General features: G+C 43.5%; 3 protein-coding genes and 1 long non-coding RNA gene across 5 annotated transcripts in view; 2 read left to right on the top strand and 2 right to left on the bottom strand.

Annotated features, from left to right (window-relative positions):
• FAM83C (family with sequence similarity 83 member C) overlaps positions 1–9,751 on the top strand; it is a 25,452-nt gene extending 15,701 nt beyond the window's left edge. Inside the window, exon 4 of the mRNA XM_083801191.1 lies at positions 8,357–9,751. Within this exon, the coding sequence (XP_083657317.1) occupies positions 8,357–9,275 (919 nt within the window). The 3' untranslated portion in view covers positions 9,276–9,751. The remainder of the gene's footprint in view (positions 1–8,356) is intronic.
• Positions 9,752–10,832: 1,081 nt separating this feature from the next.
• On the top strand, positions 10,833–16,141 carry EIF6 (eukaryotic translation initiation factor 6). The gene is made up of 6 exons (XM_083801198.1): positions 10,833–11,015; positions 11,092–11,177; positions 12,357–12,532; positions 13,832–14,008; positions 14,634–14,815; positions 15,927–16,141. Exons 1-6 carry the CDS (start codon positions 10,909–10,911, stop codon positions 15,934–15,936), a joined length of 738 nt encoding a protein of 245 aa, XP_083657324.1. The 5' UTR covers positions 10,833–10,908; the 3' UTR covers positions 15,937–16,141.
• Positions 16,142–19,604: 3,463 nt separating this feature from the next.
• On the bottom strand, positions 19,605–70,858 carry MMP24 (matrix metallopeptidase 24). 2 transcript variants are annotated; one of them, XM_083801192.1, is made up of 9 exons: positions 70,687–70,858; positions 68,341–68,489; positions 62,735–62,851; positions 60,392–60,696; positions 42,878–43,039; positions 29,248–29,462; positions 26,579–26,717; positions 24,395–24,661; positions 19,605–22,163 (listed from the first exon to the last, which is right to left on the bottom strand). In XM_083801192.1, the coding sequence occupies exons 1-9, from the start codon at positions 70,783–70,785 to the stop codon at positions 21,826–21,828; spliced, it is 1,791 nt and encodes a 596-aa protein (XP_083657318.1). In that variant the 5' UTR covers positions 70,786–70,858; the 3' UTR covers positions 19,605–21,825. The 2 variants fall into 2 exon arrangements, with proteins under 2 accessions (XP_083657318.1, XP_083657319.1); XM_083801193.1 differs by lacking the exon at positions 70,687–70,858 and adding an exon at positions 69,179–70,436.
• LOC310882440 lies at positions 47,737–52,610 on the bottom strand. The gene is made up of 2 exons (XR_014572963.1): positions 51,309–52,610; positions 47,737–48,144 (listed from the first exon to the last, which is right to left on the bottom strand). It is a non-coding gene; the product is annotated as an uncharacterized lncRNA (long non-coding RNA).
• Positions 70,859–71,306: the final 448 nt, after the last annotated feature.

The raw sequence follows: 71,306 nt of genomic DNA, 5'->3' as shown, positions 1-71,306 counted from the left end.
GCGTCAGTCCTTCCCTCTGCTGTTTTGGAGCAGGGATTTGGGTCTGTGATATGCTTGCTCTCTCCAGATATCTGTAGCTGTAATTTCTCAAGTTCTGGAAGATAATTATTCAGTTGAATAGGGCCTTATATCTGCTGTCTCAGCAGGTTCTGCTGCTATAGGTTCTCTGCTGTCCCACTAACCATGCGATGTTCTGGACTACAAGAACCAGTTTCTCTCTATGGAATTTGTTTAACAGTGAACAGAAAAAATTCCACAGGAGAAAGTCAGGTATACTGCAGCCTGGTACTCTACGTAGTATAGCAGATATTTAGATTACTCTCCCTGCAGTTGGGAAAGCTAGATTGAAAAGAAGGGTATAATTACTGAGTAAAGCCAAAGGTCCATATATGCCTGTATCTTGGGATGATACAGAGAAGTGGGTGAGAGCGTTCTTACATAGTTCAGCAGCCTTGTGTGTAAGAATCAGAGGTTTCAGGACCTCTGGGGTTGTATGTTGTGTGTTTCTTCGCATTTGGTTTCCCATAGGAGAATTTTTCCCACCTTGGTTGTTCTGTCTTTGGCTTCCACGATACCTTCTGGCAATGGGTTATGCAGTTTAATTTATGATTTGTGTGAAGTGATCCAATTTATTTACATTAAGCCTACTGCTGTACAGTTATATTTGATGCCCCCAAATTTCCATAACCTGGGAACAGTAAATCACGGTTCCCTATTTATTTTCTTGACTGCTTCCATGATTTTATCCTCCTCCATTATAATCCCTCATGTGAATCATCTCTTCTCAGAATCACAGAATATTAGGGATTGGAAGGGACCTTGAAAGATCATCTAGTCCAATCTAGTACAAGCTCTTCTCAACTGAAGTATCCTCAGTTGTTCAGTCATTTCTCATGCAGAACTTCCAGACCTTTAGCCATAATGTCTATCTCTTGTGATATGAATTAACTAGAACTGCATGAAGTGGTCAACATATCCCCACTCACTATATACTTCAGCATAGTGGTGTGACTTCTGTCTTTTCCTTTTTCTCCATTCTGGCAGTTCCTAGTCTGCCATTTGCTCTTTTGACTAGTGCTAAATACTGACATGACTCTTGTTTTGAACTGTTCAAGGGAACTCTGACCTCCTTCCTAAGTGTTAATATCTAAGAGCTTGTAAATATTCAGAGATCATCAGGATTTTTACAACAGTTTGCATTTATTGATGCTGGATTTTGTCTATCATTTTGTCACTTATTCACCCTGTACCATAAAATACTCTCATCGTTTCTTATTATCCAGTTTTCCTTTGACCACTCAGGACAATTTTGTTTTGTATGAGCCCTGACATGACTTTTTCCACTATTTTTCAGAACTTTTCTGAATGTGTTGAACTGCACATATCCCAGCACAAAATCTGTGGGATTCCAGTGGGTAAATTAAAACTATTGCTAGCATTTTTTCCCCATCTTTAATCAACTGTTGCTCTTTGGGAAGACTTTCTTTTATACTCATCACTTAAGCTAAGAGTCCTTGGTGAATGACTCTGTCAAAATCTCTTTGTAAATCCAAGCATCTTACATCAAGCAGATTGTATGCAACTGTGTGCTTGCTGCCTCCTTCAAAGAACTGCAACAGGCTTTTGAGGCATGGCTTCCTTCCACAAAAATATGCTGAGTCTTCAGCATTATGAGTAAAGTTCTTTATGCATCTAATCATTTTATTCTCTATTTGCTTCTACCAGTTTGTTCAGTATGGAAATAAGAGTGGCTGGTTGGTATTTTCCAGGAGCTCTTTAAAAGGTTCACATTTACTAATTTCCATTCCTCTGCTACCATGTTGAATTTTAAATTATAGGGTATTCATTGGTTAATAATTGGAAAATTGCTGACTTCCACCTTTTGAAGGCTCTTTATTTTAATATTTTCCTTTACTGTGCCTTTTAACTATGGTGACTTTGGGGATGTTTTTAAATGTCTTTATTTTGTTAGGTATGTTTGCTCTGAGCCTCTAATATAGCATCTTCAAACAATCTTTGTGCTGCCTCAAGCATTTAACCTTTTCGGTTACTCTTTTAAATTTCTTTTTAATAGCATCCCTCACTTTCTCTTATAAATTGAATGTTACTGTTGTGGATTATTTTGCTCCCGAAGGAATATTTGATACTTGTACATCATCGTTATTTTTGCCGACTGGCCTTTCCAAAGGAACTTTCTGAACTGTAATGTTATTTCTCCTTTTTTTTGGTTTTCTGGTTAGTTTCTTCCCCAAAGCCGTCATTTATAGTGTGCAAAATGCCATTTCTGCAACTCTCCTAGTCATGGCCCCTATTCAACATGGATATAACTGAGTGTCTCTTTATTCCTCTGCTTTCTACCTTCGTAGCTCCTTAGCATGCTATATTTACCATCAGCACTCTCCTCAGAAAGTTCACAGGCAAGTCCCAGTATTATGGTTTCCATATTTGGAAGTGGAATTTTAATCCAACAGGAATATATTTCATTTGATGATATATCATTGACATTGACTTATTTTTCTTTAATGTGTTGTGCAATTGTCCCAGCAACATATCCCTTATTTATTCTTCCTGTATAGTTTCTGCCCTTGCAATTGTTCCTGATTTTTCTTCTACCCAGTAAGTGTCTGAGGTACCTCCTATGTTAGCCATCATTTCAGCTCAGGTATTCCACAACATCTGTTTCTTTAGTTTAGAAAATCTAGTTACTTAGTATTATTCTGAGCACCAGAAGAATTAATATGTTTCCCTGAGCATATTAAAATAACAGAGTGAAGGGTATGAAGACATTTACTAATGCAGACGAGAGAGGAACCTAAGGGCAAATGGGACTAGAGCTAAACAGGATCTTGAATAGGAAAACTTGACTAAATGTTTGCCAGGCTAGGAGCAGAAAAAAGGTGTGTTACTGCCAGCCTGAAAGGCATTTTTTGTACGTTTGAGTTGCCTCGGAGCAAGTTTTCTCAGCTCAAAAAGGGAGGCAGTCAAAGCACAGATATACGTCCTGCCACTGGCACAGAGAGGAAGGAGCTCATTGTTTGCTGCATTGTACTGAAAGGAACTCAGTATTTGGTGTTGAAGCTGACATGACAAATGAAACTGAAGAATGAGGGGAGAAAGCTAAGAGATGGTCACAAAAACTCTACATCTGGCTTCAGCACAAAGGCAGAAACTAAGTACAAAAGTGGCAAAGGACAGGTAAAGCTGGGGGGAGGAGGGGAGGGAAGCTGGAGAAAGCTTTGGGTTTCTTCAGAAGAAAACACTCATACTTTCAGGTATCCATGCCCCACGCAAGAAAAAGAGCTTCTAAGAGGGATTTCCAGATCTAACCCAATGAACAGTTACCTTAAGAAAGAAATTATAATGAAGCAGAAAGTGAACATACAAGGAAAGGAAAGACCACTGTATCAGCCAGGAAATCCCAGGCTGAAATGTATAGCAATAAAGTGAGCACTGCCAGACAATAAGTTATATAAAACTTTGCAGAGCACACCAAATCAAAGAGGAGGAAGTTCTCAGGTGTATAAATAAAAACTGAATCCAGAAGGAAGAGACAAGGCATACTGCTGTAAGGATAAATAGGAAATAAGTGATAACTGAGATGGCATGCCCAAATTAACTGAATGCATCGCACTGTTTGTAATGAAAAACAAGATGAAAAAAGAGGAATGGAAATTACTACAAACGCACTGGAAGCAAGCTTAAAGAGCTTACTACAATAAAATCAGATTATCATCTCAGATATTAGAAAGAAAATGTAACATGAAATTAACAGTCTAGTACTGCATTCTATGTAATATCTACATTTAACAATGAGTAAAATGATACACAGAGATTTGCTTTGGAACACAGACAGATCAGAATGCCTTGACAGCCAGAGTCAAGCAATAAAACAACAAAAACGAGTAACAGAAATTACTGAGGGAAAAAAAAATCTGCTGCAAACTGGCATGTCATCAGCTGGAGACAGCTGAAGCAGAGAAGCTGAGTGTGAGGAACTGCAAGCCACCTGCACCATGCAGCCATGAAAATATCTGAGCCCTTTTGCGGAGGGGCACACTGAGACCCAGCCCCCAGCACCTCGGGGTGCTCCCGTCACTGCTCGGCCCAGGCCAGGCCGGCGTTGCCGCAGGCCTCCAGAGGGCTGGTGCTGCACCGCCACCTCCTGGGCAAGGGCGGAGCTGCACGGGCGGCCGAGGGGCTCCTGCTTCGGGGGGAAGGGAAGGGAAGGGAAGGGAAGGGAAGGGAAGGGAAGGGAAGGGAAGGGAAGGGGAGGGGAGGGGAGGGAAGGGAAGGGAAGGGAAGGGAAGGGAAGGGAAGGGAAGGGAAGGGAAGGGAAGGGAAGGGAAGGGAAGGGAAGGGAAGGGAAGGGAAGGGAAGGGAAGGGAAGGGAAGGGAAGGGAAGGGAAGGGAAGGGAAGGGAAGGGAAGGGAAGGGAAGGGAAGGGAAGGGAAGGGAAGGGAAGGGAAGGGAAGGGAAGGGAAGGGAAGGGAAGGGAAGGGAAGGGAAGGGAAGGGAAGGGAAGGGAAGGGAAGGGAAGGGAAGGGAAGGGAAGGGAAGGGAAGGGAAGGGAAGGGAAGGGAAGGGAAGGGGAGCTCCTATCCTACAGAGAGCCTTACACAGACTCCTGCAATTTGTGCCTCAGAGGGATAAGAAACTGGAGATGGCATCTCTGTATGCAACAGTCCCTTATGGAAAAAATGGAAGGACAATCCTATGGTTTTTGAACCCACATGAACTTTTAGCATCCACAGTGCCCTGCAGCGAAGAGCTCCTGAGCTTGCCTGTGTGTTGTGTTGCATGGGGAAGTGCCTCTTCTTGTCTGTACTGAACTTGTAACCCATTAACTTCATTCAGTGCCTCATTTTTATACCAGAAGAGACCAGGAATGATCATTCCCTAGCTATTTCCTCCATGTGTCCTTGGCATGCAGTCGTCTCTAGGAGGATGGCTTTGGGTAGCAGGGCAGTGTCTGGCCAGGTATTGTCAATGGCTGTCATATTCCCAGTGTTCCTATTTCATATGGAGACACTAGAGCTCAGCTCACATCCCACCAGAGCCCGAAGAACACGTTTTTTGGCACAGGGCTGGGAGGAAGCTGTAATGGTGGCACATCCATGGCTGACAAGGCCATATCATCTTGCCATGGAAACCTGTATCATGGCTAGGAGGGGAGCTGTGCTCAGCACAAATCCAGAGCTGCTACATCATGTCTTGGGTACTTGGATGCCTCCTTCTAGGTCCTGTTGTGACGTGGACTGGGCAGGGTCCCGTTGGGACAGCATGGGAAATTGCAGCACCCCAGCTGGACTGGGGGAAGAGCCACAAGAGGCATCAGTGGTGGGGACAGTCATAAGGCCAGGGGAGCTCATCGCTGGATCTGAGGTTGCTCTCTTTATGGGGGAAAGGCAAGTTCATATGGTCGAGAGCAGAAAGCTGGGTGTATCAAGGGAGGCAGAACCTGGGCCAGAGGGTGCTTGAGAAGACAGAAGCAGAAGGTGGAAGCCACTGGGTCCATGGAGGGAAGGAAAACCTAAGCAAGACCTGCTGTTTGCCTGTTGCTAAGGTGAGGCCAGAGTCCCTGATGGGTATCTGTTGTGATATTCTTGCTGGACCATGTGAGACTATGAGACATGAAACCTCCTAGCTAGAACAAAGTGGGCAGACGTGCCTTCTTGTCCAGCTCTGTTTCCAGCTCTGCTGGCAACAGCAGTTCCAGGCTAGATTAACAGGGATGGCAGGATTTATCTAGCCAGAGAGCTGGCTGGGTCCTCTCCAAATTCATGGGATGATGCTCACGCTGAGAGATATGCAAGCCTGCCCCTCCAGAGAAGTGGGTGCTCAGCCCATAAGTACACTTGAGGTTCTGAGGAGTTCAAGTGAGCACAAATGTTTGTGTGAGCATCCTGTGGCTGTGCTGAACCATCCTCGTGGCCTGTGGTCAGAGCACATAGGCAGCAGCTGATAGACTGCTGAGTACTTGACTCCAAATAGTGTCTGTATCATGCTACAGAGGGATGCAAAATGCTGCAGTGTCAGCCCTGGGTTGGCGATACATCTAAGCACTGTGTGGTGTGGACATAGCACTCTTGTGGAGAAGGGTAATAGCTGTAAGCAGATGGGAACACCAGCATCCCTGGGAGCCAGGCAGTGCCCCAGGATAGACTCCTTTGAGGATATAGACATGAGATACATGAAATCTCCACTGTCTGGGCTCTCAGATTTCTTTAAAGAACTTGTATAGCTTTGTGAGAGACGACTTTCCTATTATATCATATTTACCTATATGGCCATTAATTGTATTCTTTAGAAGAGTTTCTACTAATTTGTACTGTGCAGTTACAAGGCTTAATGGTCTGGAACATTAAAAAAACTGTATCTCCTTAGCAACCTTCCACTCTTCTGATAAAGAAGACACTTTCAAGTGAGAGATTATACATCCTAGTTAGCTCATAGAATCATAGAAACACAAGATTGGAAAGGACCTACAAGATCATCTAGTCCAACCGGCCTCCTATCACCAATACTACCTACTAAGCTACTAAATCATATCTCGTAGCACCTTGTCTGGGTGCTTCTTGAACACCGCGAGGGACAGTGACTCCATCACCTCCCTGGGCAGGCCGTTCCAGCACCTGACCACCAAGTTGTTAAGATACTTCATCCTTGCATTCCTTTGACAATCTTGAACTAATGTTAAGTGGTCCTGCCAATTTGTTACTCTCTGTTTTGTTGATACGTTTTCTAATCTCTTCTACAAAGGTTTCGATATGAGACCGATCCTCTCATGTTCTGTATAAAGGTGTGTTCAGGGCAGGGACCATTCCAAGCTCCTTCACGGTTAAACACCAATCCAAAGGAATTCTCTGAACAAGCCTATTGCACGTGGACCATGCATTAGCCCCACAGAGAGATGAGTATTATTTCTTCCAGCTTTTGCAGTGTGTGACCCAACCTTTTTGAAGGATGCCTTTTCTGCTTTTAATAGCTTCTCTTCTGTTATTTAGCCATCCCAGATATTTTCTTTTTCACCTCCCCTCCCCTCCCCTCTCCTCCCCTCCCCTCCTCCTGTAGTGTATGCATTTGCTTTCAGCCTCCAGTATAGTATTTTTGAATAACCTTCATACTCTTTGGGTAGTGTGTGTGCTGAATGTAACTATACTACTTTCTTCAAAACAACATTATGAACCATAACAACTGTGTACTGCTGAGGACTAAGCCAAAAGCTGCTTTTCCTGTTCTGAGTTCCCAAATACCCGTCTTGTGACATAAACATTGATGAGGTCCCAAAACATAGTGCATACAGAGTCTGGGGAATCTCACAGCAATACTTATGGAAAACATCATTGTGCTTCCTGTCCTGTGGTATCCATGTGGAGCTCTAGATACCTCTTCTGCTCCTCAAGATAGTGCCTGAAATCTCCATACCTCACCCTACTGCATGTCTATGTAGCTCCCTTGAGTCCACCATGCTGCAGCTCTTATGGAGAACAAAGGACCTGCCAATACAAGGGATGAGAGGAGAAGTCCAGGCATGCCTTGATATCCCCCCAAAACAATCTCCTTGTCCTCTATGAAAGGTGATGTTGCAGTGTCCTGTAGTGGCCAAATGCTGTGCTAGGAGATCTGCCATGCAAGTTGGGCAGAAAGAGCCTTTCAATACTGAGTTCAAGAAGTGTTTGGACAAGCTCTTAGACACGTGGTTTGATTTTTGGGTGGTCATGTGTGGAGCCAGAAGTTGGACTCAATGATCTTTGCGGGTCCCTTCCAGTTCAGAATATTCTATGGAAGCCACTTGCACTTGCAATGACCCATAGCTTCTCCATCTTCAGACAACCCATGCATGCTGCAGTGCCCCTGGGCAGACTGACAAACCTGCCGACAGATGTTAGGCTAGTACTCTCCAACACTCAAATGGGAGTTGGAAACGATGCTTCCTTGTCTGTGGGCAGAGAGTGGTGGCAGTAAGAAGCTGGAGAAGAAAAGGCCTGAAACACAGTGCTGTGCTTTTTAGCACAGGAACCATTTGCTGTTCTGCACTTCTCATAAGGCTAAGAAAACCTGGTGTTACTGTATTAATGGTTTCTACACTGACCGTATAGTGTAATTCTTGTCTGTTGTTTATATTTTCATACAGCTCATTACATCACCAAGCCAAAATTAAATGACCATTAAAAAAAATAAATATGTAATGAGTACAGCCATTACTACAAGTAATATCAATTTACATACTTCAGAGGAAGTGTTAATTTAATAACATAAATTGGGTAGTGATAAATCACTCACATGTAATGCCAGGTGTCTCAGTACTCTGTGAACAAAAGTTACACGTGATTTTTTTTTTCTTCCTTTTTTGCAGTTTCACCTGGCTTTGCAGCCAAGTCCACACCAGCCTGGTGACCCACTTCCGTGGTCAAATAGTTGCAGAATTTGACAAGGAATTTCGGTACTTGTATGCAGAGTCCAAAGCAGTGACCAGCTTCTCTGTGTCGGATCCCTTGTCTCAGAACACCTCAAAAAGTACTGAATCCCTTTTGAAGCCCATCCAGAATGATGCTGAAACCCTGAGTGCCTCCAGCAGCCTCTCCAATGTAAGCATCAGAAGCATAAAAATGTCTCCCTTTATGAAAAACCCCAGCTGCAGTGTTCACCAGGAGAAGCATGATTTGAGCCCTGATTCTGGTGATAAGATGGGGAAGGAAGACACATCTCTGAAGCCCACTTGCCCTGTGCAGCAAGGGGAACCACCAGACTCACCTAACAGTCCTTCAAATAAGTCCAACTTGTATCACAAATCAAATCTCACGACAGCAAGGACATTTTTGCAGCTGGAGCCATCCCCTGTCCTCGGCTCCAACAAACCTAATTATCAAGGGGATGACAAGGCAAACAGCGGCCACTGCTCCCCAGTGACACAGGAGCAGACACCACAGTTCCTTTCAGAGGGTGCCAATTGCACTGTGACAAGCACAAAGCAGAAAGAGCCTGCTGCTACCTCCAGGGAACCAACAGCAGAAAATGATAACTTTTATGGGACAGAAAAAAGACAGGGTCTTGGACAAGGAAAATTGGACCTGTTATTACCGTACAACCAGCTCAAACGCACAAAAAAGCCTGCAGTTCCTTCCTATGATAAACTTACTGAGGACATGTTGATGGAAAAGAGCAGCGCATATGGGGCTGAGAAAAGAATGACTCTTGGACACAGTAAGCTGGATCTGATCACCAAATACAACAAGTTAAAATCTAAACACATACACAGTCGGTTTGAACTCTGACCTGGTTCTCCCGGGCCTCGGTGTGTCCTTTGGTCTTATTTTCAAGTGGTTGCTTTTCCCTACCAATCAACGTATCTGGGGCTTGAAATCAAAGTACAGGTGGCAAATTAGTCTTGTTCCTATCAAAAGGTGTTTGTGCTATGCTGCAATTTCTAATATACGTAGATGACTGATTAAGATGATATTAGTAAGTACAATTCAATTTTTCAATTACGAGTTGATAGCAAAGGAGAGAAAATGACATAAACATAATGCACAATTCTATATATTTTTTACTCATTTGGAAAAGAACTATTTCCCCCCAAACTTACAGGAAAACCACTGCTATAACTGGAAACTGTTTGGCTACTGAGGTTTTCAGGGTGAACCCAGGTTTTCTTTGTACTGAGCAATTCCTCTCCCTGTAGCCATTTGCTGAAAATGAAATGGTCAAATGCAGGGTGATGTTAAAAATAAAGGCACTGTTCTACTGGAAAGAGCTGCGTTGGGTCCCTCCTAGGGTGGTGAGCATCCTGAGCTTGGCCAGGGCCTCTTGCCACCCTGTCCTGGGGCCAGGCCCCAGCAGTGCTGATCTGTGCCGTGCCAGGAAGATACAGGTGGTGGCTGCACACGGGTGGCATGTCTGGGGACATGGGTGGCACCTGCGCATGTGTGGTGATGGCAGGTAAGTGGTGTCTGCATGTGGGCGATGCCAGCACATGGGTAGTATTTGCACACAGATTGTATCTGAACACAGATGGCAGCTGACATGGGTTGTGCCTGGACATGGGTGGCATGCCCAGGCACACGGGCGGTGTCTGAATCCCTGGGTGTATGCTTGCACACAGGTGACACGTCTGCTCATTGTGCTGTTGGGACACCGGTGGTGGCAGAACAAAGGTGGTGTTCAGTCATGCCTGGATGGGGAAGGTATGCCTGCACATGGGTGGCATCTGGACACGTTTTTTTCCAGCACATGGGCAGTGTTGGCCCACGGTGGCGGTCCAGACCATGGTGGTGTGTCCAGGCACGCAGACAGTGATGGCACACAGTGGCACATTTCAGTCCACAGTGTACGTCTGGGCCCATGGAGAGCGATGACACAAGGTGGTGTGCCTGGGCACGCAGGCAGTGCCAGCGCACAGCAGCGTGTGAGAACACAGATGGTGACGGCATGAGGTGACAGGTCCAGGCACAGGGACAGTGCAGCGTCCAAGTACGTGGATGGCAACGATGCGTCTGAGCCCACAGTGGTGTGCCTGGGCCCACAGTGGCATCTTTGTGTACAAGGCGGCCTGCGAGGGCCCGAGCGCTGTCAGCCTGTGCTGGCGTGTCTGGGCACACCGCGCCACGGTGGGGCCCGCGGTGCCGCGGCCAGGCCCGCGGCGCTGTGTTGCTCCCGCAGCGCAAGGTCGGAGCTCCGTGCTGGCTGCGGAGCCCAGCGGCGCTGCCACACGGGCCCGAAAAATCGCGACGGGGCCGGGGCCGGGGCCGGGCCCCCTTCGTGGCGCGGAGAGCGGCCGCTCCTCCCGGCGGGCGGCGGCGCTGTTCCGCCGGGCGCTGCCGGGGCCGCCCCGCCCGCTGCCTTCCGCCCGCCGCCGGGGTCGGAAGCGGCGGTGCCGCGTGGGGCCGCGCCGTGCTCCCGTCCGCAGCGATGGCCGTCCGCGCCAGCTTCGAGAACAACAACGAGCTGGGCTGCTTCGCCAAGCTCACCAACGCCTACTGCCTCGTGGCTATCGGCGGCTCCGAGAACTTCTACAGGTGAGGGAGCCGCGAGGGCCCGGCCCGGCCCGGCCCGGCCCCGCGGCTGACCCCTAACGGCTCCTTCTCCTTCCAGCGTCTTCGAGGGGGAGCTCTTCGGGACCATCCCGGTGGTGCACGCCTCCATCGCCGGCTGCCGCATCATCGGCAGGATGTGTGTGGGTAGGTGGCGGGGGTCCCCGGCCTCGGGGCCCGCAGGTGGGCGTGCTCGGCTGGGGGTCGGAAAAAGTCGCGTGCTGCTGGTGCTGGAAAACGCCCCGGGCTGGGCTGGGCTGGGGAGGCCAACGAGCGGCACCCCTCATCCAGGGTTACGCTGTGTGAAGAGAAGGAGCAAAGCTGTAGGAAGTGAAGCTCACCCAATTAAAAATCATAGAACGGCTTGGGTTGGAAGGGACCTTAAAGATCACCTAGTTTCAACCCCCCTGCCATAGGCAGGGACGCCACCCGCTAGATCAGGCTGGCCAAGGCCCCATCCAGCCTGGCCTTGAACACCTCCGGGGATGGGGCATCCACAGCTTCCCTGGGCAACCTGTGCCAGTGCCTCACCACCCTTACAGTGAAGAATTTCCTCCTCCTCTGCTAAAAAGCAAACAAACAAAAAAAACCAGCCAGGGTAATAAAGAGCGTCTGCTTTTCAAGGCCTGAAGACAGGTTATGGATGCACATAAATCTGCTTTCTGGTAAACTGGGAGAAGCCATTCCATTTTTTTTCTGAAGGTTAATGGTTCAGGGCCAGTACTGGAGGGGTGAGGGCAAGGGAGGCATTACAGATGTGAAGGTCAAAGAAAATTCTTTCACCTGTCTCCAGCCAGTGGTATACTATTCAGAAAAGCATGCTTTGTGCTTTTTTTTTTTCCTGGAAAAAAAAAAAAAGAATGTCTTTGTTACCATGTTACCATGGTAACATTACCAAACGTTACCACTTTGTTAAAGGAGAGTAATAAAATCAAGTGGAATCTGTAGGCTTTGTGAGGACAACCAGCATCTACTGGGGGAAATTTCATAACAAAGTGTTTCGTTGAGAACCTTGTGTTTCCTTTAGTTCTCTTAAAAAAGAATAGTGAATCAAAGTATTTTCATTTACCCATTTATATTCTTTAAGTTTGTGCTTCATCCTGGCTTTCCCTCACCTGTGGTGCTGTGTTATTTTCAAGTGGTCATGTTATTTTGTTTGGGCTGATTTGTGGGCTTGAAATGAACAGATGGGGCGGGGCAGTTCCAGCCTTTTTCTGAGCTGCAGTAAAGTAGTAAGCACAATGGAAATAGTTGCTTTTAAAATTACTTTAATGTGGAATTGTTTTTCTTTTTTATACATTACTTTCCTTTTTTTGGTCATTTTAGGGAACAGGCACGGGCTGTTGGTCCCAAGCAGTACAACAGACCAAGAGCTTCAACATATCCGCAATAGCCTTCCAGATTCTGTACGAATTCAGCGAGTAGAAGAGCGTCTCTCGGCACTAGGCAACGTCACTACCTGCAATGACTACGTAGCTCTTGTTCATCCAGATCTTGACAGGGTATACGGCTCTTACGCTTTTACATTCCTTATGGATGCATCTGAAATTATTCTGAAGCTGCAATTGAAGTTTGTAGCTATTGAGGCATACTATAAGTAGTATGAATTTCAGAAGAGTTATGCTAACAGTTGAGCTAACATCGTGTAGGAAGCTGTGCTGCCTCACGTTTCCTTTCTTCTTGGGAGAGAAATCACAGAATTGGATTTGGGACTTCTGACTGTTTCAGTTGATCTCCCTCTTCTCCTATAGTTTTCCTTATTTGTGAATGTGGAGCCTGCTGTGAATTTAGTGTGTGCTCTTGTTTGGCATACCGTAGTTAATGGTAGGAAGCCGTGGGATATGGAAGTTAATTGTCCAGTGCAGTTTGCTATGCATATGTAAAATTGACTGAAAAAAGAGCATCTATGTGTGTAATAAATAAAGAGCATAACAAATTTTATCAGCACTATAGCAGTAGTTATAAAATGCTGCTGATCAAGTTGAAATTTCTAATAGTTGGAAGAGACCGTAGATGATGCAGCGTGTGTTTACAGTAAGGTAAAAGAAAAATGGAAGCTCCTGTATGAAAGTTAAAAAGAAAGGGCAGGGAAGATGAAGTTGCTGCCAATTTATGTTTGAGAGCTGATACTTTAATAGCGCTGGAGAGGTGAGTTGTGTGGCTACAGGTACTGAAGGTCCTGATGTTTTCTTTCAGTTTATGCTAAAGGTGACAGAAATGGTGTAAGGAGTGCAAAGAAAACAAAAAAGGTCAAGGTAAAAGCCTTTGCAGACAATAGTCTTTGCAGCATACTATGTTTTAAGTAAATGTAACAACTATGGTAAGATGGCCAGAAAGGGAGAAATCAAAACCAGTTACAATGAAAACCTGCTGAGCTTTATCTGGAAGGGAAAGAAGTTCTTAGAGTTATGCAGAAGGTTAAGACAGTACTCAGGTCTGGGACAAAAAAGGACTGATTCACAGGGGAATACCTACACAACAGGTGTTGACACAGTTCGTGTACTGCCAACATCCTTCAGAAAAAGGGGAGGAAGAGCATTTCTCAGTGGTGGTGTGTTTAGTTATAGTAGCCTGGCTTCCAGCTGAAGTGTGCACAGGTAAGTGGAAACACCTCTGGAGTACGGAAGTTGGATCGAGAAGAGTAAGAGCATTTTATGATGTTTTAATTGCAATGGGTGGTGGTACTGTGAGCAAGCCTTCAAAGGGAGGATCGCAGCTAGTTGTTTTTTGCAAGAATAGCTTGACTTCAAATTCTACCATACCATTTTACAGAGGATTTTGTTCTCTTTCTCTGTTCGCAGGAAACTGAAGAGATCTTGGCAGATGTACTAAAGGTTGAAGTATTCAGGCAGACTGTAGCAGATCAGGTGCTGGTAGGAAGTTACTGTGTTTTTAGTAACCAAGGAGGAATTGTGCACCCCAAAACTTCAATTGATGATCAGGATGAACTGTCTTCATTGCTCCAGGTTCCACTTGTGGTAAGGCATTTGTGGGGTGTGTTTTTTCGTGCTGCTCCCTTCCATCTCATTTTTTGGTTTCAAAGATTCTGCAGTCTCATGGGCTCCTAGGTACTGTTTTCACTGCAAGGCTGGTCCAAAAGGGAGATGAGAAGAAGTCCTGAAGGAGGCCAGTCTTCTGAGACGTTTTCTCCACCTTTTCTGAGTTTGAATAAGCTGCAAAGAGCCTTTAGTTTGCTTCTGAAACATTGCTCTGCTGAGATTATGCAAGATTTGCTGATTCATTCATATGGAATATGAAATTGTCTGGTTTGGCTAAAGGCACCTTTCAAAAAAATCTAGTAATAAAATCCTGTGCTGACTCAGTTGGATTCATTAATTTCAGGATTGCTATGCCTTTTTGCTTGTTTGTTAGATTTGTTACTTTTAACTGAATGTCACAAAATGTTCTTTCCAGATACTGCAGGCTATCTGTTGACTTTTAAGTGTTTAAGTAAAATCTTAGTTGATGGCAGAAGCTTTAATCTTTTCAGGGGTGTGAGTTGAGGCCCTCTGCTTAAGACCTAGTAATAAGGAAGCATAACAAAATGTGGTTATGTCAGTGTGCTCTGCAAACTCCTGCTGATTTTTTTTTTTTTTTTCCTAGGCTGGAACAGTGAATCGTGGCAGTGAGGTCATTGCAGCAGGAATGGTTGTAAATGACTGGTGTGCCTTCTGTGGACTGGACACAACCAGCACAGAGCTCTCCGTCATTGAGAGTATCTTCAGGTTGAACGAAGCTCAGCCAAGTACCATTGCTACCAATATGAGAGATTCCTTGATTGACAGGTAAGGAGGATACAGCTTCGTCTATAATCGTAGTCAAAACAGGCAAGATTTTACCATAAGGAAGCTATAAAACTAGCTGTTTTTCAAAGTTGATTTCGCTTCCTCTTTGCTTTTATTGGGTTATTGACGAGAATTACCTCATTGCAGAAAGGTTTGTTTTATGTAGTTGATAAGCATTCTTGGTCATGCACGGAAAGCATAACAGTTCTTGTTGCAGTTAGAATTGCAAGAATTTTTTTTCTGAGGAAACATAAAAGTAGCCACTTCAACTTCCAGATACTTTTGTTCTAAATGCCAGTGCTAAGCTTATGACACCTATGAATTTTGTATATTTAGTTATTTATTAATGGAAAACAAATCTTGTTTTTAAAGTTAAAATGCCAGTAACTTCGCTTGACATCTTGGCTTTTTTTTGTTTTTTTTTAAGCCTTTATGTCAAAGGTTTTGTCTAAGTTATTGCTTAGTGGAATGCAGGTTTTCGTTTTTTTTTTTTTTTTTCTGCCTGGACTGGTAGTGATAGAGGACCTTCCCCATTTGTTGATGTATGCAAAAAATTTTACAGGGTTTAGGCATTCCTATAGGTGAATGTCCAATGCGAACTTTATTTGGACTTTCAGCTGATTGTAACTCTTATCATTGCTGTAATGCTAGAGGTGTGCTCTTGAGCTACTTAGGCCACTGTAATTTAGTTACAGAGTTCTCAGTTCTCATAAAAAAATGGTTTATGGCATAGAGAAAGAATAAGGAATTCCTTCAATGAAGAACTGTTTGAAAGAGTAATTATTCGTACCTTCACAGTTCCTGTGTAAAGGCCTGGTGCTTCTGAGCACAGCGTAAAACCATAATTAAACTTCTGCTAAGCTTTTAATAACTGCTTAGACAAGACTGATTTTGTTGCCTTTGCCAACTTGACAGATGTGTTCTTAGAGCTAGCTGTTAGCAGTCACCAGGTCTCCTTCACTCTTTTCACAAACTCATATGTTCTAGGAAGGGCAAATTGCTACTGGTCCTTTGTAACTGGAGGTTGAGAACTGACTATACTGGTGTTTGGAAATGTTTTCTGCACTCTGGCACTCATTTGCTAAATTTCATTTCTGTTTTGTCTTTTTAGCTTGACATGAGCAGTGTTGGTTCAGGAAGCTCCTAAGAAGTGAAGTGTCAAGCAGCACTTTGGATTACAGACATCTAGATCTTCTGTTGTTTCTGCAGGCCCAGCACCAGGAAGAGGCTACCAAAAAAAATTGTAGTGTTTTGTAAACTAAGTATTGTTGCAAAACGTGACAAATAACATATCTAAGTTACAAATATGGAATGCTTTCTAACCCTTTGCTAATGTTCTCCAGTTTTTCTTCAGCTGCGCTTTCTTTGTTTGTGATGCTGACCGAGGCCCTCAATTTAGCCCACAATATTTACTTTTGTCTTTTGGATAATGATCACTAGAGATTGTTTTGCCTTAAATAGCAGATCGGTGTTCTGCTGCACAGCAGGCTGTTTAAGCACGTATATGGCACTGCCTTCTCTTTTCACAGTCTTGCTAAAGAGTGATATTTCTGCTGTAAGTGAACTTAAGAGCCCCATGCGTTTTCTATACCGAAAACATAGTAGTTTACTTGCCAAAAAAGAATTCAGAAAGCATCACCTGCTCTTGTGACCTGACCTGCAGCTATTCTCACAGGGCTGGTGATTCTGAAGTGATTAGCTCAGATTAGAAATGGAGTTTCTCTAAGAAGTCAATACAGGGACTTAACAGCCAAGTGTGACTGCTTCCAAAGCAGTGGTATTTGATCTGTTGTCTGCAGATGTCTGGTGACATATACGCTACTTCAGAGGCATCTGCAAAAGAGCCTTGAAAAATGTGCAGTTGCCAGTAGGCTTAAATGCGCTGTACAGGAGTTGGCCACCTACACTGGAAAACTCTTAGAAGTCAGCACATCAAAAAGGGTTGAAGAACGTCATCTTGAGTTACCTTGGAGACAAAGGTTAAGTAACGCAGTTCTAAACAGTTATTGCATTCAGTAATATGTTTTGGGCTTGGGAGCTTGCTATTGAAGAGTTCTGCCTTTGTCTAGCAGTGACGGTGATGTAAATGCTGCTTTCAGGTAGAAGATAGTCGTTTACTTCTAAACACAGCTGTTGCTCCTTGATCTCTCGTTTCAGTTGCTTTTCTTGTGCTTGCTTGTTACAGGTATGCTGAAGGCATACAAATGCCTCTACATCCTCTCCAAAGGGTATGTGGAAGCTGCCTGCTTGCTTCCATATAGCTGTATTATTCTCAGCTGGATTCTCTTGAGGAGTGCAGTCCTGAAGGCAGTTTGGGCAGAACTCTTTTTTTTTTTTTTGGCCCTGGTTTTTCAGACTCTGTAGAACATTAAATAAACCTCCACATATGTTGGACTATCTGGATGTTTAGGGAACGATTTATAAGTTTTGGGTTGATTAAAGGTTGTTCTCAGACTTTTAAGTGAGGATTGGCATAGGATTGTCTCTGATCATAGCAAGCCCTGTTATCTAGCTTGTCTAGAATGGTGACAGGCAGGGGCTGCCATTTCCAGACAGCTCACCTGCTCTCTGCCACTGGGGAAGCCTGTAAGCAGGTTATAGCTCTTCGTATAATTTGGCTAACAGTTTCTGGTGTGTATGGCCCCTTTAATGCAGTGGACAACCTTTTTTGTCACTGACTCCAGGTCTCTTCCTCTTAGCAAATCTCAGTATTTAGAGTCAGGAACTGGTTTTCTTTGGTCACCTCATAGGGCTCTGATTAGGAATAAATGGTAAAGTCTGACCATCACTGTGGGTGTTAGCATATATTCATCAAGTGTGAAATGAGTAAGACTGAAGTTTTTGTCTCTACTTTTTTTTTTTAATTACTGTCATTATGCGGAAATCCTAGTTTGTGTTAGTGGACTTGATATGTGTTTAAAATTGCTTAGAGGTAAGCAAGAAATAATCCAGTTTCTGTGAAATCCAAATCCTTAAATAAGAAAGATACTGGGACAGTGTTGGTGATAGAAATATGCCAAAGAGTAAGAGACAGACAGAAGAATAGGGTATTGCTAACTGTGATGTATGACCTATGAATATTGCATTGAAACCTGGGAACTGGAAGGTGGCAAACATGTTATCACTTCTAAACAAAGGGTTTGTGGGAATACTGAACTAGTAAGGTGGACCTGTGTACAAAGAAAACTATCAGAAACTGTATTAAAGAGTGAAAGTAGTAGAAACATGGATACATGATAGCATGCGAGAGCATAAACTTGGTGCTTTAATGCCAAGTCCCACAAAGCCAATGGAGTTATTTAAAGATGAAGTTTCTTCGTAATCTATCTGAACTTCCAAAAGGTATTTGCAAGGTTTTGTGCCAAAGGCTTTTAAAGACCCTGGATAATCCTATGGAATGAGAGGGAGGCCCTTTTGTGTGTTAGAGGATGGGGGAAAAAGAGCAAAAGGCTGAATTTTTCACTTTTTGGATTTTTATAGGGAGCTCAGCTGGAAGCCATGATGTTCAGCTTATTGTGTCCTGTTTAGGACAGGCAGTGGATTAGTGGAGCGAAGTTTACTCAAAATGACTCATTCTGACCAATAGGGATGAGGACTGACTGATGTGGTGATGGAAAGGTGTGAGATGGGAGTTTCCCTTGAGGTTTAATGACTAATTACAAGGCAGAAGCTGATCCCTCTTAGAGTGGAGGTCCACCTCTGTTCTGACTGTAGCAATTGTATAACTGTAGTGATTAATTGCTGATTATATTTCCCTGCATATTTATCTGGAAAAATGAATGTACTTTTACTGGTGATCAAATTATTCATAGTCAAAATGTGGAGGAAAAAAAAAATTGAGTGCAAAAAAATGGGCTGCTCCTCGGAGGAGCTGAAACTGCTGTGCTCAAGGTAAGCATGCCAGGACTCTCTTCTGTACAAATGACCCATACTGCAGGGCAGTGTGTATCAGTTGAGTAAGCACTGATGTTCCCTGCTCCCCTGTGGTGGCAATGTGTCCTGGTGCTGTGTGTCCGGACAAGAACTGGAACATGGCCACCTGTCCCTGGAGGTGCTGATGGAAGGCATGCTGAGTCAGTACTCAGGTGATGTGCTTGTTTTGCATTGGACAGGATCTCAGCAAAAAGCTCAGACATGGGAATATAAGGAACTGTTCCCTACATGAATATTAACATTTGTGTCTGGATCCAGGTCACTCCAGGATTGCGCAGGTGTTAATCTAACTAAAAGTGAGATGACAATGGAGTGAACTGGGTTGTACATGCAGAGTAAGTGGGCCAACTGCTCAGCTACCTGCCTCAGCCCTCCCAAGTGCCAACGCTTGCAGCTGTTGAGGGCTGTTTCTCAGCAACTAAAATGCTTACAGAAACATCTTATGCCCCTGGAAATCACGGACAAATATATAACATTTACCTGCACCCAGAGGATGCACTGAACAGGCCATTCAGTGTGCATCAGCAGCCAGTTACGAGGTGGTTATAAAAGGCACCAGACTATTTCTCCAGTTCTTTAAAGCATCAGTTCTTCATGGAACACTGGACTCTGGCACTATAGGGCAGAAGGCTTACCTTATTGCAGCAGGGTGCCTGATTTTGCAGGGCAATATGTAGCTGTCTGAGGAAACAGTTGAGCTTGCTTCAGACCAGCATCATGCACACGCTACTTGTACAACTTGGCACTAAGTATAAGATTTTTGAAGAAAAATATCTATAGTTGGGCAGTAGGGAAAAAAAAAAAAAACAAACATCCCTCCCCCACACCCCCAAAAACAGACATTTCTCTAGGTTGGTTGTTTTTTTTTTTTTTAATGATGGCTGTTGGAAGTTGCTCAAAGGTTTGGGCTGTCACAGTCCCAGAAGAGATGGCAGCGTACAGATGAGTTTGATGTGCCATGTGGCTGTGGCATTCATAGTGTGCATTCTACCACATATATAGTACACATAGCAACATACAGAGTAGCATGTGGGGGGGAGTGTCTAATTAGTAGCTCTGATTTCATTTGGTCCTTTGCACTCCTTCATCCATCATGAGACATAACCACATTTTTTCACTAAAATTCAGTTTTGCACCTACTAGCTTCTCACTTATTTCATAATATGTTTGTAATACTTTTTAAACACAATAAACAGCGTGGCTATGGAAATTAATTATGAAAGACAAAATACAGTTTGGGACCACATGTTATGTAGTCCTAGCGGGCTTCACTAAGAAGTATCTATTTGTCTATCTGGCTTCATCATAGCAATAGTTGAATCCTAGTTAGAAATTCAGAATGCTTACAATCTTTCTGCTTCTTCATTCCTCATCATTGTAATTACAAATATTTATAGCATGTTTGTCAAGAAAATAAAAATCCTTGAATTTTTTTCCATAGCTGACATGGAGCTGTACTTTTCTATACTACTTGGACATTCTGTGCATTGAACTTCCATTGCACTGAATAAAATTCAGTTATAGGCAGAGGGCTTACACTAATCACCTATTCCCTATAGTGAGCGTGCAAAGCAGTTCATATGCTTACATGAATGGCACTTTTGTACTGGGCAGGACTTCACCATTAGATTGCATTGTAAGAGACTCTTCTGCTCTTATTTAACATGGTAGGAGTATCAGCATCAATAAGAAAATGGACTAAGTTTGTGGTTAGGACACAAAATCCGAAACCATTTACAGTTGTAACAGGAATAAGCAGAAGCTACTGTTGTGGGAAGAGAGTTGTGAAAAATTACTAACTGAAAGTTCAGGTTTTTATTTAGTCTTTACCTGATTTTTATGGCTCTGTCAAATGTGGCTAGTGACGAACTCATTCTACTGTGTAGCATGCTTCCTTTGGTCCTTGCCAAATACTTGCACGTGAAGAAGTGAGCAAAAACAAACAACAAATTTCAAAGGCATACGATGTTTGTAACATCTACAGGGATTGGATTTAGTTTTATAAACAGGCCTAATTCTTACTGTATCTTGACTATTTCAGCAAAATATACTGACGACCTCACTCCAAAAAAAAAAACATTTCCATTTTCCTGAAACCCAACATACAAATTCCACAGTCCAGTTACACATGCCACATAACAACAATTCATCTTTTCCCAGCATCTTAACAGGGGCAGAGTGCAGTCTACGTCTGTACATTTTTCTTTATACTGGTAACTATTGGTTCATTGTTTCTGGCTGATGGGAGGTTAAAACAGCATCATATGACATCTAAATATTTCATTAATGGCTCCCAAAACAAAAGCATATTCCCCCTTTTTTTTTTTTAGACTCAATTACTTTTTGTCTTTAGATTGTCCCAATCTAGGACTTGATATCACCAAGTAACATTATGGTGTCTGTTTTGGTGCTTCTTGAGCTTCTGCTCTGCACTCATTTACCTCTTGGAGTACTTAATGGTTCCTCATGCACTGTGCTGAGTGGCAGCATCGATTAGTTATGAATGTACAAAACATCTGACCAGCAGGTATTGGAAAATTGTTTCCAGGTAATTCCCTGTTTTTTGTAATAAACAAAGAAGATCTTTTAGAATGGCTCAGCATCAGAATGTCTTCTTACAGTACTGAATTGTTCCTGTTCATAGATTCCATGATCTTAATTCATTTATGAGACAGCTATTAAAAAAATGGTTCTGTTCAGAGGTGGTTTAGCTACACTGGAGAATGCTGGGTTTAACAGGGAGCACTGATGCAGGGAACTGAAGGAAGTTTCCCAGGTCAGTTGAAACGTTTGAAGAAAATCTGTCTTGAAGTCTCAAGTCTCTGATGTTTGCAGAGTGAGCCTGTGGAGAATGGCACGCCAAGACTGACACGACTGAGGCAGTTAGAAGGAATCAGGCTCCACATTGCAAGGCTGCCTGCATTTTTTCCAGTTTTTCTGCTTCTTTCAGTCCCAGGATGTCCAAAAGTTGTAAGTCACTGAAGTAGTTTTGTTTGGTAGGCTTTTTAATGCTTTTTTTTTTTTTTTTTGTCCATATCCTCATCAGATCAATGAGTTGAAATGTGCAGCTGACTGTGTCATACCCATTCCTGGACAGGTCTTTTGTAATACACAACATTTTGCTGCACCTCTTTGTTTTTAAACTGGAAGATTGTGTACACCAAGACAAGGATACACAGAGACAAAATGCAAGGGATCACAACTGCAATTGCATTTACAGTGCTAGGCACATCGTTTATTGTCACCATAATATCCACATCATCGTGAGGGAGGCGCCTGTCTTTGCTTCTTTCAACATCCTTCTGGTTACAGCCCATCCAGTCTTTAAGGATTGACCGGGGATAGCCTGGCTCCACACTCAGCCTCTGGTTATCAAATTTCCAATACTCCTTCCCTTTGTAGAAGTAGGTATAAACTAGGAGACAAAACAGAGAATATTTCTCATCACACCATTTTGAACAGGTTAAATTGTGCACATGTGAGGGTGTACAGAGAGCCTGAAAGGCTGGAGGGTGGTAGCTCTCTGGGTCAATAGTGCATTCATCTAGGGCATTCCAAAGCCATGGAAATAAGATGACATTTTTAGAGCTCGATTAAAAGGAGAAACACACTGGAGGGAAGAGATGCCATCCAGATGGACCTGGAAAGGCTTGAGATGTGGGCCGGTGCAAACCTCATGAGGCTCAAGCAGGCCAAGTGCAAGGTTGTGCACCTGGGCTGGGGCAATCCCAAGCACAAATACAGGCTGAGTGAAGAATGGATTGAGAGCAGCTCTGAGGAGAGGAACCTGGGGGTGTTGGTTGATGGGATGCTCAACATGTGTGCTTGCATCCCAGAAAGCCAACCATATCCTGGGCTGCATCAAAAGAAGTGGGGCCAGTAGGGCGAAGGAGGGGATTGCCCACCTCAGCTCTGCTCTTGCGAGACCCCACATGGAGTGCTGTGTTTAGCTCTGGGTCCCCCCACACAAAGAGGACATGGACCTGTTGGAGTGCATCCAGAGGAGGGCTGTGAGGATCATCAGAGGGCTGAAGCACCTGTCCTATGGAGACAGGCTGAGAGAGTTGGGGTTGTTCAGCCTGGAGAAGAGATGGTTCTGGGGAGACCTCACAGCGGCCTTCCAATACCTTTAGGGGGCCTACAGGAAAGCTGGGGAAGGACTCTGTCAGGGAGTGTAGTGAGGGGACAGGGGGTAATGGCTTTAAACTAAAAGAGGGTAGATTTAGATTAGATGTAAGGAAGAAGTTCTTTAAGGACAGTGAGACCCTGGCCCAGGCTGCCCAGAGAAGCTGTGGATACCCCATCCCTGGCAGTGCCCAAGGCCAGGCTGGATGGGGCTTTGTGCAGCTTGGGCTGGTGGGAGGGGTCCCTGCCCATGGCAGGGGGTTGGAACTAAAAGATCCTTAAGGACCAGTTTCAACCCAAACAATCCTGATTTTATCTACAATTCTATGATTTGAGAAGCCCTAACTTCTTGTTTGGCTTGTGGGGGCTATGTTGCTCATACAACACCACTCCCCTTGGCCAAGACATGCTGATGACAGGATTTAAGCCGTGAATAACAAAAATACTGACCTCACTTCTCTCCACGTAAATTTTAATGTAAGTGTTCTGCAGTGATTTTCTTTTTACTAAAGCATCTGTAATATTTACTCATCATTACCAAGCCGTTAACAGTCTGAAGAATGACAGTGTTTGCCTGGGTGGGATAGTATTTGGATGGATACACAAGTGTTTCTCTTTACCCCACCTGAGAGCAAATACTGAATAAAACGAGTCCTTTTGATGACAGAATCTGAAAGATTTGGACTTAGTTAAGAAACAGTCTTGTCCTGCTGCTAATAACAGGCAGATGGTTTATGCTACATGTTGTCTGAAGTATCCCTCATCTCTACAGAGAACTCCAAGATTTCTTTTTTAATCACTCTTAAGTGACTAGGGGTGGGAAGGAAAGGGAAAGGAACAGCGGTGAAAGTGGTGGCTCTTCTTTATCTAGCCTCCTGCTTAGCTGGCTGTCACTGCAGTATTCCAGATGTACTGGAAAGCCCAACCCTAAAGTCCTTGTCTCACACCACAGCCCTCAAGTTAAACAAGGGCTCAATGGACAAACCCCTTCTGTTAGTTCTTCCCCAGTTGGAGGAAGAGGAAGAAATCTTCAAGCCAGAGAAAGAAATGCACTGGAAGGAGCCTCTAGAGACCCAAACCCATGCTCAGGGCATGTCTAACTTCAAAGTACATCCAGAAGGTTGGAGCCTGTAATAGGGAGAGAGCAACTGAGCTAGCTACAGCTAAGAGAACAGGAGGAAAAAAAAAAAAAAAATAAGGTATGGCAGCCTCACAGTCACAGCCTAGGAATGCTTGGTTAGGGACTGTTGTGGAAGCAAAACCAGAAAAGTCCTTTTCTCAACCCAAATTGCTAGTATTAGAGTAATGTGGTTTAGTGGCTTGGAGGTACCTGGACTGGGATGAGGGTCAGGAAGAATTGCAGACTGCCTGTGCTTGCAGGTGTCATTGTGGCCTTGGACAGCCTGAGATGTGAGTCCTACCTCAGTGGAAAAATTTGAAACGCCCCAAATGCAACAACCCAACTCCTAAGCTAGACAAGATATTATTGACCTAACTTGTATAATGATTACAGATACATACAGCCTTCTTTGCTGATAAAAGCTCCCTGTGGCGCCTGAGGGATTCCTCTCCACACAGTGATGGGCTTTGGGTATCCTGGGTCCGTTGCTCTCTTGTCCTCGTTGTATCTCCAATATCTGTCTCCTTTGAAGAAGTAGGTTTTGCCTACAGGCTCCCAGCGCAAAGCCGTGTCGATGCCTTCCTGGGGCAGGCAGTTACCCAGCTCCACCAAACTGTGTGGGTATCCTGGCTCTGCTGTCACTTCTTTAAAAACCCAGTATTTATCTCCTGGAGATGAACAGGGACACAAGCAACAAATGAGTATGCCTAATTAGTAGTTAAAGTGATACAAATGCAAAACACCTACACTGAACCACAGCATGGTGATGACTTCTGGGCTTAACTGTATAATGTGAAAAGTTCCTCCTTGGCATTTTAAGCCTGAAACCTCTTGATTTCATTTGACACTCTCTAGCTCTTGTTTTGGGAATGTTAAACAATGCTTTCCCATTCACATTCTCTAGGCCAGTCTTGATTTAAAAGGCTTCTCTCACATCCTGCCTTTGTCAGCTCTCATTCAGGCTGAGGAGTTCTAGGATATTTAATTGTTCCTTGTAGAAGGCCAGTCCATACTTTTTGCTAATTTCCATTGCCTTTCTTAGAGCCTTCTCTAGTTTTAATACATTTTACTGAGCTTAGGGACTGAAGCTGCATGCAGTATATTAGAAGACCACATGTACTTTGCCTCTGTACAGGGGCACGGTGATGCTTTCCAGCTACTCTTCCTTGCTTACAATTTGATCATGTTCAGGAACTGTCACAGCGCAAGGAGCTGATATGGGCCTCACATAAAGACGGCCATATGGACTCTTTAGAGAAAGCACCCGTAACACATTTTTCCAGCACCTCGAAAAGATGTGAGCAGATCATGACACAGAAGCTCACATTGCACTGACAGGAAACAATGTGTAGGAAACAGCAGTGTGCCCCTCTTAGACTAGAACAAGGACCAGGACTATAAATCAAGTGCCATCTACCTTCCATAAAAGCCACCAACATGCTTTAAGTCAACTAGCCATATTGATGCCTCACTGATCTCATTATGAACAACCTCTTGTTACAGATGTTTAATGGAAGCCTTTGATTAAAAGGCAGTGGCCACAATTAAAGGTCTTCCTCAAGGATACTGACTACATTCTTCCTAATATTTCCCCAGACTCTTCTGATCAAGGTGTCAAAACCTTCATACTTGTCTAGAAGTGTGGTTTGGGGTTGCCCTGTATCTGGAGAAGCTCCAACACCATGCCACAATATGTTCAAGGAGACAGGCAGGAGCCTCACATTCCCTGAGAAACAGGAACTATTTCTCATTACCTGATGGAAGCCAATATCTACTGAACTTTATTAGCTTTATACAGAGATTGTCCTGGCAAGGCCAACCCACACTAAGGAATATGTTAAGGATTGGCTATCACACTGGAAGGTGAAAATCAAAGGAGGACTTTTATGTATGGCTCAGTTGTTAGAAGGACTAACAACCATTAGTAAAAATGCAGCAAGAATATGTAAGAAAAAGACAGGTCTGTGCTAACAGCCTCCCTATTCCATTTATTCTTGTACAGCCCACCTTGCTTACGGGACTAAAATGTTTTAGGGGTGTTGTCACAGCAACTACCTTTGCTAGTGCCTCTAGGGTGGAGAAAATGAGCCCTGTGTGACTCAGCCGCATGGCAAATAGTCACCCAAGCACTTCTGCATGTGGATAGAGATTTTTTCAAGGCTGCAGGAGGTCCTGTAGCTGAACTTTCAACCCAAGTTGCAACTGACTGACTCACTGAACTCCCTTTGTAGCAGACTGTGACCCAGGAGAGCAGATCTGTCCCTGAATACGATGGTGTATATAGGCTAGCAGTAAAGCCTCAGGAGGCTGCGCAGCACCAGTGATCTGCACTGTTCTGCAGCAGTCTGCACTTGGCAAATAAGCAAGGAGAGGTGCTAGTTCTGCTGTGCAATGACACATCTTTTCTGCCTCTTTGATTTGAAATCAAAGCTGATAAGTTGGTTAAGTGGAACAGGAAACTTTGGTTGCTGGAAGTGCCCCCTTGGAAAAGGACAGGGATTCAGTGAACCCATTTTCACCATCTTAATGCTTTAATTGTGTGATGCGAAGCAGGTGTAGCAGGCTCATATTGAAATATACTGTACCTTTGAAGAAAACAAATTTTCCATCAGACCTCTCATAGGCTGCATCAATCTTTGCAGGAAGGCCTTTCCAGAACTGCTCAATTTGCATGGGATATCCTTCCTGCACCCGGTTGTTGCGCAGACGCCAGAACCAGCGATCCTGAGAAAATCAGAAAGCTCTTCAGACTGAGTACTGTCATCTTGCGATCTGGCATCAAGCACTACTAATCCATGCCTAAGCCTGTAGCCATTAAAGGTAGAAGTCCTGGTTTGGATGAGAGCTCCAATGCTGCCCAACACCAATTCCAGTGAGGGAAGCACTTCATGAGGGAGATGGCAGCCAAAAGGGTAACAAGATGATTATTGGTACTGTGAAAAAGGGTGGACAGAAGGAGAAGAAAAAGAAGCAGGGGGAAGCAAGTTTACAGTTTTAAGTGTAATGACCTCCCAGGAGAGCTGTTGCGCAACTATCTGACCTTAGGACAGCCATACAGTGTATGCCACTCGGTGACTGTGTGAAACACACAACATCCATAGGCACAAAGGAGTTATTAAATATGCCTGTAGATATAAGATCATTAGTTAAAGCCATAGTGGATGCTCAGGGAAAGTAAGAGGAGGACAGAGTCTGTGATACTTCTCCAAATACCATCCCGGCCTTCAACAATTTTCAATTCAGACATTTTCTGTGGCTGATGTGTTTTGTGCATTTAATAACCTTCCATATTTCCCACTTCACATTCATACCCAGTGGGCAGAGTGAAAGCTCTGGGTATTTTGGGAGCAGGACCATGGTTTTCCAGATGCAAGGTGATCTAACATAGGTCTTTGAGCAAAGCCTCTTCTTCCCTGGCTGCACTTTATGAGCAAGGTTGACTCAAAATCCCCAAGAGCTGCAAGTATGCTGAGTATTCCCTGAAGCCCAGGGTTTGGTGTATGCTATCTCTGGAGGCCACGAGGCTTAATCCCTGTCTGTTACTAGCATTGCTTTCTGTCTTTAAGGGTGGCTTCTCTCTCAGATTAATGGTCTCTGAATTTTCTGCCGATGTGTCCAGTTCATAGAATCATAGAATCATAGAATATCTCAAGTTGGAAGGGACCCATAAGGATCATCGAGTGCAACCCCGGCACTGCACAGGTCTACCCAAAAATTCAGACCATGTGAATAAGTGCACAGTCCAAACGCTTCTTAAACTCCAACAGGCTTGGTGCAGTGACTACTTCCCTGGGGAGCCTGCTCCAGTGTGCGACAACCCTCTCAGTGAAGAACCTCTTCCTGATGTCTAGTGTAAACCTCCCCTGCCTCAGCTTGACACCATTCACGCAGGTCCTATCACTAGTCACTAAAGAGAATAGATCAGTGCCTTCCCCTCCAATCGCCCTCATGAGGAAGCTGTAGACTGTGCTGAGGTCTCCCCTCAGCCTCCTCTTTTCCAGGCTGAACAGGCCAAGTGACCTCAGCTGGTCCTCGTATGTCTTCCCCTCTAGGCTCTTCACCATCTTTATAGCCCTTCTCTGGACACTCTCCAACAGTTTCACGCCCTTTTTGTACTGTGGTGCCCAAATATCCACACAGTACTCGAGGTGAGGCCGCACCAGCACAGAGCAGAGCGGGACAATCACTTCCCTTGACCACCTAGCAATGCCGTGCTTGATGCACCCCAGGATACGGTTGGCCCTCCTGGCTGCCAGGGCACACTGCTGGCTCATATTCAGCTTGGTGTCAACCACAACCCCCAGATCCCTCTCTGCGGGGCTGCTCTCCAGCATCTTGTCGCCCAGTCTGTACATACAGCCAGGGTTGCCCCTTCCCAGGTGCAGGACCTGGCACTTGCTCTTATTAAACTTTACACTGTTAGTGATCGCTCAGCTCTCCAATCTGTCCAGATCTCTCTGCAAGACCTTTCCACCCTGAACAGAGTCCACAACTCTGTTCAGTGTCATTGGCAAATTTGCTCAGAACACCTTCCAGTCCTACATCTGAATCGTTTATAAAAACATTGAAGAGGACTGGCCCTAAAATGGAGCCTTGGGGGACCCCACTAGTGACCATCCACCAGCCTGAAGTGGCCCCATTTACCACAACCCTTTGAGCCCTACCCGTCAGGCAATTGCTCACCCATCACATGATGTTTTTGTTTAGCTGTATGCTGGACATTTTGTCCAGTAGGATCCTATGGGAAACTGTGTCACAAGCTTTACTGAAATCCAAAAGGATCACATCAGCTGGTTTCCCTTGATCGACTGGTTTCCCTTGATCAACTAGATGGGTGATCTTATCATAAAAGGAAATCAAATTTGTTTTTTTGTTTGAGGACCTACCCCTCGTGAACCCATGTTGGCTGGGACCAATGACTGCATTGTCCCCCAGGTGCGCTTCAGGAACTTCAAGAATCAACTTCTCCATAATTTTACCAGGCACTGACATGGGACTGATGAGTTCACTTTTTGGTGCACAGACACCAAAATTCTGTTTAGTCTGTAAATCCCATTAGGCATCGTTTCAAAATATTACAAAGCCAGTCTGCTTACAGTTCCCTCTAATGTTTCTCATTTATCAGCCTCAGAGGAACAGAGCTACCTTTAGAGACATTTCAAATGTAATGGTAACTACCTTATACTTTTATTCATCTTTTCCAGTAATGAAACTAAAGAAAGCCATCCATGAGATAAGAAAGAATTTTTAGTACCTTGAAAACAAACATTTCTCCTCTAAAGAGAGCCACAGTGTTAAAGTTGCCATCACAGATGTTCGGTTTCATGCCAGGAGGAGATGGCCTGTCACCTAGAGGAGGACTAGGAGGTCGTGGCTGTCTCTCGTGTTTTCTTTCCGAAGTGGAGTGAATTCTGCGAACAGGAAGAGTCGGTAAAGGCCTGGTTGGCTCCAAGGGCTCAACAGGAGGACCTAGAATTGAAAAGAAAAATGTTTAGTGAAGTGGGCAGTTTTGGATTTTCTGTGCTTTCCTCAGGTTTTAAAAGGCAACAGGCTGGATGAAGTGTGTTGTGAGGAACGTATATATTCTTTATGAACTATATACACATAAGAGATCATTCCCTAGAAATGGGAAGCAGAACAAGATGTATACACACATGAAAGAGGTCTCAAAACAAACAAGGGATAAGAACTGAAGAAGAGACAGTATGTTTTTGTAGGTCTTTCCAAGGAGGCTGTAGATAAAAGGAGGATGCACACCAATCACATTCCCAAATGAAATTAAAGGTAATAGCCGTTGAACAGAAATGTTTATTAGTCCATAACAACAACAACAACCAGAACAAAGTTATACTGAAGATACTGCTGCAAACTAAGGGAAACTGCAGAAGAATTTAGAAATTAGAAGGCAATTACTTTATTGCAGATTAGTCACTAATCTTCCTCTTCAGAACACCATAGGAACTCCAACGAACAACTGTGATAAGGGCCTTTGCTCTCATTCTGTCATTCAGATGATGCCCACCCCACCTACAAGCACAGCTCTTCCCTTTGATCCTTACCCAGATTATTCTGGGGATCTTAGAGGGCTGCAAGAATGTAAAGAACTATAATAAATATAAGCAGCTGAGACTTGGAGCTAAGGTCTGCTTTTGAAGTGATTGTCCCACAGGAAAATTTCATTAACAGTGATAGAATCTGGTCCATACCTAATTAAGAAAATCATGGTAAGATTTCTTGTTGCTTCTCAGAGATAGCCCCAAGTTAGCATGACAATAAACAAAAGGCTACAAGAAGCAAGAGATTTGGCAAGTTTTACATTTGATGTAATCAAATAGGATTTGATTTGATTGTTTATTGACATGGATTATGGTTTCCATCTCTTTCTGAAAAGTGATTTTTAAGCTGCTATGTAAAGAGATTGCAGGAAAAAAACTTCCATCACCAGGCAGAACTGGGGCTGACTGCTATCAGTCTCACTGTCTTAGGGGGTTCAAGCACTGATGTGCTTCACATCAGCCATATTATTGTACTGGGTGAGGCTTGTCCTCACAGGCCACTGCAAGAGGAGCTATCCTGTTGTGTATGAGCATCTTGCCCAAACCCAGAGAAGGAATCTACTAGTAAGGATTTAGATACTCATGGAGGCTACGCACCTGTGGGATCAGAACAGTTTTGCAGATGAACATTCTGAACTATGGTGCCTAAAATCATAGTTGGGTCTCCAAGCTCACATATCAACTTAGATCTTAAATGTTACGTTTTCAAAGGGTTCCTATAATGAACGAGTGCTTAACATGTCCTAGAAGGGTGACTGGGTCAGTGAAAATCATCACAGATAGTGACAAAGAAGTCATCAGAGAAAGTCATCACATTTAATTGTTATTAAGGTTCTAACAAGAATTATGTCCATAGGTTTCATGGATGTTGTGTTCGGAAAGTGCCACTCAGATACTATAGTCCAACTTCCTGCAGAATTAGGCCAGAAACCTCCAGCTGTGAATCCCGTGACAAGTCTAGTGTTTTTGGTGCAGATACAGCATATTTTCCAGGAAGAGACATCTCATTTGGGCTTCAAGTCTTCAAACTTTACAAACTTCAAGATATTACATAAAATATGTAACGCACAAATTGTTCCAGTCATTAAGCCCTGTCACTTCTGAAATCTGTCTGACCTACTGTCTGAATTTGTGCAGGTTTAGATTCGGTATTTTTTTTCCTTTTCTATCTCTAGTCTCTCAACATTTAAGTGTTTATAGATCTTGATAAGGATGAACTTTAAAGTTCCCTTAATGAGCTGAATGGACCGATTCCATCTGTTGCTACAATGTCTTTTGGTTTTGAGATCTTGAAACTTAAGTCTTACAGCTGTTTTATAAAGTGTTGCAAATGGATAACTGTATTTCTGTAAGATGACTTGTCCTTACCATGTGGTATTTTGTGCCATATCTAATTTTTAATAACAATTGTTTTTATTTACTTTCACTCCAGAACTGTGATAAAAGACATTGAATATTGCTCATGGAAACTCTTTAGATGAGGATTCTCTGTGTAAAATTATTCTTGGAAAGCTATCAGATAATTTGCCTACATTAAATGAATAAAAATATTACACTGTTACCTTATATTTCTCATTCTCCTCCATTCTTAGCTGGTCAGTGCCCAGTATCTTAGCAGGCCATAAATTTCTCTTAAATCAAGTTCCCAAACTGTGATACTGCTATTGCTGATGATCTGTGAATTTTTCCCCAACTGGTATGCAGCAAAGATTTCCAGGTACTGCCTGTCATAGGAGCCAACAGGATTAGTGCCCCCCCTCTTGTTGGATGGGTCAGTATGGGTGCATCTACACTAGTGTTTCCAATGAGCTCAGGTGTGTACTTTTGAAGAGAATTTCTCAATCATTTTCAATATCTGTGCCTTGGTTCACATCAAAACACATTAAATAAATTATTTTTGGATGAAGCTAAATTTGAAAAATGCATTTCAGGAGCACATCTAGGATACTGCAGCTGCAAATGGGCATCACAGGGAAAGGCTAGAGATAATCCGCAGTAACCCCATTCCCCCAGATGCTTACAGTGTAAGTGTCAAGTCCTCAGCACTCTATAACACCATCCCTAAATAACTGCTGCATCTACAGATGTGCTAGTACTTTTCTTGCTAACAGCCATAGATGTTGTTTGCTAATACAGCCATAGGCAACGTATTGTCATGTGAAGCATGTGCAAAAGCAACTCCTGCAATGAGCTACACACTAGGTGGCACTTCTGATTTAGGCTGGAAAGCTCATGGAAGTAGGACTGAGTTGGTACAGTGGGACATGCTGCCAGAAGAAGGGATGGGAATGCGGAAAGGTCCCAGGCTGATCCTATACACTGAAGGCCAGAGTTCTGGTCTGTTCAGCTGTGACATGGGAACACGGTCTTCAGCTCTTGCTTTGACAAATTAAATGGGCCAAGAAACTGGAGGCCTGTTTTGTCTGCCCAAATATGTTGCAAAATCTTGTTTGGATTCCTGTGCCAGCAGACTGCTGCAAAGTTCACCTTTCTAAACGAGATTGCAGCATGTTGCTACAACAGTGCAACAGAGGTGTAGTTATTTGTTCCTCGCTCTGCAAGAGGCTAACGTGCTGACCAAATCAAAGATGCATTTCTGTTGCCATGGATGGATCACAAAAGTTTCTCTGGTTGCCAGTTTAATTGATATGGTGGAGTATTTTCTTAAGACACCTATTCGGTAGTTTGTGGAGGACCACCGACTGTTTCAGCACAAAGTCTACACCTGGAAAGATCCCTGTATTTTAAGGAGCAGCTAGAAGTAAATCCACAGCATGACTGTAGGGAGGGCTCCAAGGAGTACTGTTGCCTTTAAACAGGGTGAGATGGGCAGCAGTCTGCAATGCAGAGAGGAACACCTGCTGCCAGAGGGAATTGTCTGGGAGGGACCCAAGAAATCACTGTGTTATGTATGTGTGTGCTGTATTCAAACTGCTTGATGGAAAGACCCATAGCGAGACAGGGAGCAAATGCCAAGTCTGGGCTGTTCTGCTTCTCAGACACAGCAAATGGACAGAAATGCTGAAATCAACAGCCATTCTGGATTTCCAGAAATAATAAGCCAAAAAATCCACACTTTGAGAGAAGAGAGCAAGAATACAGTTTTATAGAGATGATTGTAATAAGATGAAGAGATGAAAATATTTTAAAACTCTCTTTCAAAGCAAAAAAGGCTGAGACAGGAATAGTATCTAAAGACACTAATGTTAAATGTGTCTGACAGGTCAAAAAGACACATAAGCTGATATATGGTGCAGAATAGGGACTACAGTGTTGTAATCATATACTATAAATTTAATGTCTCATCAATCATTGGAGGTATTCAAGATTCAGTGAATTAAAGATAGTTGTTTGGTTTTTTTTTACGGCATGTAAATCCTGTTTACAGAGATAATTAAAAAAAAACACAACAAAACAGTCTGTTTTTAGATGAGTATCTCTAAATTGTTAGAACAGCTGAATTGTCATGGAATGAATCAAAACCATAACAAAACAGAGCATTAATGAAATGGATTAAAACTATAGGAGTACAGGCAACACTGCAAAATCAGGCAATTTGGGAATGGGATATTCTGGTTCAGCATACAGACTAGCGATAGGTACTGTGACAGGCAGAAAGGCAGCAAGACAGGATGGTGGAGCAGCACTGGGAAAAATTGCCCAAAGATGTTGGTGGACTCTCCAGCCTGAAGGCTTTCAGGGTTCACTAGAGAAAGCCATGAATGGAGTCAAGTAGTGTTGGCAAAAGTCTGCTACAGGTGGGAGCTCCAACTAGAGACACAGGAGAACCCTTCCAGCCCAAATGCTTTCTATACCACTACGAAAAAGACCAGCAGTGTAAGTGACAGAGGAAATAAAACTGCTTCATTTCCTAGAGTAAAGAGAGCTGTGTAAGAACAAAATAGCAATGTGCACAATGAGAGGGGACAAGGGGATGTGCAGTGCAGAGAGAAGCTGTGGACTCCAGCTTCAGCAGTTTCAAAGATTTGCAGGGTATACCTGCTGCTGGACACCCGGTAGCTGTATTTGTGACTTCAGCTAGCAAAAACAATCTCTCTCTTTCTTGTTTCACAGATTTACAGCATCAGGAAGGACTAAGAAACCATCTTGTGTCATCTACTGTGTAGCACGTATCCATACTTCATTCCTGTTCAAACTATGCTAGTTTTTAAGCATATTTAATATTTAAAAGAGAGAAAGCCAGAAATGAAAAGCTCACTGCAATTTTTAGTAAAACTGTTCCACCCAAAAGGTACCCCAGGAATTAAAAGTACTGCCTTTCATTTACAGCTGGGGTTTGGAGAACTTGAATTGGTTCATCTTTCCCAAGGAACGCGAGAGGCCATTCTTGTAGTTTGGTTTTCTGAGCAGGTGCTTGGCCTTGATCCACAATCAAATACACAGATGTCAGCACTGACTGCTGCCACACCTAACTTCAAGGTGCCGGGCCCAGGGGTGGCATCCCTGGGCTTCGGTTTTCTTCTCCCTAAACAAGGGACAAGATGAGTGAGATGCCCCACTTAGATGCTTTAAAGGCAGGTCTCTGGAGTACAGAATGTGGCTGGGCAAAAGGATGGCTTGAGGGCCTTCCCATGGGGATGAAGGTTTACATGGGGTGCTTTTTCTTTTACACCAAGGGCTCAGATTCACAAGCAAGGACCACTCGTACATCAGGCTACAGCCTACCCTACCCGTGCTGCAGGACAGCAGTCACATTCAACTCTCTTAACGCTTATGTGCCGAAAGTCACAGTCTTCTGTAGTGAAGAAGAAAGTTAAAATAGCACCTGCAACTCTTAAAGGCTTTAATTAAATCCTAAGATGTGACTGAAATTTGGTCTACAGTTAGAGGGATGGAAAGCAGCAGCACAGCCTGCCCACTGCTGAAGAAAGATGCTCTCTTGTAAGATATGAGCCACTTTTGGAGCCCAACCTGGCACAAAAGCAGAATGAATAGACCCTATATAGTTTGCCAATCATTGCTATTACATTAGTGTCATGACTGTAACCTGCCTTCAAAATAGACGGCTAAGGGCAGGATATAACAGCTTTATGAGCAGCAGAGATGACCGTGAACAAAGAGTTACTTAACAGATGCTGGCACGTTGGTATTTATTGTGGAAACTGATTATGCCCACCCTTGATATGACTAACTAGGCAGTATTGCACACAAATCACAGCCTCTATCACTACATTTCCAAGCAACTTCAGAGAATCAGTCAGAGCAAATCTCATTGAGAGAAAATTAAGTGAGAGGCTGTTGCTTGGGTCTGCAATTGAGCCTGAACCCGGTCATTGGGTCTGCACCTAGTTATTGTGTGTGATTCCAGCACCGGGGCCAAACCCTCCCCTGGGGCTGACCCTACGGCCACTCCCACACAAGAAGCAGGCAAGAAACCCCCTGGAGCCAGAAACTCTGCTCTGCAGGGAGGCACCTTGCTGGGAGTTTACAGACACTGTGTGGAGAAGAAGACTTTCTTCCTCTCTATCACAACCAAGGCAAAAAAAAAGTCAGAAAGCTTTTGGGTCACAGCAGATCACCTTCGGAGTGTGACTTCCGCCACTGGCACTTAGCCTCCTCCCTTCATGCTTCCTCTGTCGCAGACCATCTGAATACCAAGGTGACCTGTGAAGATAACACAGAGAGAGGAGGCATTTAGGAGCCACTGTGTCGATAGTTGAGGACAAAATATAATCGTACTGTCCTCCCGGCTATTGACAGAGTGTTCCCTCAACTGCACAACACCCGCCTGGAGGCATCCTGCATGGCTTGGCATCCATCAGGGCCAGCTCTGCGTGAGCCAAGCGGCTCTCCAAGCCTGCCAGTGTAGAGGACATCCTTTATTTCAGGTCAGGGGAGAGAACAATCCACCTGCAAACAAAGGTATTTCTTTATTCTCTTAATATTCACTCCAGGAATAAGACTACCAACAGGACTACAGCCAGGAAGTTAGGCTTTTGAATAAAATACAGGGAAGTTAGGGTTGTAAAACAGTGAGGTACATGTTTTTTCAGGACTTAGCCATCTATGCAGGTACAAAGGAAAGGCTCTTCAGGTGAAAATCAAAATGTATGATCCAAAGGAGCCTGGGAGAGTGAGAGAAACACACTGGGATGCTCTGCAGACCCCACAGCAGTGGAGAGAGGTCCCTGGTCATATTAAATGAGCTAGCTGCCGATGAGCTATCTCAGGGAGGAGAGATGGTCCACCCACAACAGCTCAGCACTCAGGAAGGACTCACTTCCCTTGCTCTCCTAGTAATCCTGTCCATAGAGCACTTTGCTCTTCTGAAGTTAAATTTCAGCAGTTAAAGGGAACTGGATAATTTCAGCTAGTTTGGATGTCTTTGGTAAAGTGCACTACAGTCTGCAGAACAAGCCCCAGCACTCACAGTGTACCCAGCAGCTGGGCAGCTGGGTCCTTGTGAGCATCACTAGGTGGCAGGAAGGGTTCCTCACGCCCTTTCTACAGACGTCCTTTGAATGACCGACTGATACCCAGGTAGGTGACAGAGCACTTGCCTGGAAGACAGGAGTCCATGGCTGAAATCCTTGCTCTAAACAAAAAGAAATGCTTTCCTGGGCTCTGTAACAAGGTGATTCACCTTGCATTCGAGTTCTCTGCTTTGGGGTCAATAAAAGTGGGTCCAAAATTCCTGGGCTGACCTTAGGCAGAAGAAGGATGAGAGTTTAGGGCTCTGCAAGATGCTCCAGATGTGGTGCCTGCAGCCCAGTTTCCCTCTGGAAAAAAAACAAACATTAAGAAGCCTGACATTCACTCCACTTCAAAACAAAGCATTTTTTTGTACTCAGAAAAATCTGTAGGATGAAAGAAGTTTTTCCTGCCCAGCCATACCATAAAGCAGTGCTCCTCCTTTAGCTGAGAAAGCTCCTAAGAAGGGTGGGCTCCCCGCTTTGCCAGGGGACAGCTAGTCAGTGTGGGCCAGCTCCCTCCTCTCAAGCCCAAGGTGTGCAGCTCCAGGGCCAGCGTGATTGCGGGTGAGTCCCTGCATCATGGCTGAGGCCTCCATGGGTCATGTGGGCCTCAGGGATACCACAGGGGACCAGGCGGTTACTCCCTGCCTGCATTTTGGAAGAATGGGAATGGAGAGCTGGTGTATAGCAGGTGAGACTCAGTGGATGCACCAGAGGTGGAATCTGATGTTTTGTTCCGGATCCAACAGAGTCGCTAGAAAGAAGGAAAGGTGAACATAAAGGGAAGCAAAAGAGAGAAAGAATTTGGTATTTCTGTAGCATGCCAGAGATGTGTAACCATGGCAGATCTTTTCAGTTCTCTTATTGACAAATGCTGTCCTTCTCCTGCCCTCTGTGGAGCACGGATCTAAAAGTCCCAGATCTGGGAGCATCCTCCAGCACTTTGTGTTGTTTCAGGGATGCTAGAAGAACACAAGTGGGGCTGTAGAAAGGCTGATGGTAGTATAGGAAACCCCTAAGTCCTCAAAGAGATGCTCATTTCAATTGCTTTTCTGGGTGCTGCTGCTGCATAAGTACACAGGATGGAGGGTCACTGGGAATGAGGATACAGTTTGTTTCTATTCTCTGCACTCAACAGAGTGCAAGAGTGCAAGGAGACAGGATTAATCATACCATCAAAAAAAAAAAAAGAGAGAGAAAATAAAAGCAGCACTATTATTTCTACCATTACCAGTCAGTCTTCCAGCACAGATAACACAGGGAGAGATAATACTACCAGCTGATCAGCTGCATGCCTTAGTTCTTTTATGACACAGTGAAAAAAAACTGTTCATCTTCTTTGCTTTGAAAGAAAATAGTATTGTCAGTTTGCCAATGAAGTGGAGAGATGGTAACAGGTTTTCAAAGGAATACTGAGATGAACATTTTTGGAAACCTCTGTACTACTGTCTTGAGGACTAATACCTTAGTATAAGCAGAACATCTCACAACAGTTGATCTCAGTGGCAGCATCTGTGTGGCCTTTGATGTTTCTGAAGCCCACACTGCTGGGACTCCAGGGCTCGCAGTGCATTTGGATTTTGAGAACTGTGTGACCTTGGGCTCACCTGTAAGGTAGCATGCAGTCTGCTTCCAACTCACCTGGACCTTACCACCTTTGTCCCTGCCACTGCTCATCCACCTGCTCACCAAGCACAGAAACTCACCTTCTTTGCCCCTGCAAAGCAGAAGCTCTAGATGGAATGAGCAGTCACAGGGAGAATCACTCTGTCCTCAAGAGCTGGGATCTCTCAGAGTAGGTACTTCATTTCTGCATGTGAAAATTACCCTTCCAAATTCTGTCTTCTGGTACTTGTCCTTCAGGAGATGAACATCCATCACAGTGCTGCAGAGGACTGTCATTACTGATCATTTGGCATGGGGAGATACACTATAGGCATGCAAATCCATCACGCACAACATGCTTCTCTGTCTCACAATCACTAAAATCATCTTCTGTACATAGGGGTCTTCAGTGTTACTCCACACTCTTACCACCTGCAGAGGCCATTATCAGAAAATGGTCCTAATACGAATGTTTCTAGATCCTGCATGACAGCAAAGCTTGCTCTGATGGTCCTGCTCACAATGCAGTGTGGCCGCATGGAGCTTAGAGCCTTTTGCAACAGGTCTTTCTGCTGTTTCATCACAAGCCATCTCACACATAAATGTAGGTTATATGGATCTAGGATTGCTCTATGCGAAGCCATTGGGAAAAAGGTGAGCTAAGTTGTGAAACCTATGCTTGCTGCACAGGAGTAAAGGGACCAGAAGAAGGTGCTACTTGCTCAGGATCTGCTGATCATCTATACCTGGATGTCAGAGGTGGCACTGTCCAGTGGTGATTAATCTGTTCCTTGGACAGCCACTGGCAGGGTTTTCACTACCACCCTAGACTTCAGCCCTCACGGGATGCAGCACATGCACTGACTAGGAGATCTTCTCTTGGGCTGTGGAAAAAATGTGTGAGGCTAACGTCCTCAGCAGGACTTGGGAGCATTGAGATCCTTGAGGCTGTCTCCAGGCTTAATGATTCGGTCTGTCTTTGAGTGGACAGCAGACCTTTCCTTTGTGACCTTAGGCTTCAAAAAGCCCTTGAAGGTAATGGCCTGGTTTACCAGCTTCAAGTATCCATATAGATACGAGTTTTTTCTGCACCTCAAGTTGACCTCTCTGTACCCCAGGCATGGTGTTAGGAGGGTCACTCCTAATATGAGAGGCTGCTTCACAGCCCACTGCAAAACGGTGCTTAAAGCAAGACATGAAGAACAGAAGAAACAGTGTTGAAAGATGATCAGTTCAGGTTATGTGACAATGCTATGGCTGAGTATGCCTCCTCTCTCCATCCGCGTGGTATCTGCATGCAGCCCTGACTTCAACACTAGAACAAGTAAAAGAGGCAGTCAACTTAACTGAATATCCAAAGGACCTACATACTAGTATTATTTCCAGTTTAATTCCTTCCTGGCCATGCCACTCATAACACAGGCACAAAAGTACAGTGGGAGATATCTTTCTGAAAAAGACATACAAACAAGAGTCATGGCATTTCCCTTTTTTTGTCAAGGCACAAGCTTCAAAAAGCACCTGTTAGAAGATGGAAATCCTGCTGACTTGTTTTACAGCCCACTATGTCACGCATGGTGAGCTGCTGCCCCTTTCATCATTAGCTCATAAATGGAAATAACATTTTAAACATTGACCTTATACCAACCAGAGCAAAGCACAAATCAGATTTCCTATCACCTGCTGTCTCTCCAGGTGAGTTTTGAAATAAATCCATCAGAAAATAACTTAATCATGCAACAGATCATTGTATGAGAGACTTAGACATATACTTTTCTAATGGATAGAAAATAGAGATACAACATAAAAACACATTTGAAGTGCATCATTGTCAAAAGAAGACAAAGTGAACTTAAATTTCAGTAGAGCCTTGTTCTTTGTTCTAGCAAATTCAGTAGAATGACAAATTGGGAGATTTTAGTTGAATTTATGTTTTAAAAAAAGGATGCTACATGCAATGCATTAGCTCTATGATATTGAATTTTGACTTATGACTTTTGCATAGCATGCTCCTACATAATATGTATTGAGCACATGCTGCTGCTCTGTAGGAAATGTCAAAGCATCACATTGTCAAGTGTCAAAGCAGGACATTTTGTTTTTTGGATAGGTGCTTGATAGGCAAGCTTTTGGCATCCTCAAGGCAAGATGAGGCAGATTGGCATTGTGGAAATAAAGCACATTAGTTGAATGTTCCTGCTAAAGCTACAAAGAAAGATATTTCAGCAGGCCCTTCTCAGTTCTAAGGCACTCTGATGAAAGGATTTGTTCTCATATCTCCTGTTCCAGGGAGAAACATAAACCTGCATCTTCCATCTTTTCTTTGTGACCCATAAGAGTAAGACCTAGACTTAAACTAATCTGTAGTTTCCAGACCAGAACTCTGTGCTAAGGGATGAAATCTCTTGCTGGAGAAGCAAAGATCCTAAAGCAGAAGCTGCTCCTTCTTCTCCCTGCAGGGCTGGGTATCTCTACAACTAGCAACACCAACCCCAATGCACTTCAGTTCACAGACCTCAGAGATAAGCCTTTCATGATTTCATGATAGTCAACAAACTCATTCCTGATTACTACTTGCACCAGATTATAATTCATTCATAGTGTTTTTTTCAACATGAGTTTGAATTTTAAGCACATTATATTGCATAAGGAGAATCTTAAACTTAGTTGTTGGCTAAGGTTTAAAGTCACTAGGTAAGTGAAAACTAATTTGAAGTCTAGTGGTGGCGTTAAGCCATAGGGAGTACAGTGCTGAGCTCTTTGCTCCATTACAGCTATGCACAAGAGGCCATGCAGTGCTCTCACAAACTGTCGGCCCCCAAAGGACACTAATAGGCCTTACTGGCCTTGACCAGCCTCATCCATGATCTCCAGGCCCACCCCATCCATGGGTTCAGGACCCCCATTGCAGCCCAGCCCTGGGCACTGGGGCCCGAGCTGTACTGATATTGGCTTGAACCACAAATGTGGAAGAAATACGGCTGTCAATTCCTCATCTGTTTCCTTTCCAAAAAGGTATCTGAAAATAGAGAAACCAGTCATATTTTCTTGATTGCACTTTCATTGTCAGATATTAAGTTTTTTTTCCCCCTTTCTAATTCACAGGAAGTAAATCAGTATTTCAAAATAGAAACAGTGTAGTGACATTATAGCAGCTTTCAGAAATGAAAGCTTAGGTATAATATTTAATGAAGCTTTAATGCCTGATACCCCAGCACTTTATTTCAAACCCATGCAGAGTCTCTGTCATCCAGAATATCTGTGTACCTAGTGTGTGTAAGTATGCATAATTAAATGACACCACTCGACAATTGCCATACAACCTCATCCTGTTAATGAACATTGAAGAGAAATCTTCAGTTGCACCAATGGAAAGAGCCAGCTCCCCCTGGGTGTACTTCAAGCCATCTTATTTTAAATGTTGGATTTTACTTGAATATCTGCCTTACAGAGAGGATGAACTGCACTCATACAAATGCTTGTTTTTTCCCACTGCCTAGACAGGAGTCAGGGAAACTAGTCCAGACAGAGACATGGCCATATGTCTACGTTTGGATAAATGAATCTCATTCCAGTCACCAAAAAAAAAAACCACAACAAAACAAACAAAAAAACAAACTAAAACAATTGACATACAGTTTAGATCTCTGAAGTCTCTCTGTACTTCTTTAGAGTCTTACAGGTCTTGGCACAAATTCTATTAGCAGCAATTTAAAATTCATTAGCAGATTATTCATGTAAAGGCTGACTAGTATTGGGTCTGCTGCTGACCCCAGCAGCAATCCCTTAGAAACACCAGCTTTCTGTGATGATTTCCCACTGACAACCATCTAACAAGTTTTCTTTTTTTTTTTTTCTTTTTCCTATGTCTAATTCATATAATATCTGCTCTAATGGTACTGGGAGCTAGTATTTTACTCAGATGTTATACAGCTGTGAATATTGCATAGCTACATAGGGTAAATGTAAGGATAAACTTGTACTTTCCTCAAGGAAAGAAATCAGGCATGTTTGACAAAGCATTGTCCACAAACTACCATGGACTACATAAGATTCAGCGCCTCACAGCCTCACAGCGAGCATCTTCTAGCTCAGCCTGCCCTCAACAGAGGCTCCTCAAACCTGCATTTCCCCCTGTTCCCAGTTTCTTCCAGCCAACCCGCCCTGAAATCCCTGTCCTCATACCCTGATATCCATGATCCTATCACATGGTGCCATATCATCCCCAACCCCTTGGCTTTTTCCCATAATCCCTCCATCTCTTTTCTCTCTCATTTCCTTGACCCACAACTTTGTGGCATGTTGTACAACGATGTTCTTTTATTTCAGCACGAGACTAAAAGAAGTGTTCCCTGAGTGGATCCAAACTACTTTTCCCTACCTTCTGTATATGGAGAAAAAAAAAGGTGGCATAAATACTTTTTACTTTCCTTGATATTCCAGGCTCTTCACATTCTTCCCCTCTATTTGTGCTGGCTGTTCCTAACAGACAACCCTTGGGTACAGCAATTGGCATTATTTCCCTTTTTACTGGTCCTTGATACTACAGACAGAGTGAGGGATGAAGCAGCAGTGAGATCATTGGTTATCCTGACCTGTGCAAAGATATTGCCACTGGAACAATCATCTGATATTTGTCTGTGGATTAAGGGTTTTAAACAGGTCTCATTAAGCCACAGCAGGAAATCCATCCTGACTGGAAAAATTTTGAGTGCTGCCTGTTTGCATCTGTAAGCTACTTGCTACACTCAGGCTCAGTGTAAATAGATGAGTGGATAGTGTTGCTCACCATAGATTTTCTGAATTCCTTGGAGGTCATCCTGGGGCAGTTTGAAGTTGTGTGTTTCCATGTACTGGTAGAAAGGAGCCATGATAGCGCTGGGATCATTGGAGTGTTCCAGACCCAGTGCATGTCCCAGCTCATGAACTGCGACCAGGAAGAGATCGTTCCCTGTGGAAGGAAGGCACAGCTGGTTTAGTATGCAGCCATAGCTCAACACAATCCCAAGCCCTGCTTGCTCATCACGTAAGAAGCAACTGCTTTTCTATCCTACTGCACAGCAAGTCACAGTGTCAGTGTCAACTCCTGGAAATGGCTTTCGTCCTGGAAGTCTGTGTGGCTTTAACAGTCATCATCACAGAATGGGCAGGAGACTCCTAACCAATGGCCACATGGAGCACCTTCAGAGCAGTTAAAACAGGCAGCTGCCTGGAGTGTATGGGTACTGGCTGTAGACGCTTCTGTAGAGTTTACAGAAAATGGCCAATAAAATAGGCAGCTCAGATACTACGGCTTCCTTATCCCAGTGCTGCCAGGAAAGGTGAGAGTGCTGCCAGTCTGCTAATAGCAAAGGCATATGGCAGGAAGGGAACCTGGTACCCCTTCTGGCTGCTCCCGTGCTGTCCTCTGATCTGATCTGGACCACCAAATCCTAAGGGACATCTGTAATGCACCAGCCAGGCTGATGAAGGGAGAAGGCGGGACACAGAAGACTAGAGCTAACACTCACCACCACATACTTGTGGTACAAGGGACAGCCCCATCTCCTCTAGCACAGGCTTCTCTCAGTGTGCTTTGCTTTGCTAGACTCCTGGCACTGCCATGTCAGCAGGAGAAGGTGAGCACTGGCAGAGCCACACAGGAAAAGGCTGGTGACACTCGGCTGAATCTCAAAGGCAGGAGAGAGAAGGATGGAGAAGAGAAGGAACATGTTCCTGACAGGAAAAGAAAGGGTTGAGGAGCCCTATCTGGTAGAAGGGTGAATTTGGGGTACCTTAAGCTCTCTGTTACAGACATATACTCCTCTTCAGCCCCATGGATCTGGGCCCCCCATCTCCTTGATCTAGAGTGGTCCCTGGATGTCCTGAGGGCATCTTGACATGGGATGTGACACAAGCAATGTCTGTGTGAGGTGGTGAAGACACAGCCGACAATGAAGAGCTTCCCTGTCAATAAAATGCTTGAGCCCTTCCCCCTGCTTGAATTGTTGAATTGGCCTTCTCTGTTTTTTTTTTTGTTTGTTTGTTTTTGCAAGGCACAGACCAAGAGCATTGGCAATCAGACACAGGAAAACACGGTTGGTGGTGGCAGCTCAGTGGATGCTTTGCAGCATCTCCAAACTGCACATCTCCATTTCATGCATCTTCAAACCACACCTATCTTAGAGAGGCAACAATCTTCAGATTTGTGTTCATGGCTGAGGTGTCCCTGAGACAGGAGCTTTCCCAGTTTCCCCAGACAAGAGTGTAGAACAGTGATTAGTGTAGAACTATCTCCACTTTTTAAATGCTTTTTGCTTCATGTAATCCAAGAAAATGTGATAACATAGAATCAGGGGCCTGCAAATCTTCAGAGCAGGGTACTTTGCCAGCATCTCAAGACATCTTACCAAAAGTAAATAGCAAATAATGTTTATCTGGTTATACATACCACACCAAAATGGTTAAATCATCAGAACATTTGAGTTGGAAGGAATATGCACTTGCCATGTTAAAATACACATTTCAAATAAATGTTCAAATACATTTGTTCAAATACAAACATCCAAAGAAATAGGTGGGCTAAAATCTAGCCATATATGTATTTAAAATAGCAGACTTTCTGTATTCTAGAAATCCAAATGGGGACTTACTTTTTGTATTTTTTCATCCATAGCTGGAAAATTTGATGTGTGCAGAACAAGTCAATAAAATGTTCAACATCTTAGTTATAAAATTCATTAAGTAGTTTCATAGTAAAGTTTGGAGGACTGATCATTCTTCATGAGTTTTCAAAAATATTCAAGCTTAGAAAATGCGCCCAATGTTCAAAAGTGATTAAAAGACTCAAGGTCCTATTGACAATTAAAAGGACTTAGTTACCTGTATCACTTAAATGCTTGTGAAAACATAATTTTCATTGCCACAACTATTCACACATGGGATTCCAACTAAAGGCCACTCAGCAGAGAGCTGACTTTAATGAGAAGAGGGCTGTGCCCATGCTACGTGCTTGGACACTCTCCTCACCAAACTGGTGGCATTCTATCCCTTGTTGAATTATCTAAAGAGTCTTTGTAGTGACAGCATGTCTAGAACTTACCTCTCTGTAAGTCTGCATACAAATCTGTGTAAGTCCCTTGCCTCTACATAGACTGCACTAAGCATTATCAGGAGCATAATATCTGATACTATCTTCATTTAAATTCAGTTTTAATAGCCTTCAATTACTCGTTTCTGCCCAAAACAAATACCAGCCCGCTCTACAATTGGAAAACAGAATTGCACAGACTCATAGAATGGTCAAGGTTGGAAGGAACCCCTGAAGATTGTCTAGTCCAAACCCCCCAACTCAAGCAGGGTCAAGTAAAGAAGGTTGTCCAGGACTGTATCCAGTTGGGTTTTGAATTTTGAGTTTCTCGTACTGCGAAGCCCAGAACTGGACACAACACACCAGATGGACACAATGCATCACAACGCCTCCACCACTGTTGAGAAGAGAGGATCACCTTCCTTGACTTGCTGGCAATGTTTTTCCTAATGGAGCCCTGGATGCTGTTGGCCTGTGCTGCAGGGGCACAGTGCTGACTCATGTTCAACTTGGTGTCCACCACGACCCCCACACCCTTCTCTGCAAAGCTACTTTCTCATACATGTATGGGGTACCTGGGGTTATTCCTCCCTGGGTGCAGAACTTTGCTTTCCTCTTTGAGGAAAATTTCATGAAGCTCTGGCCAGCCTATTTCTCCAGCCTGTTGAGGTTCTTCTGAATGACAGCATCACCATTTGGTGTATCAACCACCCCTCAAAACTGTACATCATCTGCAAACTTGCAGAAGTCCTCTTTATCATTGTAAAAGGTAGGGAATTTCACATCATGAAAGAGAACATATTGCTCATTTTCCTTTTCAAAAGGTGGGCTATGATCTACTTTAAAAAGAAAGCATCAAGTTTTGAAATTGTTGCCTGATGGTGGTCCTATCTCCACCCTTAGGTTGGACTTGCAATGTCTCGTTGTGCACTGTTACCCATTACTGTGTGGAAATTTAGCTGATCTGCAGCAGCCTTCAAAGAAGCCTGGACCTCTCAGATTGTTTCTGTCAGTTCTTGAATACACAGTAAGGTCTCTGGCTATGTTCTGCACAGCTTTTGTCTGAATAGTACTCTTTTATTAATGTCCATCTTTTTGGAGCAAAACTCAGGACGGAGGACCATTAGTCTAGCTTGATACCCTTCTGGTCATACAGAAAGATCAGGCAATCAGATAAAGCTCCTTAATTTCCTGTTCAGTCCCTGTCTCCCCAAACCAACAAGAACAAACTAAACTTGTATTCAGTATACACCAGCCACCTGTGTCATAAAGCAGGGTGAAGAAGGAACTGGCTACCCTTAATTTGTATTTGCAGTGAGAGCTTTCCAGAGAAATAAAACTTTTTTTGCTAATTTGTACCATAAAATCTGCTTGGTCAGAGACCTGCCTGAAGTGTCTCCTTCCTGATTCTCAGGAGGCATCCCAAAGTTCACTAAAAATTACCAGATAGAGGATAAACCCCCAAGACTGGGGGCAGTTTTCTAAGTTGGCTCACTGAGTGAAATAGTTTGATTTGCTAGGCTAAAACATAAATAAACACAGTTAAAGTAGCTTTAAAGTTGGTGCGTGTTCCTTACAAAAACCATGCTATCACCAGATAAAGTTATATCTCACCGCCCACCTGCAACAATATAAAAGCATTGCTCATTATCATCATGCCAAAAGAGGTTAAGAAATTGAGTATTATACATTTGGTTTAACAATTCTATTACTCTCCATGCATACACCAGAAAAAGAATACACACAACTTTAGAAGTAAATTTAAGTTGAATTTTCATAACTAGAAGATATCTAAATATATGTTCAGAATAACCCCCTCTTAACTGACTGATTTAAGATAAATTGCAATATAGACACATATCAAAACCAGTTCTCTGGTTAAGCAATCTCCAGTTGTTTATAAGATACCGCCCTTTCCTAAAGAGATAAGAAACCCATGGTTTTATTGCAACAACACAAAAAACACTACAGACACAAACAGATTTGTGAATGATTTATGAATGATCTTCCTTCTAGACGTGTACTCCACCACTCATGCTTCTTTTATTTGCATCTTCAGCTGGAGAAATGGCTATTAAATCAGGTAAGAGACATCCTGGGAAAGGTCTTCATTAAACTGCTAGCACGTGCCTTCTTTTATAGTTTTATTCATTTTAACTACCAACATTCATATAAAAACATTTGCCTACGAAATGCATTGCATATTAGGGTGTTCAAGTTCTGTAGGTCAGCAAAAACCATTTATTTAAATGCCTATCAGTTTACAATAACAGTTCCCAGGGCTACTATTATGCAAATAGTTATATTACTATCAGTATTTACCACTGAACATGATAGCTGTACATATAGCTGTAATGAGCATAGGTAGACTCTGTAGAGCACCTAGCACAATGAAGTGTAAATCCAGAGCTTGTAAGACAGCAGCAGTACTATTTAATAATACTGTACATCTGGTTAAGAATACCAGAGCAACTGTGTATCTCTGATCTTTATCTTGTCAGTTTTATATTTTATCAACTGCATCATCATGCTAACCCTGATCTACTTTTTGCAGTTTACTCAGACAATTAATAGACATACGAAGGTTATATTTTGGGATTTTATTAAAGTAGAAACAATACTGAAGAAGTCAAACCATTGGTTGTGACAATACCATGCATACCATAATTACAGAAAAGATGGCATTAACTTAACATGCTTTTAAAACACATATCAAGTCCAACAACTGTTTTCCAAGCACAACTTAAAGAAGCTTTAGGGCTACTCTAAGCTATGCTTTGGTACTTTCATCTACAGACCTGAGCTGTTAGGTCTGAACTGTCAAACAGAAGAACATGCAATTTGTCTTGTGCTCCTCCATTCACCTCCACAACATGCTCTGCTCGAGAAAAGCTTTCAGTCTTGCACATAAAGACCCTGAAGAAGTGATGATATTGCTCTACCATTTGATTGTATCAGGCGAGGGATGTGAAAAACAGCTCTTCAATCTGGAAAGGAAAAAATACACTTTAAAAAGAAAAATAAGCTTCATTTTATTAATAAACTGTTACAGTTGTAAATTTAGCAATGAATATGATACATCTTAGGGATTTAATGAAAACTTTTAAGACAGCTTCATTGGAGAAAGAATAGAGAGTGATATACAATCTTGAAAGAAATTGCACAACAGTTATCTAACAAACTTAACTAATTCAGATTGCTAAAAGAGATGTCCCCTATAATAAGGACAATTTGACTCTTAACTTTTCTCGTCTGCAGTGTAAACACATTGAGCAACTGCAGTATTAACTCATACAAGATCTGAGATGCTCTCAGCACAAAAATCAGCACAAAAGAGAGGCAGTTTGCCTTATTGGCTCCAAAAGGGAGTGTGCAAACTATGTTTGTTAGTGGTGTTACAGACCTAATTAATGCTGCAAGCTGTGCTTTATCTGACTTAGTACAGATGAGAACACTCTCCTGTAGAAATTCACAGGAAAAATATAAAATATTTTTCTGGAGTGGTAACAACGTAACTGACCAAAGGATATGAAGGCAAGAGTGGACACCCAGGGAGAGGGGAAGCAGTAACTGCTTTCAGCTGGCTCAGTAGACAGACATGGGAAGAAGAAAGAATGTTCTGCTTAAAAAAATTCTTCCCATATCTTCCACAAGTGCAGATTTATGCATAGCTTATAATTAAATAAACTGTTACTGAAAAATGATTGACCCCAAAGTGAAAGCCCATATTTGCCTTTTGTATCATACAGATCTGTAAATTAATTCTTTCCCGGCCCCCACATCTTTGTAACTCATGAGAAAGGATTTTTTGTCTACTCTGAACACAAATGACCTCTGTTACTCATTAGAAGTCAGTCAGCAGTAGACATTTTATCTTTTTCACTCAGAATTTGTAAATGGTATGGAACACAAAACTTTCAGGTTTTTACCTTTTTTTTTTTTTTTTTAAAAAGACCTATTCCATTTTATAGAAATTTTATTAGCATAGCATTGGCTAATCTGGTAGAACATATGGTAAAGAAAAGGAAAATACTCATTACTCATAAGAACACAGAAAATGTACATAGAACTTTCACTCCATCAGTACTGAGAAGATGCTATGCTGCTTTTATTTAAAAAAAATGAAAAAATTGTAATGAGTAACAGAGCTTTATTTATTTTTCCATTTTTCAAGGAAAAAGGAAATACTAAAAGCTAAGTATGTGTAAAATAATAAAACAAAAGAGTCAAGCTATATTGTTTACACAGTTGTGGCTGATGAAGATAGAAAGTGGAAGTCCAAGGGATGCGAAGTCTACCTTACTGCAAACGGTAAGATCTAGAGACAGTTAATGCAGCTGGGGAACGAGAACTCTGAAATAGTCAGAAGGCTGGCCCAGTGTGCTCCAAACAGGCCTGGCATAGGCAGTATAGATACAAACCAGCCTACACTACTTGGGATTCTTATTGCCAACCAGCCCATCCTGAAATGATTTTAACTCCTGCTGCCGATGCTGTTCTGGGAGTTATGAAAGGAGCTCTTTGCCACAAAGAAGATGTTTCTCTACTTAGGACATGAAACCTCTTATTGTCTTTGTCCTCCCCTGGCACAGAAGGTTCATGATGGAGCTGTAAAGACTGAGTGGGACTGAGAAATAAAACAACTGGGTTGCAAGAGACATTCCCCCTCAAAGTGGTATTTTCGGTAGATTTTGGTGGAGAAGGCTATACTGGTTCAACTGTCTTTGAAATCTTGTGCTCTTCTTCAGAAACAGGAGGAAGAGAAATGTTTAAAAAAAAAAAAGAACAACTGCCAACTTTGCTGCTTGGTTGTGATGTCAAGATCTGGAGTATCAGGTGTCACTTCAATGCTGATGAAATCCACCTCTGACTGCAACTAGATTTTTTTTTTAAATCACCTCTTTTTCTTTTATTCTCTCCCTGAATGCCTATTCATAGAATATCCTGAGTTGGAAGGGACCCAAAAGGGTAGACACATGTCTAGCCGAAAATTCAGACCATATGACTAAGAGCATAGTCCAAACACTTCTTAAACTCTGACATGCTTGGTGCCGTGACTATGTCCCTGGGGAGCCTGTCCCAGTGCACAACCACCCTCTTGGCGAAGAACCCTTTTGTGATATCCAAGCTGAACCTCCCCTGTCACAGCTTGACTCCATTCCCTCAGGTCCTATCACTAGTCACCAGAGAGAACAGATCAGCACATGCCCCTCCACTCCCCCTCGTGAGGAAACTGTAGACAGTGATGAGGTCTCCCCTCAGCCTCCTCTTTTCCAGGCCGAACACGCCAAGTAACGTCAGCTGGTCCTCGTATGGCTTCCCCTCTAGGCCCTTCACCGTCTTTGTAGCCCTTCTCTGGACACTCTCCAACAGTTTCACGCCCTTTTTGTACTGTGGTGCCCAAATATCCACACAGTACTTGAGGTAAGGCTGCACCAGCGCAGAGTAGAGCGGGACAATCACTTCCCTCGACCACATAGCAATGCTTTGCTTGATGCACCCCAGGATACGGTTGGCCCTCCTGGCTGCCAGGGCACACTGCTGGCTCATATTCAGCTTGGTGTCAACCACAACCCCCAGATCCCTCTCTGCGGGGCTGCTCTCCAGCGTCTCATCACCCAGTCTGTACATACAGCCAGGGTTGCCCCGTCCCAGGTGCAGAACCCGTCACTTGCTCTTGTTAAACTTTACACGGTTGGTGATCGCCCAGCTCTCCAGTCTGTCCAGATCTCTCTGCAAGGCCTTTCCACCCTCAGAGTCAACAACTCCTCCGAGTTTAGTATCATCATCAAATTTCCTCAAAGTCCTACATCCATTTACTCCAGTCCTACATCCAAATTGTTTATGAAAACACTGAAAAGAACTGGCCGTAAAATGGAGCCCTGGGGAACCCCACTGGTGACTGGCTGCCAGGCTGATGTAACCCCATTTACCATAACCCTTTGAGCCCTATCCGTCAGCCAATTGCTCACCCATCACATGATGTTTTTACCTAGCTGTATGCTGGACATTTTGTCCAGTAGGATCCTATGAGAAACTGTATCAAAAGCTTTACTGAAATCCAAAAAGATCATATCAACTGGCTTCCCTTCATCAACAAGATGGGTGATCTTATCATAAAAGGAAATCAAATTTGTTAGGCAGGACCTACCCCTCATGAACCCATGTTGGCTGGGACCAATGACTGCACTGTCCCCCAGGTGCATTTCAGTAACACTCAGGATAATCTTCTCCATAATTTTACCAGGCACTGACGTGAGACTGACAGGCCTGTAGTTACCAGGGTCTTCTTTCTTGCCCTTCTTGAAAATTGGCACAACATTTGCCAGCTTCCAGTCAACTGGGACCACTCCAGATTCCCAAGACTGTTGAAAAATAATTGAGAGAGGTCCCACGATGATGTCAGCCATCTCTTTGAGCACCCTGCGATGAATCTCATCTGGACCCATGGACTTGTATGGATCCAGGTGGAGCAGCAAATCCCGCACATGTTCAGGGTTGGCTGGGAGTTTATCATTCCCACCATCACAGTCCTCCAGCTCAGGACACCCTGAGTCCCGAAGCCCATCATTGGCACTGAAGACAGAAGCAAAGAAGGCATTAAATGTCTCTGCTTTGCCTATGTCCTTATTTGTAAGGTGACCATCCCCATCAAGTAGTGGACCTATGTTTTCTCTGTTCTTCCTTTTTTTGTTCACATATTTTAAAAAAAGCCCTTTTTACTGTCTCCCACAGACCTGGCCAGCTTCAACTCTAATTGGGCTTTGGCCACACAAATTTTCTCCCTACAAAGGCGAACAACGTCCCTGTAGTCCTTCCATGTTGCCTGACCCTGCTTCTAACAGCCATACACTTTCTTTATGCGCCTAAGCTCCAGAAGAAGATCCCTGGTCAGACAAACTGGCCTTCTGCCCCGCCTGCTTGACTTCTGATATTTCAGAATTGCCTGATCCTGTGCTTTTAGGAGGCACTGCTTTAAGACTGACCAGCACTGATGGACGCCAATGCCTTCAAACGCAGTTTCCGAAGGGACCTTACTAACTATTTTCCTGAGCAGCCTGAAGTCTGCTCTCCCCATATCCAGGGCTGAAGTTTTGGTGGCAGTTTTCCTTCTGTCACCAAAAATTTTAAACTCATCCGCTTTATGGTTACAATGACTAAGACAGCCACCAATTGCCACAACCCCCTCTCTGTTCTCAAGAGACAGATCTAGGAGGGCACCTTCCCTAGTTGGCTCCTTTAGAACCTGCACCAAGAAGTTATCATCAAAGTGCTTTAAGAACCTCCTGGACCTGCTTGTGTCAGCTGTCTGATATTACCAGTTAACATCTGGCATATTATTTTATTTATCTCCTCATTCAGTGGAATGCAGGAAGTTTATTAGAGATACTGCTGTGTTTTGGCTTTCTTCACATCATCTGTTTTCACTGGGTCAGAAGACACAAAGATTTTATCTCACCTTGATTCTCATGTTCTGCCTCTTTTATTTTTTTTGTTCTTTTTATGGGAATGACATCATTCTGATCCCTACTGGCTCCTTCCTACAAATCTCAGAGTATCTGATTCTCTGTGGAATGAAGTAAAATATTTTACTTTTGTTATAAAGAAATCAATAGGATTCCAAATACCTACAGAGCTATATTTATACTCTATTATCCAACAACTATTGACAAAAGCAATGGATACTAATTTTCTTTTCACAGAACACTGTGAACATAAGGTATATTTAAAAGTACTTTGCTTTGAAAGTAGAATTTGCAGGTGATCCGTATTCAAGAATTTTAGCTGTGATCAACAACTATCACTGTCAACATAGCAAAGCTTCAAAATCCAGACCGCACTAGCACAGCACTACCATAACGCCACTTCTATATTTGTATAAATGACAGCATATAACACAAAAGAAAGCACTACTTACAGAGATGCTGTCCAGTACGAAGAAGAATCTGTAGACAGAAGTCTTCCATGTGTGTTGGTGGGCTTTCTCTCTTCACTTTACGTTTGTAATTCACACACTAAATGGAACATTTGTTCCATATGAGTGGCTGCGATGACTGACCAGCTTCTCTGGTGGAATTAACTTTAAAAAAATATACTTTTCAGGTCCTTTATTTAAGGCCTTCTATGTTTTGGTGGTTTGACACGACAGGGATGTAATCTCAAACTCTTGCTTACTTAAGCAAGCCAATTTAATGTCTTTTTACCATGGATGGCTGTTTTGAAACCATGCATCTACATGCTTGCTCAAATTCAGTTCAACATTAAAATATGATTTTAGAGAACTCTGACTTACGGGAACAGATCTCTCTGAGAAGTTACAGGATGAAACCAACATTAAGTAGGTATGTTTTAGACTAAATACTGAACTGATTTTCTTCAATGAAGAAAAGTACTGACCAACAGCATGATCTGGTGCAGTGAACTACTACAGAAAAGTCTGATAGAGTAAGTTTAAATTTTAATGCAATTTTACACCCCAAAATTTCCAACATCTATTTTCAAGTCTTTCAGATAACAGGTCTTCTGCAACAGAGGATAGGTGAGTAGTATCAAAGCAGCTCTTAATTTTGCTCTGAAAAATTCTGATGCTTACTTTCAACAACAATGTCAGAAGCCTAAAAATAATGATGGATTCAAAATGCCATTTATTAGAACAAAATTCTCTAGATGTGGAGATGTTCTTTACCTGAGAAATCAGAGAAAGAAAAATTTAAAAGTATTTAACAGCCAAAAAGCAACATTATGGGTGTACTGTATTGTGAGTACATATGCTGTCAAGTAGCTCATTGATACTCTGTATATTTTCTTTGCTGTCCTCAGCATTGCCCCAGAAAACAGATATTAAAATAGTAGTAAAATGAAAAAGAAATAGACAGAAAGCAAGGCAAAACATAGAGGAAACAGGATTAAATTTCAGAATAAATTAAGGATAAATGATTGTACCAAGTTGTGGCATTATGCTGGGTGAAGGGGCAGGGGTTAACGGAAGCTATATTTTCTTTTTCAGCAAGCATGCACTGTACCTGTACAATTCAGGTAACTGGGCTGCAAGCAGACAGTACAGTCGTCCTAGAAAAGTGAATAACAATGCAAATCAAAACAAAAACCAAGAACTGGATACTCTTCATTCCTCCTAGTCCCCTTTCTCCACCTAAAACATTACTATTTTAACTGAAGACATCAAATACAATAAGGATTGTTTAGTAGGCGATGTTTCCAAAGTGATGCCTTTTATAATAAAGAACTACCTGACCAGGTTAGGAAAAAAAATAGCCAAACCTATTTGTACATATCACTTAATACTAGGCAAACTTATATCTTAACTTACATCCAATATATTTATACCATTAATCCGGTGAATGCTTACAGCAACCTTTTACATTCTCGCATTTCAAAAAAGTAACAATAAGACATGGTACTTTTAGAGTACCTGGAAAAAAAAATTGCCAACCACCTTTATGCACCTATATCCATCAATCCTCCTTTGTGGATAATCTTGATATTAAAAAATACCTGTTTTTAAGAAGAGATTTGCTGACAGAATTTTATGAGCTGAATATCTTGTTAGAAGCTCAGAGTTGACGTGAGAAGTAACTGCAATTTACTGAACTTCCAGGTACTGAAATGCTGTCTTCTTAGCAATTATAGAGAATTATGGAAAAAATTAGATTGAAAGGCACATCTGAAGGTCATTAGGCCTAACTTTCTGTTTCAAGCAAGGCTAATCTCAAAACTGTATTAGGCTGCTCAAGGTATCATGCAGTCAAATTTTGAAAATCTCCCAGGATGGAGCGTCCGCAACCTCTCCGGACTCTATCTCAAAGTTGCACCACTCTCTTGGTGAAGAGTTGTCCCCGTTATGCCCAGGTCAGATCTTCCTTGTTGCACGTTGTGCTCATCACTTCTTGTTCATTTTTCTGTGCACCTCCAAGAAAAGTGTAGTTCTTCTTCTCTATAATCTCTCCACAGGTGGCAGAAGGCTGCTATTAGACCCCCCCCTTCCCCAGTCTTCCTCCTCACTAGGCTGAACAAGCCCAGTTTCCCTTGTTTCTCCTTGTGTGCCAAGTGCTCCAACCCCTTTTCACCTCAGTGCTCCTGCACCGGACTCTTCCCAGTTTGCTGACGCTTTTCTTGTAGTGGGGTCCCCAAACATCATACTTCATTTTTGTTAAACTCAAAATTTGACTGGTTTCAGCCATGTAGTACTGACAAAAGGGAAGCTGGCTTTGCAAAATATTTAGCTAAGGAACAAGAAAAGCTTTCTAGAAGAAAATGGTGACAACAGAGAAAGACGAAGAAACAAAGCACAGAATCCATGAGTAATCTGGGTCTCTCAAAGAGTGGCTGTATGTCTTTCTCTGAGCAACTGAATTCCACAGGAGAAGTGGAGATAAGAGACAGGATCCTTTCTTTAAGAAAGGGGATACAATTGTCACAAAAATCTGGAAGGTTTGGGATATTCCTATTGCCAAGATAGAAAACAGTAAAATTCCAGTGGAAGACACCACTTGAGAAGAGGAGAGAAGAACAGTTCAGTTGGAAGGAACCTGCAAAGATCAGAGTTCAACTGCCTGACCTCTTCACGGCTAACCAGAAGTTAAAGCATAGTAATGAGGGCATTGTCCAAATGTCTCTTGAGCACTGACAGGCATGGGGTTCAACCACTTTGCTAGGAAGCCTCTTCCAGTCTTTGACCACTCACACAGTCCAGAATATTTTCCCGATGCCCGGTCTGACCCTCCCCTGGCACAGCTTTGTGCCCTTCCCGCACATCCTGCCATCGGTCCCAGGGGGCAGAGACCGGCACCTCCTCGGGAAGCCGCAGAGAGCAGCGAGGTCGCCTCTTGGCCTCCTTTCCTCCAGACTGGACCACCCTGGTGCCCTCAGCCTCTCCTCACAGGACAGGCCTTCCAGCCCTTTTTCCAGATTTGTTGCCCTCCTCTGGATGCTTTCAAGGACCTTAATGTTCTTTTTATTCTGTGGAGTCCAGAGCTCCACACAATATTCCAGGTGAGGCCGCACCAATGCTAAAGGGAGAATCACATCTTTCAGCTGGCTAGCTACAGTGTGCTTAATGCATCCCAAAATACAGTTTGCCCCCTTGGCTGCCAGGGCTCACTGCTGGCTCGTGGTGAGCTGCCGTCACCAGCACCCCCAGGTGCTGCTCCCCCCGCTGAGCTGCCCTCCAGCTATGCGCCTCCCAGTCTGTGCCAGCGTACTCTGAACACACTGGCATTGCAGATTAAATGCCAACTCAAAGCTATGCAGCCCCTCCCCAACAACAGGCAAAATTCTCCCTTACAGGTTGTAATACTCACTTATTCATCAGCAAGATTCTCCTCCAAAATTAGCTACTCTGACCAGAACTTGTTCCTTGAGATCCTTGCTGAACATTTACATCCACCAGCTTTGATGGCTTTTGGCTACCCTGAAAAATCTGCTGAACAAATGTGATGTCTAGATAGCGGCTTTAGGAGTGCTTTGCTCTGCTGTCCAAAGAGCTGTTTACTGAAACAGTGCTAGTTCTTGTGTGGAATCACACAAGGAAAAGTCTGTCCACTTCTCCTCTGTTGCTAACTGAAGCCTTTCTGGGAGCTGGATCAGGTCCTTCTCCTCCAGAATTTTTGCAATAGCTCCTACATTGATTTGTCACCAAATGAGACCCAGGAAATCTCATCTCTTGTATCAGTGCTGGCAGTGGCTTGTAAACGCTGACACTCGTCTGGCTTCTTCAGAAGGCTTTAACAGGAAGCTTTCCAAAGAAGCCTCTGGAGGAACCCACTGGGATCCATAGGAACACGTTTATTGTAATGATTACAAAATCTGTTTACTTCCTGTTACCAAAGACCAGCATTTCCTGCCAATAGTTAGAGAGCGGTCACATCCAGTCTCACTGAATATAAAACAGTGGTCATCCTACCCTTTCAAAGAGAACTTGATGCAGACGCGAAGCTGTACAGCATGGGAGAATACCTGGAAGAAAGGATGCTGAAAGTGCATCCTGTGAACCGCAAAATGATCAAATGCGATGTGAAGTTGAGTTACACCACAGTGGCTCCAGGAATAACTTGTCAGCTGGGGTTGTTTACTGAGGAAGCCGAAGTGAGTGAACTTGGGCACATTCCCACCTGCATGCCACACAACAAGCAGATGATAGGAAGGATCTTATAATTCAACTCCAGGCTTGCTGAAAGAAAAAACTTCTGGTGATCCCTGGCAGGGCATCATTAACTCAGTACTTACCTTGCTTAAGCATTAAAAAGCTTCTCTAAACTTCTTGCCTAAATCAACCCTGCTCCACTTCAAGCCTTCAACCACTGCTTCAGAGTATTTCCTGACCAGGACAGTGCTTGGTACATATAAGCTTTGGAATGAAATCCAGACTGCACAGAAAAACTGCCAGCGGTATCACCACTGCAGATGGGACGACCCCAGTAATGCTCACTCTGCTCACGGGTGGCAACAGCAGAGATGGTGCCATTAGCAGAGCTGATAAAACACAGGCACTGCCATTTACAGTGATGGTGACAAAAGCAAGTTTTGTCACTACAAACAGAGGATCTAATCACTATATACAGCTATACAGCTGTACAGCTATACAGCTTTATCTGTATAGCTATAGAGCTAACAGCTGCAACAGGTTGGCGGATGCCTCACATTTAGCGGTATGGTGTTGACACATGCACAAACAGCAATGATCTTTTAAAAGACCATGAAGAAGATTTGCTAGGGATTATTTATGGTGCTATTTATAATGTTAATCTGGGGATTAAAAGTGACTTCCTGTAATCAACCTCGATTAAACAAATGTTTGAGTTCTTAGAGAGATATAAGAGCAGTCATGGTTAGTGTGGATATTTAAACTGACAGAACTTACTTTCAGACACTTGATAGGATATATTTTCAAGCTATTCTTGGAAATATATACATACATACATATTATTAATAGTTTAATATAAAGGCTAGGAAATACTTGATTTAGTCCAGTTAATGGACCATGCACGCTTGATCCAAGTTAGGTAAGATACCGAGACAGCCAAGGGAGAGATGACAGCATAGCCAAATCTGCTTACCCTCTTTTGGGCACAGGCTTTGCTGCCTACAGTGGACAACATATGGCAGCAGCTGTGAGTCTTGAGACAGGTAGTTTGAAGTATACTCATCTGTTTCTACAGCTTATTACAAGTAAAAAATGGTCCAGGACTTGCAGGAAGCATAGCAAAGTCACCTTTTATGTGCCTTCTGGAAATACACGCAACTGGGACTCCAAGGCTGCCTTCATGAACAGGTAACTCAGTGACCAAATGCTCTAAGCAGCCACCAGGGGTCACCTGGCCCATGAGCAACATACACAATGTACTGTTAAACGACAGTGAATCCCAAAAGGCTTCAACTGCCTCCAAGTGCCCATAGACTGAAGTCTAATAAACTGCAGCCCTTGCTGCTACAAGTCTGGGACAGACTAAGGGCTGAGCACTGCTTTCATTTCTATTCAGAAGCACTTTTTGGGAAAAAAACTGAGATATTGCCTCCTACTTTGACCACACCAATTGCTCCTCATCATGTTGTTGTGTAGCTGTCCAAACGTAAAACCACACCTTCTCTCTCAGTTGCATCCTGTTTGCTATAACGCAGAATCACCAGAATGGTTTGAATTGGAAGGGACCTTGAAGATCACCTAGTTCCAACGCCCCTGCCACAGAGAGGGACACCTGCCCATCACTTCCCTGGTTTGCCTTGGTCCTTCTGAATTCCAATATTCTCCCTCATGCTTGTAGCTGCTCCCATTGACACTCTCATCTGAAAACTTAAACGAATTCTGCACCCCTTGATCCAAGATAATAAGGACTGCTCCATGAGTTCAATTTCCTACCTAGTTTTACAAATTCTCATCGTGATATTAAACAATTAACTTCCATAGCTTGCCTATGGGATTGTCAGAGAACATAGTAGTATTAACAAGATAAACCAGCAATCATTAATTGAAAGTACTAAGCTAAGTACTGGCTAATAGAACGGTATGCATGAGTGGAACTATAATTAAAGTTCATTAAAAAGGAAACTTTGCATTCACTTTTAAAACCTATACAGGATCATTCTTCACAGTAGAAGATAAAAGATGTGCTGGTGCATGTGCCCCTATTACCACAGTCACAACCAACAGGGTGTTTTTACAAAACCAGAAACTTCCATAGGATAGATCGCATTCTCCATGTACAAATCAGAGAGGGCTGTTTTCCCAAAAGGATCTGTTCAAACCATTCTTCATTTTTTTCTGACTGGATGAGACTTCACATGAAATATTTCACTTTTATCCACACAATTGGCACTGCTAGCAAAGACTCCAAAATAGTTCTTCTGTGGGGAGACAGTTGCATCCAATTATGGATTTACTGAAACTCTTCAGATGCCACAACACAAAGACAGATGTAGACCAACAAAAGCAAACCTTCAAGTCATACTGGTTTTTAACAAAATTATATGGACTAAATAAGAGCTCTCATCAGCCAAATATTCAATTTGGTTTTCCAATATTTGGAATTCAATTTGGTTTTCCAACATTTGGAATTCCAGTTTAAAACTTTTACAAGTCACCACTATCCTCAAAGATTTTAAAATAAATCTGAAAGTGCTCATTGTCATTTGAGAGTAAGACAAAGCCAGAAAGACACAGAAGCTCTACATTGCTTAGTATCACAAAAGCAGTTCTCCTAATCATCAGTCCTCCTTCAGAAATCAGCCAGCCCCATCCTCTGATGGGAAGAATTATGACCACACTCAGTTCACGGGAAAATAAATACAGATTTAAACTATTTGAAATACAAATGCCTTCACTTGTTCAATTTTCTATTCACCACTACAAATGGCTCTATTTACTCATGCTAATAATTCCACAAGACAGAGTTTAAGCTTCAACACCCTCTTGTTCATCTTGACCCTCTAGAGACATTGCTTTCTGCAGCAACAGTGGTCCAAATCTCAAAATATGTATAAGGCCACTAGATACACACTTCTGTTTATTCCCCAGCATTCACACATGTGCACAGAGGCATGCAGAGTCACAAACCTAGTAACGAAATGTTTTATCCATTTAAGATAAAATACATGTTTTAGAAAGCATTTGAACCATTGTATGGGAGGGGAAGGCTCTGTTAACCACTTTCCAGTTAACAGCCTGTCAACGTGTCTACACTCAACTTACTCTTATTCTAAAAAAATGATTCGCACCCTTACCATCGTGATTAGAATTTCCCAGGGTCCATGGCTCATCTGAATCGAAGTGAGTATCTCCTCCTATTCCTGGTCCAGGAAAGTATGCATGAGCTAGGAATCCACCTTCTCCATCAAATGGAGAACTGTCTCCATGGAAACCAGAAGCAAAAAATATCATAATATCTGCCTCCTTCCTGTCATTTTTAATTTCATGGTAAGGGACCTCTTCAAAGGTAAGCGGTGTCACTCTCTGCCAAACATCAAATGCCTGACGAATGGCTCTCCTTGTATCAAGCTCTCCGACCTTGGGGGTATAGTTGTGTACACTGTGTGAATGAGAGAGAAGGGTTGTTTAAAGGTGCAGATTCCATTCAAGACTTCTTATTTAACTCCAATACATAGCCACCTCTACAAAGTTTCCATTTCTGAAATGTATATATTTTTTGCAGACTCTACTTTGTGCATGCAAAGTTTTGCTGTTACAAATAAAGCTACCAACAAACAACAGCCTTGATCCAGAGAGTACATTTATTAGTAAAATAATCCCAATACTTTGGTTCATCTCATATCGCTTTCTGAAAGCCTGGTGACCTTCCAAATCCTCATGTATAGAGTTAGTTTAAAGAATGTAAATTATTCCAGATTTTGTGTGAAAATATCACACTAAAATGGAATCCAGCGTATGAAAACACCTGGCTACTAAAATTATTTTTGAGAAATAAACTTTTCAGTGAATTATACAACTTTACATAGGTGAGCAGCTTCATTCTCAGAAGACCTTGAATATTTAAGAGCTCATCAGATTGATAGGCCAATGTCGTGCATGTCAGTCCATGACGGATTTTGAGAAATAGCTTAACTACACATAAATTTCCCATAATGGTAAACTTTAGGTTAAAAGAATACTGATTTTTTTTTTTGGTGGATATATAATAGACTCAAGACCTACTAAACTTAGCTCGAGGAATATGAAACATCTATGTTATAGAAACAGCTTTCAGCCTTTAATGAAACTTAGCTCAATGTAATAAAATGATGAGAGATGAAATATCCTGTATTATATTTAGTGGTAAAATGATATATCCATCACTGGAAAGTCACTCTACAAATATTGAAATTGGAAAGTTAAACAGCTAACAGCTTGACAATGGCAAGAGTGAAGCCAATAAGCTGTGGTTTTGTACACACATTAAGTTATGTTTTACACATATGATTATACACTAGCTTTCCCTAAGGTCCAGAAAAGGTCAGAAGCAAGATCTGACTCTTACATTTTCACATATGGAGGGTAAGCCTTTGTAATCTCAATTAAAGGAGTAAATTGGTGGAAGCTTTGAACTAGTCCCCAGAACGAGACCCTCCTACCAGTCTCAGTACAACCTCACTGCTCCCTCAGAGCTCTCAGCAGAAGTAATGGAGCGTCCCACACCCTAATTCTCCTTCCCTTTACGCCATACCTCTCCCCACACACTTGGGCATATTCCCCATGTTGGTCACTCAGATTTCTCTCTCTTCATAACAGACTTCTTTCTTTCCATCTAAGCCTTACTTACCGGTATCTTCTCCTTACTGTCTACATTCCTAAGCTTCACTCCTCTGCAATGCCCCCTTCTCCTCTCCAAAATTTAGAAGGCTATTCTTCAGAGACTCTCACCAAGAGGGGTTTTTAAATTTATTTTCAATTAACACCCTTAGTGTCAAACTTTCATTGGCATCGTTACTTTTCAAAACCTAAGGACCTAAATGATTCTAACACAAAGGCCTCTCGGGAAAACAATCGTCAGTATGCAACACTCATTTTACACTAGTAGGTCACTTCAGCGTATTGCCTTGGCAGGTCTAAGCCAGGATAAAAGCAAGTGTCTTACTACAGCACTATAAGGAAAAACTGTGCAAAAATAAACAGTAAAGTGTTGCAAATCAGTGGAGGAACAAAGCAACACTCCATTAGACAATGATGTCCCTTCTGCTTTAAGGGTACTATTTGTTAAAGAGGACACAAGATTTAAGGGTTAGAGTCCTGCTGTCTCCATCTGTAGTTCTAGTTGCAAGGGTTAGATTTGATTAGCATTTAGATTTCTCAGGGAACAGAAAGGGGCTTAGTAGGATTTTCCTGCCAAAGTTACACAACTGATAGTTGGGATTTAGGTCTCTTTATTGACCAGTTATTTCCCAATGAATACTCTTCAGTTACTCCAGGGAACTGAAAATATACCGCTCCACCATATCCTAAAGTCTGAAAGCCTTAACTGGGCTTCATAAGGAAAACCCACTTTTTTAAGCTAACTAAAAAATTTGCATACTGAACAAATACAGAACATTTCCCCCCCCCCAAAACTAAAAGTGTTAGGGAGTATACTATACCTGTAGGTTATATGCTTCTGCCTCCATTTTTGTCCAGTTAGCGCATAACGCTTTTTCCTCCGGCTATGGCCTAGGTGCGGATGATCTGGAACTCCACATCGAGGCTTCTTCATCCACCTAGGGAGGAAAAGAGTGGAAAAGAAAGCTAATGAGTTTAGAAAAGAAATTAAAAATAACTCAGTGATCAGAAGACCTCCTAGGGATGAGAGATGACCAACACAGACACCAAGAAGGGCTCCACCTCTGTTGACATTCCATGCACCTCTGCACACAAAAAAGGCTTCATTTTTTCCATTTGGAAACACAGATACTGGGCCAGGTAGCCCTTATTCTTGACGAAAGCTTAATGATGATAATGCCAAAAGAGACACAGACCCAAACTGCACATACATATGCTCTGGGATCAAATCTTCTGATCACTTTCTCTTGTTGAAGTGTTCCTATGCTGGTAAAAACAAAATAAAACAAAACAAAACCTTCCAAGCCAGAATTCACTACATAAGATTGAATGAAAGCAACACAACCCTCCAACCTAAATGGATATGACTTCCTATAACCACCAGAACAGGTAACTGCAATCTGTGAGTCACAGTCACCAAATTCTGTCAGATTCTCCCCATACCCCTTGACTCTTTTGATCTCACTCATGATGTAGGACATTCTTGCTTCTATGGCCATGTAAACTGGGAGAGCAAAGGATGCTGTCCCTTGCAGAGGGATCCATGCACTGTTATTGGAGAAGTCAGGTCTGCAGGGACAGATTGTACTGGACTTGACAAGAACCCAAGCTTTGTATTATGAAGCTAGCGCTCATCTTCCCCACTTCCTTTACCTTACATTTATTGGTACAGTATACCCACACATCTGCTGCCACCTTCAAAGAAAAGTGGTACATTTGAGATTTGCATTTACAAAAGCCATATTAACTCAATCTCAAAACACTGTTTTTCCAAACATCCTTTACTTGTGCTCTTTTGTGTTGTTTCTACCTAGATATTTCCAGTTTCCTAGGTATCTTCTGAGTTTTTTTAATTCCAGTCATACGATAATTGTACAGAGTTTTTAGCATAACCTTAGAAAAACCTAATTCACACTGCAGTTTGCGTCTCCTGAGCTTCATGAGAACTCATGAATTATCTTCCATTTTATCTTTACGAGTATCACCTAGAAGACAGAGACAGGCTGCAATATCAGTACTCTGGGCTTTAAGGACTTCTTGAGCCAAAGCTTCCATGGCATCAGCATTTTTTGAGCTGTCCCTACTTTCCATATGCACAGCTGCCTAATTCCTCTTTCAAACCCATTATACTTGTTCCAGACCTCAACTACAGAATGTCTGAAATAGGTCTAGTACAAAAAGCCTGATTACCTGGTATCTTGGTTTTGGCTGGGATAGAGTTAATTTTCTTCGCAGAGGCCTGTATAATGCTTTATTTTGATTTTTTTTAATGAAAATAGTGGTGATAACACACCAATGTTTTAGTTCATCTTCTTGTGCTGCCCTGTCAGCGAGGACATTGGGGGTGCACAAGAAGCAGGGGGAGACATAGCCAGGACAGCTGACCCAAACTAGCCGAAGGACATTCTGTGCCATATAACGTCACAGTCAGCAAGAAAAGCTAAGGAGAAAATGGGGGAAGAGAGGGGAACATTCTGAGTGGTGTTTATATTCCCAAGAAACCCTGCTTTCCCAGCAGTGGCTGAATTCCTTGTTTTGCTTTCCTTGTGTGCAGCTTCTGCTTTAACTAGTAAACTGTCTTTATTTCAGCCCACCAGGTCTAACACGTTCACCCTTTTGACTCTCTTCCCCATCCCACGGGGATACGAGTGGCTCTGTGGTGCTTACCTGCCTGCCACGTTACACCACAACACCCGCTTACAGCTAGGCAATACCCAGGCCGTCAATAGCCTGTACTAATGTCAAGCTGAGAAGGTTTATCTGGACCGGTTTCCTCGCTCAACTTCCTTTCCAGACATATGGGCCCTAGTCTAATCACAAGAACTATGGTACAATTCCAGCTATCTCTTCTCCTTTTCTCAGCAGGGCAGATTTATGTCAAAATAATCACAGAGCTGTAACTTGCAACCACTGATCTTCTTACATGCAGCTTTTTGCCAGCTGCACTCTACTGAGCACTTTGGATAGCTCCTTCTTTGTTCCAGGGGATTTATAAAAACACATCAGAAATAACAACAAAAGGCAATTACTTGAGGCAGGATTCAAATAAATAAATCACCACTGAAAAAAGTTTTATTTTCAGTAGGGGCGCCAATAGCATTGGACCCTCAAAAGTTTGTGTGGCATTGTTTAGTGCTATTAGACTATTGCATTCCTCCAGCCACTCGGCACGCAGAAAAATAGGTAATTTCCAACAGCAGTGACATCCAGTTCTTGACCAGACACAGCTGCTTCCCCCAGTCAGGCTCCAAGTCCTCCACAAGACTGCTAAACAGAGGAAGCTATCACTCTCAGTTGCCTACCATTGAGCTGGTAGGAGTGGTATCTTTAAAATCCCTGAGTTAAGAAACAAAATTAGACTGTGTCTTGCAACCTGAGGTGGGCAACAGGCTCAAGACTTTGCAAAGACACACAAGGCGCCTTGTCGTGTTAAGGGGTGTAGCCGATTAACCGTTATGGGTCTGGTCGGATTCAGGGTACTGAACTATCACGGTCATGGATTCTCCAACAACTTAACACGCCCTTACGCTAGTTGCATTCAATGAGAACTATTACGGCTAGGAATAATGTAATTAAGTGCAATTTATTACAGCAACAGGTACACAGGTTCTTTGGATTTTTGGTGATAATTTATTGTCTGCAAAAGCAAGCTAGCATGCATGAAATACACAGGTACACAGCCTGGCTATGAAGGCATTAAAAGGCACAAAGACTCTACAGATTATTCAAGTGTCCGAATCTCACCCAAAGGCATCCCAATGGGGGGAGGGGGAGAGAGGCTCAGCCCATCAACTGCTCCAGAAGTCAGGATGGTATCTTCCTTCGTGATGGTATCTTCCCTAACGTCCCCTCTCTCTTAAGCCAATTTATATTATTTTCTATCCTTAAGGTGGAGCTTGAGTGACTGTAGTCAAGCATACCTTTATTGTGATTGGTGAAAAGTTTTCTTGCCTTTGTTTAAAGGTATAGGCTCTGAGAAATTCAGAGCGCATGCTCAGTGAGGGGTGGTCGCACCTTGGAGGCGGGTAGCTTTTGGGATGGAGGTGTGTTTTGGTATTATAATGATATTATAATGAGCAAAAGTGCACTAGAGTACAGCATTTTGTCAAAAACATGACGGGCTGTTGGCTAAGAGAGGCAAACGTGCAGTTTATCAGTTTCGGTGTGCACAAGAACAATTGAGTCCCCCTCTTCTCACAGAGCCTAGCCACAGTGTCTCCGCTCCACTCTACACTCCGTATTGTTTGTTAGAGTTAGCACACCACGTTGCCCTGGTGTGGTAACATCTAAGGTTAAAAGCCTAGGGAACACTCAGGGCATGCAGCTGCACCCTGCCCTGAAAACCTCTTCAGTGCTGTACCTTTCTTTAAAATGTGAATAGTAGTTTAATTTTCCTAGTTACTTTAGGCAATCACTCCACACACCTCCAATACAAGACTACTTCCTGGTTCTCCTCAGGTCTATGCGATTATGACAAACATAACAGTGAGCACTTCTGTTAGGCACTAGCATGCCTTCTCTCCCTTCACACTCCCAGGATTATATTTTTGCTTAGCTGTTAAGTCAAATTACTATTCAACCCACTAACTGCAGGCAGACACAAAGTTTGCTGAGGTGATGTTGAATGTGGAGTAGGAAGAGGCTGTTCTAAGTATTCTCTACTACTCTTTTTACAGGAAATCACATATCCTCAACCTGTTTTCTCAAGACAGACCCCTTTGTCCCTCTGCTGACCCCAACCTTCCCTACAGGTACCAGTAAGCAACAACAGCAATGGTGGTGTTCCTTCCCATTTCACACTCCCACTGTCAGTGCTTGCATGGTAGCTTCCACACACTTGGATACCACTTGTAGGAAAGCCCGAGCTCAGGGTTTGGGTATGTGTGGGGAAGGAGATAAAGAAAACTAAGCTTCTATATTAAGTGTAAACAGGAGATGTAGAATTTGTTGCCTAATAAGGAAGCCACAGAAACTAATAACTTTGCACAGACCGATTGCACATTGAAGCTTTAAAGGCAGGGAGTTCACGACACTGACGGAAGTGACAAGAAAATTCATAGTTGGAATCTCCAAACCCATAAATGAACTGAAATAACAACTCAGCAAATGCCTGAGTAACTTGGAGCTCTTAGAGCCAGTCTGCCTTGCCATTTCTTCTCCCTTTCCTCAGCTTCCAGGACAGAGGGAGAGTTTTCACCACAGTATCTGAGAAAGTGACAGAGCCCAACAAGGCCCATGTAGATGCTCCCCTCCACCCAAAATACAGGCTCAATGCTAGCAGCAATTACAACTTTGTTTTCTTTTAATCTGACTCCTAAGCAGGTACTCCTGCTCATCCTGGCCATACAACATATGGACTTATTGATTCAGGACAGGTGGAGGTACAGTAACAGCAAAATCCTGCAAAGCACACACACATTTGGTTTCAAGCATTTGTAGACCTCAGCTTCAGAAGGTGGAACATTTAGCGTTTTCACCATCAGATTTCCATCCACTGAGCAAAACCTGCCTGGACATACACATGGTAAAACAGAGGCACCACCTTTTTTTCCCACCAGAAAAATACTCTTACTTACTAAAGCCCCCAACAGAGCCTAAGTTCTATTCTTTTTTGCTCACCATGAGATGCCTCTCCTCCCCAGAAAACATTACTAAGACCTTATCTGCAGTCTGCTACAGTCAACAGATGCTCTTCTAGTCTAGACTAACAGCAGACATTCAGCTAATACAGGATATTCAGGTAACAGCAACAAACACCACTTCTGCACTACATCTAGCAGTGTGCACTGAACAGCAGACTAAAGGCAACAGCCTTTAAGGAACTGACTCCCTCCAGCTTAGGCACTTTAGGCCTATGCTTCTGTGCTATTAAGAAACTGATCATGAGCAACAAATAACATACAGCAGATAACATCTGATGTCCAGCAAATATCAACTATTCAACAGCTGAGTAGTCTTGACTGTCCTCATTAGACTGCTGCAACTCTCTTCAACTCAGAACTGCAGCTCTCCACAGGCAGCATCTATGCAGACCCACAACTCCAATTAAGAAATACTACATCAGAAATCATTTCTGGAGTCAGATTTTTACCTAAGTCCAGAAAGAGACAGCAATAAATAAAACCCTTGATGTTCACTGCCTTCAGAAACTCATAGTATTCGTGTTTCACCTTTGCACTAGCAACAGGAATGACATTTAACAAGAGCTTCTCACACTTGCAAACAGTGTACTGTCGACAATAAGATCGAGATGGAGTTGTCCACGTGTTCATTAGGGATGCCTTTTCACAAACATCAAGACTTCTCTGACTGGGCTGAGACAGTGAAATCTATCCCTTTTGAGGACTTCTGGCTCCTAGAATAACTACCCAGGTAATAGACAAGGCTTTGAGAATGGAAAGACAAAATTAGTCTAGGATAATCTTACTCAAGAGTTGTCTGGTCCAAAACTCCTGTTACTGGGATCCCATAGAATTGTTGCATAGTGGCCACTGCAGACTGCACAGCTTTTCCCGCCTGCAAGGCGGACATTTGGCTGTCAGATGGAAGCAAGTAGCCATAAGTTTTTAACCAACCCTGAAAAAGAAAGAAACAGATCGTAAGTTTCTGCCATATTAAGCTTTCAACTTCACAGATCACAACATTTCTTCAAAAGAAAGGTGACAAACTAGCCCATGAAATTTAACCACCTATTAACCTCTTTATCAGTTAGGTTTGGTAACACTGGCTGAACTCCAGGAAGACCCAGCATAATATCCACTGTCCTAACTGGATGATACAGGCCTGCTGATCAAAAATGGCCAGCAACCCCACTGAATATAACTGGGGCAGACATAGGTCTTTGGTACAACAGAAATGCCAAAGAACCTCCATTCTTTGCGCAGGCTGAGCTCCTCTCTTGTTCCTCCTGTGCACCCTATCCCCAGGCCATCACAAGGTTTCTCTGCCCCCACAGCAATACACTCCAAATAACCCACTGCCCACCTACTGCTGCTTCTGGACCATCGCTCCAAGCAGACAGCTTAACAGGCCTGGGTAATTCCCCAGAAACAAAAGTTCAGGTTTACATTTGCACTAGACACAGAAGTATTTCTTTCAAAAACAAACTCAAAGTTTACATAGAACCTTGCTAGGTGGACTTTTCCTTTAATACCAGATATCTAGCAAGTTTTCAGATGAGAAAAACAGCCAGCTCTCCTCAAGGAGCTTTGTTTCCCCACACCCTCCCCAAAACACAGCTTTAGATAAAACCATGTCAAACTTACAGGCCAAGGACTGCATTTTCAAAAACAGCCAAGTAATTCAAGACTCTCTTTTGAGTCATTTTAATACCATGAGAAAAAGAAACATTAATTCACTGTTAAGCGCAAAGACCAAAAAATACCAACCCCTGAATGTAGACTTGCTTTCATGGTAACTTTTAATTCACCTACTCCTGAGCCCCTGAGCCTTTTTTTTTTTTTCTTCCTGGCCAGTACCCAACAGGAATTAACATAATACGGCTGACAAGCTCCCCAAGCACTGTAAAGAAACCTGGGGTACTTATCATCAAACAGAAAAACACCCAACTGCTTTGGTATTCTACTACAGGCACAATGCGCTCCATATTCCAAAGACAAATTTATAAAATCTTTATAAAACCCATTTGTCCGACTCAATGCTTACTACTTAGACCATGATTGCTACAAGATCTACAGATAACCCATAAGCTTTTACCAGCCACCAGAACAATCCATCCCACCCACAGGATGCTGCCATCAACACCCAAGTGCTAAAAACCCTGCTCGCTCAGACCAGGCTCGCACACCGTCCCTTAGCCTAACGCAGCAGTGGGAAAAAGGGGCTAAAGCAAGGAGGAGCACAAGAGAGAGGACAATTCCTATTTCTCTGAAGCAGCATGAAAATATCAAACTCCACATGGGAGACGGAAAGGCTTCGCTTCCAAAGCTTGAGAAGAAGAGTAACGGCACAGGGCTAGCCATGCCAAATCTCGCAAAGTAAACGGACAGGCAGCACTAGTCAACAGAGGCATCACCAACTGCCCAAGTTGCAAAACGGCTGGGAGCACAGACTACGTCTGTCTTGGCAACTAAAGCTCTAAAGCCGGCCTCTAACCAACACAGCATACTGGCACACACAGACCATCAGCCTGACCAAAGCAAGCTGTCCTTGAGCAGCACGGGTGGACCACGCTAACCAAAGCAGCCCCGAGCAGTGCTACCCCCGCGGACCCCTCTCCTTCCCAGCCAGGCTCCAACACGGCGGGCGGTGAGGGAAAGGGCCACAACACGACCCCTGCGCGGACACCAGGAAGGTCCTCCCGGGAGACCGATGCTCGAGAGCACGAAAAAGAGGCACAGCTATCTTCGCGGGCCGGCTCTCCCCAAAGAACCGAATGCGCGCAGAAGAGCTCGGGCGCAGGCAGAGAAGCTGCCAGGGACCGACGCTGCGCGCCTCAGTGCGGTTCGGCAGCAGCAACCGAAAGCGGCTACTTGGGAGAGCAGCCGGACAAGGGCCTAGAAAAGATACCGGGACGCTCCGGGCGGGCCAGCAGCGCCCAGGCGCAGCGACGTGGCTGAAGCCGGGCGCAGCGGGGCCGGGCAGCCGCCGCCCCGCTCCCCAGCCCGCCCCCCGGCCGCTCCGCTCCCAGCCGCGGCACGACCGGCCCCAGAGCCGCCTCGCCCCGTTCCGCTCCGCCCCGCCCCGCTCCCCTCAGCACCCCACCCCGGCCCGGCCCGGCCCCGGGCCCCGGGCCCCGCGCCCCGACACCCACTCGGCCCGTGCTGGTGTCGGCGGCGGCGCGGAGCAGGGCGCAGAGCAGCGGCAGCAGGGAGCCCGCCGCAGCCAGGCCCCGGCACCGCCTCGGCGCCATGGCAGCGCGGCGGGCCTCCGGCCAGCGCTCCGGCCCGGCGGCTCGGGCTGCGGCTGCGCGGGGAGGCCGGAACTGAAAGGCGGCGGCCGGGGCTACGCCTCTTCCTCCGCTGGGACGGGGCAGGGCAGGCGGCGGGGCTGCCGCTGGGCCACCGGCCGATCGCGATCGCACTGGTTTCGGCACCCGTCCCGCTGCCGGCAGACAGGGGAGGGTGCAGAGGAGCCGGGGGCCGCTGTGTGTTCCTCTGCAGCACCAAAGCTGCTGCAGGAGGAGTCAGGTCTTTCTCTGCCGACTTCTCACCGAACGGGCTTGTTTCCCGTTGTTAGAGATCCTACTAGCGGGTGGACTCCCCAGGGACATGTGGGGTAGGCAAGGCTGCCTGCTGTGTCCTTTCTTTGGCCACAGTCTGAAGACCTTCAGCAGATGGGTGTAGAAGACCCAGGTGCAGGAGGCCAGCTGCATGCATCAGTTAGAGCGAGCCTGAGGCTAAGGAATCATAGAAACACAATGTTGGAAAGGAC

The sequence above is a fragment of the Anser anser genome, assembly GCF_964211835.1.
Source record: "Anser anser genome assembly, chromosome: 16".
NCBI classification, from domain to species: domain Eukaryota; kingdom Metazoa; phylum Chordata; class Aves; order Anseriformes; family Anatidae; genus Anser; species Anser anser.
The sequence above is the reverse complement of the archived record's forward strand: the minus strand, read 5'-3'. Positions and strand labels throughout refer to the sequence as shown.

What these genes read in the sequence shown, in the direction of transcription:
- EIF6 (XM_083801198.1), top strand. Translation starts at nt 10,909, where the DNA reads ATGGCCGTCCGCGCCAGCTTCGAGAACAACAACGAGCTGGGCTGCTTC. An exon ending in CATCGGCAGGATGTGTGTGG is followed by an intron (nt 11,178 to 12,356) that starts GTAGGTGGCGGG and finishes TGGTCATTTTAG; the next exon opens with GGAACAGGCACGGGCTGTTG. An exon ending in TGCTCCAGGTTCCACTTGTG is followed by an intron (nt 14,009 to 14,633) that starts GTAAGGCATTTG and finishes TTTTTTTCCTAG; the next exon opens with GCTGGAACAGTGAATCGTGG.
- MMP24 (XM_083801192.1), bottom strand. Translation starts at nt 70,785, where the DNA reads ATGGCGCCGAGGCGGTGCCGGGGCCTGGCTGCGGCGGGCTCCCTGCTG. An exon ending in TTGGACCAGACAACTCTTGA is followed by an intron (nt 62,852 to 68,340) that starts GTAAGATTATCC and finishes TTTCCTCCCTAG; the next exon opens with GTGGATGAAGAAGCCTCGAT. An exon ending in GGGAAATTCTAATCACGATG is followed by an intron (nt 43,040 to 60,391) that starts GTAAGGGTGCGA and finishes TTCCTTCCACAG; the next exon opens with GGAACGATCTCTTCCTGGTC.